The sequence below is a fragment of the Melospiza georgiana genome, chromosome 1 (assembly GCF_028018845.1).
Source record: "Melospiza georgiana isolate bMelGeo1 chromosome 1, bMelGeo1.pri, whole genome shotgun sequence".
Taxonomy (NCBI): Eukaryota; Metazoa; Chordata; class Aves; order Passeriformes; family Passerellidae; genus Melospiza; species Melospiza georgiana.
The window spans coordinates 60,943,340-61,002,271 of record NC_080430.1 but is presented as its reverse complement, the minus strand read 5'-3'; the positions used below and the strand labels follow the sequence as shown (position 1 = coordinate 61,002,271).

At 42.3% G+C, this 58,932-nt stretch overlaps 3 protein-coding genes across 8 annotated transcripts; all 3 read left to right on the top strand.

Annotated features, from left to right (window-relative positions):
* Positions 1–3,024: 3,024 nt before the first annotated feature.
* Positions 3,025–7,688, top strand: LOC131087434 (probable 2-ketogluconate reductase). 2 transcript variants are annotated; one of them, XM_058031102.1, is made up of 7 exons: positions 3,025–3,049; positions 3,465–3,525; positions 4,020–4,404; positions 5,127–5,298; positions 6,292–6,470; positions 6,965–7,061; positions 7,408–7,688. In XM_058031102.1, the coding sequence occupies exons 3-7, from the start codon at positions 4,023–4,025 to the stop codon at positions 7,559–7,561; spliced, it is 984 nt and encodes a 327-aa protein (XP_057887085.1). In that variant the 5' UTR covers positions 3,025–3,049; positions 3,465–3,525; positions 4,020–4,022; the 3' UTR covers positions 7,562–7,688. The 2 variants fall into 2 exon arrangements, with proteins under 2 accessions (XP_057887085.1, XP_057887074.1); XM_058031091.1 differs by lacking the exon at positions 3,025–3,049 and having other exon boundaries at positions 3,448–3,525.
* A 439-nt stretch (positions 7,689–8,127) lies between these two features.
* On the top strand, positions 8,128–16,533 carry RBFA (ribosome binding factor A). Its single transcript, XM_058040935.1, has 7 exons — positions 8,128–8,308; positions 9,303–9,345; positions 9,941–10,117; positions 11,377–11,489; positions 12,958–13,042; positions 14,716–14,786; positions 15,807–16,533. The coding sequence occupies exons 1-7, from the start codon at positions 8,199–8,201 to the stop codon at positions 16,198–16,200; spliced, it is 993 nt and encodes a 330-aa protein (XP_057896918.1). The 5' UTR covers positions 8,128–8,198; the 3' UTR covers positions 16,201–16,533.
* Positions 16,534–29,243: 12,710 nt separating this feature from the next.
* On the top strand, positions 29,244–49,156 carry ADNP2 (ADNP homeobox 2). 5 transcript variants are annotated; one of them, XM_058033288.1, is made up of 6 exons: positions 29,244–29,332; positions 31,921–32,192; positions 34,707–34,864; positions 36,597–36,716; positions 40,399–40,488; positions 43,762–49,156. In XM_058033288.1, the coding sequence occupies exons 4-6, from the start codon at positions 36,609–36,611 to the stop codon at positions 46,729–46,731; spliced, it is 3,168 nt and encodes a 1,055-aa protein (XP_057889271.1). In that variant the 5' UTR covers positions 29,244–29,332; positions 31,921–32,192; positions 34,707–34,864; positions 36,597–36,608; the 3' UTR covers positions 46,732–49,156. The 5 variants fall into 5 exon arrangements, with proteins under 5 accessions (XP_057889271.1, XP_057889263.1, XP_057889290.1 ...); XM_058033280.1 differs by having other exon boundaries at positions 31,921–32,196; XM_058033307.1 differs by having other exon boundaries at positions 31,921–34,860.
* Positions 49,157–58,932: the final 9,776 nt, after the last annotated feature.

The window sequence follows — 58,932 nt, the reverse complement described above, 5'->3', positions numbered from 1 at the left end:
TAAATTTATTCATAAATAAAAGGCTAAGCAATAAATTACAGAGCTGAAAAACAAGGTTACTGTACAATAGAAAAGAGGAAAAAAATGCCTTTTCTTAGATCAATATCCCAAAACTGCAGAAAACACACATGCAAACTTTTCTCAAGTGAAGAAGCAAACAAAATCAGATACAGTGCTTCACATCTACTTAAACAATTGTACATGCTTGGCATTTGCTTGGAGTTTTACTCTACATCTGCAGATATTTCTTGCAGATATTAAATGCATCACTTGGTTTGGCGTTGCCTGAAGATTTCCTGCCTCAGCTTTTTTTGCCTGTAATAAAATACTGCCTTATAAAACTTAATGTAGATGTAGGAAATGTATGTCTTTTTCCAGCTTCATGCTTAAGCTATTCTGTACAACCCACCTGAGAGATGTATGCATTGCATTGTACAAAAGTCTTTTATGGTAACGCCACACTTCAAAGCCTAATGCTAAGAAACGACTATTATGCAAGCACCTTGTTAACACTGCAGGCTTCAGCTCACCCTGCAGGATTACATGGATACCAACAGCAATATTTAATGATGGGGATGAAGTCCACAGACTCTGCAATACTTCTCTCTACATACCCACAGACCTCACTCATTTCAGTTCTCTGTGCAGTGCTGGTATATCAGATGCCTTTTTGTAAGAGAAAACTGGCACACAGCAATGATGTACGCACAGTGAAATTCAGCTTAACACACTGCATGGAGGTCTGTAAGGTAGTCTACAAACTAAATATGCTTAGAACATGATAGTGCACTGGTGCAATTGACAACTTTTTTCACATATGATGCTAAACAGATATAATTTCTGTAGAGCTGTATCAGCTCCTGACCTATAGCTTGAAAATTGGATGTTCAAGTTGCACAAAACAGCTTTGAGAACATCCAATTCTGTCCATATCTAACCACATAAAACACTCATTTTCTTGACATTTGATACATATTACCTGGATTTTTGCTTGGAGTAACATTCCTTTGTGTGTTATTTTTTTGGCTCCTCTGCCTAATTCCTCCTTCATTTTGTTCATTCAAATTTGTGGATTTGATGTACAAAGTAAACACTACTGTGTTGCCCTCCCAAAGGTTTTTCTTTACCTTCAAGACTAAAATGTGGTAGGCCTTCTTCCTCAGACTTGTGTCTTTGAGAGGGACTTTACCAGGGTCCTTTGATCTCAGGTGAGCAGTAAGTTGAAAGCTTACTCATTACAATCTTACCACTAAAGCAGTTTGGAAACTTTTGATGTGAAAGAAGTAATGTGTCATCATTTTATGTGTTTTTTTAAAGGAAGAAAATGCCAGCAAATTTAACTAAGAATGCAGTTAATGTTCTATAACTCCTTATTACTAGTTAAGTAATCTTTGCTTCAAAGTTTAACTGTTTGAACTTGAAATTAATGTAAGCAACTGATACTCAAAAATCGTCACCAGGATAACAAGAACAATATATGGTTTTGTGTAATCAATATTGTTATCATATTTTATTTTTTTATTAGCAATTTTATAGAGGATTGGTGTTAAACTTGACTGTCTTCATGTTCAGCATATCAAAGTGTATTTGACAGAATTCAAGACACCGGCAATTTGTAATCCATTCTTTTGAAAAGCACTACAGTAGTCACAAGAGACACAGCAGCCCCTATGGCTGGTTATTCCGTAGTGTGAAAGGAGAAAGATCCCTGGATGCCCATAGCAGTGGTGTGTCCTGGCTCCTGAGTTGCTGTGACCCCAGAAACCAGGCATCCTCCCCAGTGATGCACAGACCTGCACAGCCAGGGGAATCACTTCAGCACAGCCTCTGTGAACTGAGAACTGAAGCTGTACTTCCCAGTGCCCATTACTGGATATGGAGATCGAGGGAGCAGGTTCTTCCCCTCTATTCTGCTCTTGTGGGATCCCATCTGGAATGTTGCATCCAGCCCTGGGGTCCTCAGCACAAAAAAGATGTGAACCTATTGAAGTGGGTCCAGGGAAGGCCACTAAGTTATCACAGGGTTGGAGAACCTCTACTGTGAAGACAAAATGGGAGGGTTGGCATTGTTCAGCCTGGAGAAGAGAAGGCTCAGAGGAGAGCCTATAGCAACCTTACAGTAGCTAAAGGGGGACTGCAAGAGAGCTGGAGAGGCACTCTTCACAAGTAGTGATAGAACAAGGGGAATGGCCTTCAATTGAAGGAGAGTAGGTTTAGGTTAGGTAGTAGAATGGGGAAGATTAGGAAGAAATTGTCCTCTTTGAGGATAATGAGGCAACAGAACAGGTTGAGCAGAGAAGTTGTAGATGCCCCATCCCTACCAATGTTCAAGACCAGGTTGGATGGGGCTCTGAGCAACATGGTCTAGCAGAAAGGTGTCCCTGCCTGTGGCAGGGGGTTTGGAAATAGATGGGCTTTAAGGTCCATTCCAGCCCAAAACCATTCTGTGATTCTATGATACAGACCAAATAACCTTGTCAGAAAAATTCTCACATATTCTCAGCTGAAGTTGGCACAGCACTGTCTGTAGCTGACCTAACATCTCAGGTGTCCAAGCACCTGAGCCTGCCCCAGCTGCTTAGCTCTCAAAGAGAGATTTTTAGGGTATTCCTAGAATCATATAGGTTGGAAAAGACCTTCATTTGTACAGTGAGAGCTGTCACTGGTGTCGGTTGGTCAGAGACAACTCTTCATCTTATGTAGACTCATATGCACAGCATGTAATGATCAGCAGAAAAGCCAGACCACGTCCAGTTTTTAAAGACAGTATGGAAAACACAGCGCGCAGGACGTTAACGCAAAATCCCGACTGTACTGAAATCACGAACAGCACAGAAACATTCCTACAAAAACACACAATCACTCGTGAGTTCCCCTTGCTCACTCTCCGACGGATCGGAGTGCCCGTGCCGTGCCCTGGCGCCGCCTCTCCTCCCCGCCGGCCGCGCAGGCTGCCCGGGCGGGGTGCGGGCGGCCGGGCCGTGCCCGCCTCGGCGGCCGCTCCCGCTCCGCCCCGCGGTGCGCAGGGAGCGGCGGGCACGGCCGGCGGGTGAGTGCGAGCGGCACGGCGGGAGCGCGCCGGGACCCCCTGTGCCGGGCGGGGACAGGGCCCGGGCCCCGCGGGCGGCCCCGGGGGCAGCGCCGGGCCTGGCGGCGCGGGGGCTCTGCCCGGGCTGGCAGCGGGAGGATCTCGCCCGTTCCCAGCCGTCCTTCAGGGCTGGACAGAGCCCGCGGCCGCCCTCCAGCTCCCTCCTATCTTTAGTCCTGCCGGGACAGGGGAAAGCGCTCCGCCCGCCCTGGGCAGGGAGAACTTGCCGGGACACCGCGCTCCGGGGCGGGTGGCCGGGGCACAGAAGGGGGAGCTGGCCCGGCGGTGCCGGGGAGGGAGCACTGCCTCTCGCTATGAGGTGCGGCGTGAGGGGGTCTCGGCTTTAACCTGAGATCACAGCCTTGGCTCTTTGCAGAGTCAGCAGAGTGAGCAGTGAAGAGTTGGCAAAGCACTGAAGGAGACTGAAGAAAGAAAGGGTAAATTTACATTCATGGGTAACTCCAAAGTTCATAATTGACAATTTATAGCTCTGTTACATTAAATGAGATTTTTACTGAGATAATCTCATCAATGATAATTGCTTAGTATAATTGCAGAAGTGGCAGAATTTGCAGACAAAAGATACCTTTCCACTCACACAACCGCATTCTTAAATTATGAAGACTTTGGCTTTAAATATTGAACATTGAACAGGAGTAAGAACTGGTTACTCATTTGTGTAAGTGTTAGCATACTTGGTATGTCAGAAATGTTTTCTTGTTAACAAGATTATATAGAAATTGAACATCCTTCTGAATAACACAGGGAGAAACCAAAAGACTTCTGCATGTGTGAGTGGTTATCTTTAGCCAAATCCTTCATCAAGTGAGAAAACAGCACATAATTGAGCCAATCAATTTCTGGTTTTTAGAAAAAAAGGTAAAATGGATCTCTTCAGATCATGCCCTTTTGGTTGTCTTTGCTTTTGTAGGGCATGGAGAGTCAGGAACTGCCTTATGTGCTAGTTGACTGTATAGGAGGGAGACTTGGAGTATATGAAGACCATCTTGGATTTCTGAAGAAACGTTTTCATCTCATCACCATGAAAGAATATCTTGAAAACAAGACACTTCTCAGCAAAAAGATCAGAGCTATCTATGTGTGGTATCACAAACCAGCTATTAATGAAGAGCTGCTCCAGAGCTTGCCTAACTTGAAGGTAGTTGCAAGTGCTGGAGTGGGAATAGATCACTTGGATCTGAAACTCCTCTCCAGCTATGGTGTGAAAGTGTCCAATACTCCATTTGTTGTTTCCACTGACACTGCAGACATGGGGATGGCTTTGATGCTGGCATCTTCCAGGAGACTTGTGGAAGGTAATAACTTAAATGATCTTAGTTTTTTCATAGAAAAGATGACTTCAAAACATGCAGAAAATGTGTGCTGATGCAAAAGTAAGCTTAACACTAGAAATATGGGAAATAGGGGCAAAGGAAGAAGTTAAGACAAATCTGTCTTGTTGACAATAACTGGCATCCTATTTCCAAACTGGCATATTAGCAAGGTAGAGTTGTTCCTTCTCTGGACAGTTCTAAATTCAGGCCTCTTCTCCCTCAGCCCACAGCCACTTATTCATTGTACTTGTTCATTGCAGTCTTGCTTTTCAGGTTGCAATAAAAGGGGATTAAAATAATGTATTCTCAAGGAGGTTTGAAGCCTGTCTTTGCCAAGCTGCCATGTATCTGAGTAATTATAAACAAGAAATCTGCCCACCATGCTCTGTGTTTCTTTTCCCTGCCAACCCTGGTATATCTGCAAGGAGGCTGGCTGCTTTGGCGTTACCTTCCTTGCTTCCTTTCTTGCCAAAGAGAGGCTGGGTATGTCTCTCTCCTGAGCAAGAAATCAGTGTCAGCAGTCCTGTGTACAGTGCAGCATTACTCACTTATTGTCCAGAAACAATACATTACATGACGATACATTACTGCTTCTGTGCTTCTGCCTAGTCCTATGATAAAAAGTGCGTGTGTGTGTGTGGGGGGAAGTAGCCAGATGCTGGAACATCCTTTAGATTACATAATTCTTCTTTTGCTCTTCCAAGGCCATGAGATGGCAGTCTCCCCTGACACAGAGTATTTCCCCGTTGACTGGCTGGGGGTTGAGGTTTCTGGAGCAACCCTGGGAATCCTGGGAATGGGCAAAATTGGTTACAAAGTGGCTGAAAGAGCCAAAGCCTTTGAAATGAAGATTTTGTACCACAACAGAAATCAGAGGTAAAGCTTGTTGCAGTTCTAAGGCAACTCTATTTTGTCGCTCCTTTTATGTGTTATTTGTACTTTTTGCTGTGCTTTCACTTTTTACAGTGCTCTTTATTTTAAGTGGAAAAGTACATACACATATTCCAAGATGGTCGTTAATTTCCCAAATTTTACAGAACGAAAGTCAGGAAGGAATGGGAGAGATATAATTCACGGTTCTCCCTGTTAGTTGGGGCTCCTGACTTCTTGCTGCCATGGTGGTGACATTGCAATGGACTGGAAAGGAGAAAACTGGCAGGACTTAACTCCTGTGATTTCGGTGAGGCAGGGATTCAGGCAGAGACATCTCACCCTTCCAAAGCCACGTGACAATATAGAGCCAGACTTGCCAGTCTGTTTGCTGTCTTCTAGATGAGGTGTATGTGCCCTGTGCCCTTGTGTTCCCATCAGGCCCATTCCATTCTTTTCTTTTGTGGGAATTTGAAGAGAGCCAGCCAACCTCATCCTGATTCAGATCGAGTGTGCCAGCAGGTTCTCAGCGTGTGGTTTCAGCGAACCAGCACTGATGCACAGCACAATCAAGCTGTTGCTGACATAGATTTGGGAAGATTTAATCCCTGCCCTGTCTTATCTGTTTCCTCATTTTCACATTACTTACTTAAATTAATTGATTTTCACAAGACATCAATCTTGCTTTTGGGTAGGAAAAGAATCCCTAGCACAGAAATTGTGACAAAGATGCATTTGGTTTATCATTTATTCAGTGTATTTATGTGATACCCATTTCTTACTTTCCATCCCCACCATACTGCACATTTGTGTACTTGGTATTGTGGGAAAAAGCTTGATCTTTTTTTTACTGAGTTTCAGACAAGCAGCTAACTGCTTTGAACTACACAGCAAAGATAAAGATACATTTAAAGATAAATAAATATTTTCTCTACTGGTGATTTGACATTTCCCTTGTTTCTTGCTACTGCAGTTTAATTTTGGGATTTTTTCCTTCAGAAAAAAGGAAGAAGAAAGTGCTGTTGGAGCTATTTACTGTAAGAAGATAGATGATTTGCTCCAGCAGTCAGATTTTGTATTATTGGCTGCAACCCTAACTCCACAGACACACAAAATGATTGGGAAGAGGGAGCTGGAGCTGATGAAACCCACTGCTACTCTTATTAATATCAGCAGAGGTAAGGTGCAGAATAAACAAAACTGCATTAAAGTTTGGTGGCATGACAAGTCCTGGGAAAACCTTCAATATAGAGGCTGTCCCTCTGAAATTTTCTGTAAATTTTCTGATTATTAGTTTATTTAGACACCCATGGTCATATCTCAGTAAAATATTTAAGTGTTCCCATAATAATGAGAAAGTAGACCTCTGAAATGTTAGTGACCTTGGAGTGTTAGAAGCCCATGTGTATCTATATATCTCCTACTTAAGCTTTTTATTTATTTAATGCAATGTTGCTGCTCACACACATTAGGGTGGCACAGCCCACCCTGACACCTGGCACTCGGTTTCATTCTGCTAATTCCCTGATGCACATACCCAGGCTTCCCATTCCCACTCCACTGCTGCTTCTGCACTGTGACCCTGGCCTGCCCTGCTGTTTGCCTCACCACTTCACCCAAAAGAATACTGAGAGGACATGAAAATAAACATATCCTTCTTACTGTACCCCAGGTCTGATAGTGGATCAGGATGCTTTGGTGGAAGCCCTTCAAAACAAAGTTATTAAGGCAGCTGCTCTGGATGTGACATATCCTGAACCTTTGCCAAGGTAGGACATGTATTTATGTTAAAAATAAAAGGGTGTATGTGTGATGTCCAAACTGAGTAAAATTTTGTTAATAGGAGTATATGAGGTATGTGCACTGGTCCTGCTGAAACTTTGTCCCTAATCCTGTTTCAGCCAAATAAAATTCACACTTACTTATTTGGAGGATTTGTTGCATAAAACCCCACCACGCTGGGCAGCACTTTGAACTCCTCTGAATATACGTGGGTCATGCAATTAGGTTTTGTTTTATTTTTAATTATTATTTTCCCTGGCGGCCTGCAATACTGATGAAATACTGATGAGTGTGCTGTGAGTGACTAGTTCAGCATTTCTTTTCCTCTCCCAGGGATCACCCCTTGTTAAAGCTGAAGAATGTTATAATAACTCCTCACATCGGAAGTGCCACCAAGAAGACGCGCTGGGTTATGATGGAGGAAATGGCAGAGAGCATAGAGGCAGGCCTGGCGGGTCTTCCTATCCCTCGTGAGGTGCTGCCCTGAGCAGCTTGCATTTAGGATTAATGCCATCAGTGCAGAAGCAGCAATTTGATCACTTTTCATGTAGTTACTTCGTGTAATTTCGTGTTATGCAGATAAAATATATAAATCACAGGTTCAATTTATTTAATATCCAGCAGCAGTTCTGTGTGGAAAACTGCAGTGTTTTGTCTTGATCTTCAATGGAAAAGTCCGGAGCACCGAGTCTTGCCTCAATGTTATCTACTTTCCTCGCATCCCCTTACAGCTGTCCGCCGATGCAGCAGCGAATTGAAGGACATGTAAATGGTGTCTTAGAGGGACCGCCCGGCAGAGCCACAAGCGCAGCCGGCGTGTCGGGGCGGCTGCTGCCGCCGCTCCGGCAGCAATCCCGGCCCTTGGGTGCGTGCTCCCGCCGCGGGCCGGGGAGGGAGCCAGGGTCTGAGTGTGTGCAAGCCCTGCCCAGCCTGAGGGCGGCTCGGCCTCTCTCCCTCCTTCCCTCTCTCCTTCCTTCCTTCCCTCTCCGGGACCGGCCGGGACATCCGCAGCCGCGGGCCCGGGCCTCCGTGCCGGCAGGGGGAGCCGCAGCCGGAGCCTGAGGCACAGCCGGAGCGGAGGTGGGAGCTCCCCGTGCCGGGCCGGGGCGCGGGCCAGGGCAGCAATGTGGGGCGCCCGGGTAGCCGTGGTGCCGCTGTGCTGCCGGGCCCTCCGCAGCTCCGTCGCCCTGGGCGGCTCCAGGAACTTGCTGCGGAAAATGCTCCGCAAGAATAAGTAGGTGCGGGGCCCTGCCGGCGTGGGCTGTGGGCGCTGGGGCAAGGGGGAGTCAGAGGGGTGTGAGGCTCGGGCGCTCCCGGCACCGCGGAGGGGAGAGAGACACCGACCCCGAGCCGCCGATCTGAACTGGTCGGCAGCGGCTGAACTTGTGCCCAGGGGACCAAGAAGGCCAATGGCCCTGGCCTCTACCAGCAGTAGTGTGTCCTGCAGGACCGAGCCACTGATCGTCCCTCGGTGCTCTGTGCTCTGGGTGAGGCCACACCTCGGGTGCTGTGTCCAATTCCGGGCCCCTCTGTACGGGAAAGACATCGAGATGCTGGAGCATGTCCAGTGAAGGGCAGCGGTGAAGAGTCTGGAGCACAAGTCCTGTGAGGAGCAGCTGAGAGAGCTGGGGGTGTTCAGCCTGGGGAAAAAGAGAAAAAGGACTCGGGGGGACCTTATCACTCTCTACAACTGCCTGAAAGGAGGGTGTAGCCAGGTGGGAGTAAGGCTTTTCTCCCAAGAAACAAGCGACAGGACAGAGGAAATGGCCTCAAGTTGCACTAAGGGACATTTAGACTGTATATTGCAAGAAATTTCTTCACTGAAAGGGAGGAATGGTCAAGCAATAGAACAGGATCCCCAAGAAAAGTGGTGTAATCACTGCCTCAGGAAGCGTTCAGAAAACGTGTAGAAGTGGTGCTTAGAGACATGGTTTAGTCATGTCAGTGCTGGGTTAACCATGGGACTGATGATCTTAGCCCTGTTTTTGAACCTTAATGATTCTCTGAATCTAAAGAAACCTGAGAGCTGTTGTTTTCCACCCCCTTCCCATCTATGTGCAGCTTCAGCTGTGGGTGGGAAGAATTGCTCCCTGCACCCCAGCTGTGAGGATAGCGACTTGTATGGGTGTTGTGTCCTTTCAGGCAGGTGGAATATTAATTACACAGAGAATCCTTATTTCTCTGAGCTACTGAAAGATAAGGCTGATTTCCTTTCCTTTTCCCAAAAGAAAGAAGTACTGGTATGACAGCCCTACCCTGGGATCACAAACGGTAAGTGCAAGCTCTGAAGGCGATTTGTTTATTTGTGCCAGGAGGAACAGACTTGTGTTTCTGCCATTGATTCTAACTTTGAAGCATTTTCTGATGGAGAGATAGCAGGATTTTGTGAGCAAAGAGTAGGGCTCCAGTCTGACTGTGACAGGATTGTCATTCAGCTTCATCCTTGCCAGCATCAATGCTCTCTTGCACACTCCTGAGTACTGATTCAAATTAAAACTTCTATTCATAGAAGTTAGTTAAATGAAGTTTTTTAATGTTTGCTTTTCAAACAAGCAAAACTTTTCAGTTTTGCTTGCTGTATTTCAGTCATGCATGCTGTATTTGAGAAAACAGATCTATGGAGCTTCATAACTTGCTACAAAATACACAAAGAACTTTAGAAACTTTGACTGTAGTACACAAATGTCAGAGATTTTGTGAACAGAAGTATTCTATATTGAAACACTTGATATGCAGGACTTATATAAAGCCTTCACAGCTTCAATAATGAAATAAGAGCATACTTCGTAAAGTGCATGAAACTGTATATTGTTGCCTAATAAAGTGTGTAACTACTGTTTAATGTGTTGTTTGTTTCTTTTTATAGTTGTATAAACCAACCAAGTTGGACTTTTTAAAGAAAAATGACCTTACAAAAACAAGGAAAGAAGACAATGTGCGCTGCAGAGCCTTGAATGGGCTTATTCATAAAGCTGTGTTAGAGATGGCCACTACCTGTGAAGTCAGTCAAGAATTTTATGATCTCAAGCTGGAAATCTGCAAGGCAAGTGCCAAGGCTACAGCTTGTGCTGAGCCACTCTGATTACGTTGTGAGGTTGGCATGGACGTGCCAAAGGAGCTCCCCTGGGTGTTGTGATGTGTGCCAAGAGGAGTTTTACAATATTTCTTCTGATGTGGCAGAGTGCAGCAATCTGGCACAGGAGTACACATGAGCAGAGCTTTGCCTCTGTAGTCCCTGACTTAGGAGACCTTTGCCACTCTAATGCAAATGCAACTCAGGCCAATTCAATGATGATTCTCATGATATGACTTTTTTCCCTATTACTCAGACATAAACTCTTTGTATTGCCCTTTCAGAAGGAGGAACATGGTTTTACGAACATAAGTGTATCTTTCCAAGAATCTGTTCTTCTTGTAGCTGTGTGAGAGTTGTCACCTGCTTGTGTCACTCCCCAGCAATGTTATTGGCAGAAGACCTAAGTGATGCATGAGATTAGTTCAAAAAAAAGGCCAAGCCTAAGAAAATGTCATTGTCAAGCCAGATCTGAGAAAGAATTGAGATTTGTATGTAATTTTATCTAGTGATGTCATAATTCGTGGATTTGAAAGGGAAGTTAGAGTTCTGATACAGGAACTAAGTCAGTCTCTGCATTCTTTTTTGTTGTCTGCAGTTTTTATCATCTACATTTGCTGTTCTATAAAGATTAAATTATGCCAGTGTCTGGCTTAAAAGCTTGGTGGACTTAACTTTGATATTAGAAGCATGGAAAATGATACCTCATAGCTGCATCTATGACAGACGGGTTGTCATTCATTACTAAAATAGATGTTTTTTCCAGCTGAATTCATTCTATTGTCAGACAAGCATTCAAAACTACATGGACAAGATGAGTCTTTCGGCTGTATATGTGCAGCATCCTTCACAGAGTATTTCTGTATCACTAGAGCTTGTCTCAGATCAAATGTCTGCATGTGAAAATGCTGGCTGGTTGTGGGCAAGACAGTTCTTTCAGGAGGCATTGCTGTAAATTTAACAACTTACAACGTGAGAGATGGAAAGAAACAGCCTTCTTCGCAATACAATACAGATTTTATAGCTGCACAGTGTTTGTGCTGCACTGGGACATGACTGGGCATAGATCAGTCCTCATTTACTCATAACCTGATTCTGGTCTGATATCATCACTCCTGTTATCAAAAGACATTTTCTATTAGGCCCTCTGCAATCCATCACAGACTTCATTGTATATGAGGTTTGTGTGTACATATATCATCTTAAAGAGAGATTTGCCTCTTCTCTAGGTGTCCCTGTCATCCAACTTTTCAGCGTGCCGTGTGTACTGGAACCCTGCTTCCACTGTGGAGAAGGACAGTTACGTTGAAAGTGTGCTGCGAAAGAGTGCTCCACGTATTCGGTACTGCTGGGAGATAGACAGGCCCCTTCCTCATCCAGAGCCATTTCTTCAGGACTTCTGACAGTCTACACCTGACCTATTGGGATGCCTTAGGTTTTTAGATACTTGGAGTAGAGCATCTCATCATCTCTGTGATGAGCCTCACAGGGAAGGGTGGCTGTGTCAGACCAGCTGTGTGATCTTTTGCTGGAGCACAGCTGGCTTTTTTGGCTTCTGTGCTTTCCCAGGGCAGGAGTATGTCAAGCAGAAAGCAAGAGGAGTGTGGCACAGGTCTCACTCCAGTGTCCTGGTGGTGGTGGCTTATTACAGTGAATCCACAATGTAACACATGACAGAACTCCCTTCTGGTCATCAGACAACAGCCTTGTTTATTGTGTCTGGCCCCCTTTTATCCCATTCCAAACTCCTGGGTGGAGACAGCTCAATGGTCTGTCTGTGCCCCCAGACTCTGAACCAGTGAGATGCCTGCATCCTAGGAGAGTTCCCTTTAGCTGTGAGCTTTTGTCAGTCACCCCAGAGGCTGCTCCCTGGAGCTGAGCTGCGCTGCTTATTGTGACTTGATCAATACTACTGCAACAGTGGCTGGCCAGGCTGTGCAGGACAGGAGCCCAGGATGGGATGCTGTACAGGGGACTGACAGCTGCAAGGATCTCCTTGCAGATTCACTGGGCAGTTTTGATTGCTGGGGATGATTTAGGCCTCCAGAAAAGGATGTTATTACAGTAGTTCTTCACAATACTGATACCAAAAAACCCCACAAATTGAGAATGTATTGTGATGCTTTCCCTCATTTTTCCAACACAGAGTCCAGTGATTTTTCATGGTATCATTGAGATTTTTGTCTCTTCCTCCCTTTCCTTGGCTTTCCCTCTGCTATCCAGGCAGTCTGTGGGAAGTTCAGGACTTCACCCATGTGGCAGGTGGCATAGAAGCATACTTGTAAAACGATTTCCTTTCTCCCTGTTTCCATAAGCTGTGTAATTCCTGCTCCAGCACAATGCTCTCTTCTACTCCACAGCTTCCACTCTTTAAGAAGGAAAGTTGCTCCTGGGAAGAAGAGAAGGGGACCCCTGTCAATCCTTCCTACAGCTAGCATGTAGGATAAGTTGTTTTGCCCTGCTCTGAGGGCTGTATCCCTCACTGCTCTTATCCCTACAGAGGGGATAAGGATACCAAATGAAGTGGGGAAAGACCTGTGCCAGACTATGTACACAGATATGGACAAACCTAATATCATGAATACTCAGCTGGACCTTCAGCCAGTAGTTTTCGTATGCCATGCATTCAAAGTTGGGGTTCTACAGTGATGTGTTGCTTAGCATCAACCTGGATAGCTCCTCATCAGACTGAAAGTTTTGCAAGCCATATCTTTAAATGTGCAGTACTGCTGGATTTAATTTAACACCTTTTACTTGTCCTGCAGATGATATACTGATACTCATGCTGGTGAATGCTGTGTTTTTGCCAGGTATCTTCTGAAGAGTCAGCAGATTGTAGGAAATGTACCCCCAGTAGTATTTATAAAAGACAAAGAAGCTGCAGCTGTAAAAGAGGTAAATCTAATCTTTGACTCAGTGTACAAATGTAGGCTTAGCAGAGAGCTGATAACTTAGTTGCTCTACCAATTTTCATTAAAAATCAGTCTTTCTCTATAGTTGCGAAAACCATTTTAATAAATAATCTTGAGTAAGATTGATGCCTATATAATATGTAGAAGAATTGTAGGCAGAATCATTAGGCCAGTGAAGAATTTTTAAAGAATTAAATTACCATTTTAAGGAATAATACAGTGCTGCCTGGTGTATATGATTATGGAAATGAGGTTGGAGGAGCTGGTTTCCACATTTTAAATGTTATGTGCTTTTAAAATTCAATTGAAAAACCAGTGATTTTTTAATTTTTATTTTTCCCCCATATCTTTTTCCATCTGTGAATTGTTAAAATGTTTGTAGGGAAGTGCAAATCTTTGCACAGGGGATGTAGGCTTATTCATACTACATTTTTTTCCTTAACTTTTAAAATTGTCTTTACTATTTTATGATTTCTGTCAAGGTGTTGATAGCTTTAAGTAGTTGACATAATACTAGAATACTGATGTTTCCTGGGAATTTGCTATCATTGGACTGTGAAGCGAGATCTCTAACATAGTGAGATTTCCAGGAGAGAAGGATGACACCAATGAGTAGAATTTGATGAAAAATGTCTCCTCAAACTGTTGATGTGAACAGAAGTTGAAAAGAACAGGTTCATGTTTCTGTGCCCTGAAGTGCCTTATTATTTATAATAGTGTTACTGTTACAGCCAGCTACTGTTAGACCCTTATGGGCTCCTGCAGTGTGCATGAGCAGAGCTGGAAGGGATAAAAAGAATTTCAGATTCTCTAGAAATGCAATTAACTGCTTGAACTTTCTGTGATCAGAAAAGTTCTGAGTTTCACAGAAGATAAGTAAAAACCCTCTTTATATCACATCTGTCAGGGAATGACACTGGGGAGCAGATAGATGGATCATTTTCTCCCACTTCACAGTTCATCAGATTTGTCAATCCCAGATTCAAATAACACGCTGAACTTGTTTTTTAAGTATTGTAAGTAAAGGGAAAAAATATCCAATTAAACTCTTAGAATAATTCAATTAATTAGAAGGGAATGTAAAGAAAATGTAAAGAAAAGCTGAAATGAAATTTCAAACAAGAGAAATTTTTCACGATTACATATAGTCTGTGAGCACAGCATATAATATTGCATTAATAATACATTAATAATTTGTAGCATTTACTGGTTAGATGCCATGTTAAAAGGGATTTGGGACCTCCATAGTTGCCTGTAAGAGAAATGCAAACTTGCAGAAAGGGAGAAGAGGTGAAAAAAATCTCAGTGTAAGGATGTTATGGAAAAGGATTTGCAAGACTGAGGTAAGAAGAAATAAACCAAAAAAGGTATATGTCAAACAATCCCTAGCCAAGGGATTAATGCATATAAGGCAAAAACCTTTGTAGGAGTCTCTGGATCCACTATTTGACAAAAACATCCCAGGAAAGAAGTATAAGCAATTCCATGTAAAAGAAGGAAAAAGCTGTTTTAAAGTGATTTTGCTAAGTAGTCCAAACATAGAATTGTTTGTTGGATACTTGCCTGTTTCTTATGTAGATGGGAACAAAGTAGATTTAAACAGTGTAGATTTAAATGAAGTAGATTTAAATATGTGTGGCCTTCATGTGTTTACAGGTGGAGGACTTACTGGCAATTGCTGATTTTGGACCTCCAGAAGAAGAAGAATCATCTCAAAATGATTTAAGGTGGGTCTTTTTGGTTCAGAATTGTACGAGTGTCTTCATCTCTGCTGGTCAACTTAAATTGGGTATTATTTGACATATTTTAATTAGATCTGTACATTGTTACTCGCAGACCTGATACTTGTTCTGGTATTAATATCTTGCTTTTATGAGCAAAATATATGTAGAACTTCTGAGATTTCAAGCCTTGATGTGTTGATGATAATCAACATTTTAAAAATGCTCTACAGCAGTAATGTTTGTTTTTGCTGGCAATTGTCTCATGAGGATGAAAATGGCATTTACCAGTACTGCTCTACTTGTCCACTTTGTTCTGATACAAGTTTGGTTTATTATATATGGATTGCAAGTTTACTGATAAATCTCCCTAAATTGATTTAACATTCTTCTGTGAGGGATTTTTAACCATTGAGAGATAGGGCTGAACAACCTATTGGAATAGTGGTTCTGTGCACTGGATGCTCTCAAAGCCAACAGCCTTTGCACCTGTGTGCTGTAGTCTGTTGGTAGAAATGCCTTCTGTGCCTCAGCATCTCACAGGATGGTCCATCAGGTGTGATTCAGAAATCGCTTCCTGTGGGAAGTCATTCCTGTGACAGATTTCCCAAAGGGAAATCTTCCTCTGTGTCTTGGGGAAATAGTCAAGTCCAGCCTAAGGTGTCACATCGCTCTGATGTGTTTTAGACAGAGGCTGCTGCTTCTCACTTCTTGGAAGAGCTGGGAGAAGTCTTGAGCTCCTTGGGTCTCCCAGGTACAATGCTCACCTAGGTACATTTTTTCTCAGAGACTGGCAGTTTCATCTGCCATCTTGTTGCTTTATTGGCTTTCTCCCATTAAATCTGTTGACACAACCTATCCTTGGATACATGATATGGTGGTATCTCTTCCTTCATAACACAGGGGACACAGGGTGTTAATAAAGTTAAACTGAAAAGTCCAGTTTATTTCTGTGTTACTCAAGTTGTCAAAAATAGAAATATATGTGGGGGAAACCCAAGCCAATACTTGTTTTCTTTCCCACAGTAAACTCTTCCCTTCAACAACTCAATCTTCAGATTCATCCATGCGGCCTAATCTGTTTGGTGTTGATCATGAACTGCTGAATAAACAGATAATGGACTATAAAAAAATGAACGTGTCAGGACATACACAAAGCTTTGTCTGGACAGAGAAGCAGCAGCAGCAGCTTTCTAAGATTCAAAAGAAAATGAAAAAGAAAAAAGCAAGGAATCCTCCTGACGATGATGACATTATGCCCCAGAAACACTTACTGGACAGATATGAAGCTGATTACTGGGATGATAACACTGAATCAGCCTCAGACTATGAGCTGCAGGATGAATTACGGGAAGAGGTGAATGAACTGGATGTAGATGATGACAAAACTTTAAGTCAGCCTACTGGTAAAAGGAAATGAAGTGAAAAAGCCACTCTCTTCTAAATGAAGGCTGCCAAGCACAAAAAAAAAAGACTGCCATAGCTACTGAAAGATTCATTTTGTACATGTTTACCACTTCCTCATTCAAACGAATAGATTTGCCACATGTGAGCAGGTTTGCTAGCACAAAGTATGTAAGAAAAACTGCCATTACTGACATGCTGTTAGGCAGCTTTTAAGCTGCTGCAGTTGAGGGACTTTGAACCAGAAAGCAGTTTTGTAACAATGATAAAATATACCTATTAGAGCACTGAGTTAAAACTTCTTGCAGTAATGTTGATTTATTTCCAATAAAATTATGGTTTCTATATTGCAATATTTCTTTTATTATTTTTTTTTAGTGACCTGTATAAAAGTTACCACTAAGTGATGGTCCTTGTTATTCTGATAGAAGGAAGGAAGAGGGAAGCAAAATAATGACAGTAGTGTTCAGCTTCATCACACAGAGACGAGGACAGGGTCTTCTCTAGAGGACCAATCTAATGGGGGAACACTTTCTATGAAAAACCTATTGGCCATCCTAGTGATGGCCAATAAAGTTACAACCCTGAAAGAAAATAAATTTATAGTTGTGCAAGGGGAACTGCATCAGAAAAAAAATTGAGAACTGCTCATCCATTGGGTAAAATCAGGCAAAACATTGTGACTTAGAAAATGTATTAACAACTTGAAAAGCAGAGAAAGAGCAGCGGGGAAGAATGTTCCAGAAATTGAGATCTGAAAATGAATAGGGAATCATATAAAAAGAGAATAAAACTTTCTGACTCAAAGCACTTAAAAAATAATAGCAAGAGTGCATAAAGTCAGAAGGCTGCAAGCTTCAAAGAAATTACAATGAACAAGGTAGTAAAAGAGAATTCTGCCAGAAATACAGAAAATTTAATTCCAGTAGTTAATGGGGAGGTAAAGAAAATCGACACGGGGAGGGAGGTTGCCCTACAATACAGCAGAACCACAGAATGGTTTGGGTTGGAATAGACCTTAAAGATCATGTAGACCCAAGCCCCTTGCCTGGGCAGGGACATCTTTCGCTGGACCAGGTTGCTCAGAGCCCCGTCCTACCTGACCTTGAACACTTCCAGGAATGGGGCATCTTGGACAAGCTTCTCTGGACAACCTGTGCCAGTGCCTCACCACCCTGAGAGAACGATTTCTTCCTCGTATCTAATCTAAATCTACTCTCTTTTCATTTAAAACTTAAGACTTGTCCTATCACTACACTTAAAGAACACTGCAATCATCAGTCATAGTCAATGCAGTTGCATTAAAAAAAAAGTCCAGTTTAAATAATTTACTGTCCTGTAATAAGGTCACTTGCCCAGCAGATGAAGGGAATGCAGTGGATGTGTTTTTCTGGGTTTTTGTAAGGCTCTTGGTACTGTACCTCACAGCATCCTTTGGGACATATTTTCCAGCTGTGGGATGAGTGAGTTCATGGTGCACTGGGTGAAGATCTGGCCGAAGGATGTCTGGCTGGTGACTGGTCACCAGTGGTGTTCCTCAGGGCTGGTTCTGTTCAATATATTTCTTGGGGATCTGGATGCAGAAATTGAATGCACCATGAGCAAGTTTGCTGATGATTCCAAACTGGGAGGTACTGTTGGCATTCCCAAGGGACAAAAGGCCTTGCAGAGGGATCCGGGTAGCCTTCAGTATTTGAGCAAACATCAGTGACATGAAATGGAACAAGGATAACTGCCAGGTTTTACACATAGGAAGGAGTAATGGCAGGCAAAAGTCTAAATGGGATGAGGAGTGGCTGGAGAGCAGCCCTGCAGGAAGGGTCTGGGGGTGCTGGCTGGCAGGAGGCTCAGCAGAGTCATCCGTGTGTGCCCAGGCAGCCCAGGGGGCAAACCATGTCCTGGCATGGATCAAGGACAGCTTCACCAGCCACTTCAGAGAAGGGATTATCCTGCTGCACTTGGCGTTGGGGTGGCCTCACCCTGAGTGTTGTGTGTGCTTTTGGGCCCTACAATTTCAAAAGGATGTGAAGGTCCCGGAATGAATCCAGAGGAAGGCAGCAAAGCTGTGGAAGGGCCTGGCAGGGTGTCCTGTGAGGAGCAGCTCAGGGCACTGGGGTTTTCTTGTTTGGAAAGAAGGAGGCAGAGGGGCAACCTCGCTGGTCTGTACAGCTTTCTGAGTCAAGGAAGGAGAAAAGGTCCCTCTTTTCCCTGGCACCCAGTGCCAGGTCATGTGGGAATGGCTCAAAGCTGTGCCCCTCAGAAGAGGTTCAGACTTGACATGAGGAAGCATTTCTTGATCCAGAGGATGAGCAAACCCTGGAATAGGCTCCTGAGAGACGTGGTCAATCTCTCAAGCCCGTGACTGTTTAAAGACATTTGGACAAGGCCCTTAATACCATGCTTTTTATTTTGGTCAACCCTGAAGTAGTCAGGCAGATGGACTCAATGATCATCCCTTACAACTCAGCTATTTGATTCAATTCAGTTTTGTCCAATTTGATTTGATTTGATTCGGCTCTTGTTGCTTCCTCCTCCTTTCCTTACCACTAGATGCTCAGGGTATCTTTAATGACATTTCTTCCCAGCCCTACACTAGAAGAGGGGATGGAATAGGCAGTTGTGTCCCAGCCTGGGCATTGGGTCTGTCACTTTGTAGGAAGGAGGCATGCACCTTTTCATGGGAGTGAAAGCTGTGGATCACTTCAACAGCATTTGATCACCCGAACACATTTGCAAAAAGCACATGAAAACTGTATTTTTTTTTAAAGTCTTTTGTGTTTATCCAGTTTAGCTGGGCTTCCACAGGATGGCAAACGACCACATCTCTGACACTTAGATCAATGATCTAGGCTTTGAGATCAATCCCTCAGTCAGGATCAGGAGGTGCTTCAGACTAAATGGTTACAAATTGTTTGATATGAGCAATACATGTTTATTTCCCTGTGGATTTTCTTTTTCTCCTTGTACTCAGCTGTAGAAATATCTGAGTCATTTCTCTTGGAAAAACCTGTTCAAACACAAGACACAGAGAACAACAGTGTTCCATCTGAGAAACTCTCCAAAGTCTCCGAAGTGGCCAACCATCAATGTCTACAGGAGAGCACATGGTCAGTGCAGATCTTCTGCCAGGGCTCTGGCTGTGCTTATAGGCTGCTCTCCCCTTTCCACCCCCCACTCCTGCCCAGGGCTCCAGCAGCATGTTCCAGCTCAGCCTGAGTGATGCTGTAGGTGTCTGACACTGCAGAGAGCTGCTTTCCTGGATAGAACACTCAGGTGTGGGTCATAGCTTGGCACACAAAACTCTGGGCATAACAGAGCAGAAGAGCAGAACTATTCTGTCCTGCTCTATTCTATTCTATTCTATTCTATTCTATTCTATTCTATTCTATTCTATTCTATTCTATTCTATTCTATTCTATTCTATTCCCTATGCTCACCATGAGTCAAACAACGATGAGACTGTTGTTTTCCTGAAATACCAAGGCTTTTTCATCTTCAAAAACATGTTCAAGGACACGAATCTGAAAGATTACAAAGGGAATGGTATTTTATTTTTATATCTGAATTTTTGTTATGTAATTTTATTTTATTTTTTGGAATCTGTTTCATAGCTGATGCTTGCAAGCATTAACACAATGCACACATAGCCAGGCTGGTGCATTCTTCACTTTAAATTGAAAAAATAGCCCTGCAGTCTAGCAAAGAAAAGCTACAGAGGCACAAAGAGCAACAGCGGGAATACAGGTCAAGTCCCTGTTTCCTGAAGACTGAGGAATGAAAAGAATGAGGATTGGTACTGACCACATGCAGAAGAATAAAGCAAAGAGGTGTGTGGTACTATGGGATATTATCCAAGGTTGGATGCAAATCGAAGACAAACACACTTTTTGCCTTCCAAAATATGCTCCACTGTGCTTCTTGGCCAAGGATGAGTGGAATGTGCTTTTGTGCCTGCCCCACACTTGTATTGTCCTCTGGAAGAGCTGAAAATGGCAGTAAGCCATTTGGCATCCAAGCCTCTGGATTGGGCAGCAAGCCAGAAACCCTTCCAAGCAAGGAAGGAAGGCTTCCAAGGCCATTTTCACCAGAAGCAAGAACCCCTTGGAAAATGGAGCTATGTGAAGAGCAGAGCTCACTCTTGCTCCAAGCCTGCAGTGGGCAGAAGAGTCAGAGAGAGACAGGACACCAGTAGTGTCTGGGAAGTGCAAGGGCAGCAGGCAGAACGGCCTGGAGGAGCCCTGGAAAGGGACCGTGTTCAGTGCTGCTTACAAAGGAAAAAAAATCTGCTAGAGACACTTGCTAGCCCACCATGGGGGGAAAAAGCCTTCCCCCTTCAGCTGCAGGGCACAAGAGGCCATCTTTGAGCTGCATGAGCAGCCTGGAAGAAAGGGACTGGAGAGCCCTGAACAGTGGTCATGCTTGATGCTGCAGGGGAAGGCAAAAAATCCTATAGACTGATGCCAGTCTGCTCTGGATCCTTCCTGATCTCAATGCTAGCAACTGGCAATTCCCTGAGTGGGCAAGCAAGACCTGTCTCTTCAATGTACACACTGGTCACATCTCCCAGCAGATTCCCAAGCCTTGTTCTCCCTCAGCCTGGAGCCATCACTACACTTTTGGCTCAAAAGCCAAAATGTAGCCAAATGTATTCCATTGGCTGGAATGAACAGTGCCAAGAGACCACATAACACAGGCTTTGAAAAACAAGGGGGAGGAGGTGTGGTGGAAAGGCTGGTTATTTTCAGACCGAGAACATTTGGATCCATGCCCAAAGTACAGTCAGGCAAATTTCCAAACTGTAAAACAGCCCATTGTTCCCATTGTTACTACCACCCTCACATCCCCTTTTCCCACTGAAACTAAGCTTCCTAGTTGGCTGTGTTTTATTACCGGGCCTGAGTGGGCATGGCTGGTGATAGAGAGACGGTGAATCTTGTATCTTGATCAGAAGGCATATTTATTAAGATATTATATATAATACATTATGACTATACTAAATAGAATATAGAGAGAGGTTTGCAGAGCTACTAGCTAAGCTAAGAATAGATAGAAAGAATCCCAAACAAAGTTGTGTCCAGGGACTCAGTCCCCTAGCTTGCACTGGTGATTGGCCCTTAATTATAAACATAGGAAATGAGCCAATCAAGGTGAATCCTATTGCATTCCACAGCAGCTGATAACAATTGTTTACCTTCCCTTCTGGGGCCTCTGCCTTCCAGAAGACACAGAAATCTGAAAGAAAGGATTTCTGTGGAAAAATGTCTGCGACAGTGTTTGTATGGGATCCATCCATAGGGTAAAACTTTCAAATCTCCTTGGTGACTTAAAGCTTTCTGGAAGTTATTTGTGCACCTCCATTCATGGGGAAATATTCAGAACTTATACAAATGCCTGGTAAGTCTCCTCTTCCTTTCAGATTTAGTATTTTGAGCCTTGAAAGAGGAAGGAATGTACTAGGCTTGTAATTTTCTCTGTTGGTGCCAAAATGGATGTGTACATTCAGACTATGTAAATAAGAGCATATCTCGTTGTGGTGACACGAGAGGTCAAAGATAGGGTTTTAGTTTCCTCTGTGTGAACTTTGCAGAGGCATAGAAAGCATGCATAGTTTCCACACCATTCTTCCCAATACACCAAGGGACATTTGCTACTATACTGTTGATGGCAAGGTTTTCCTTTTGGAAAGAAGTATTGAATTGGTTTGTGTTGTTAAACATAATTTTCCTTGCACTTCAGTAACTTTTTTCCTTCTTTGGACTTCATCCTTGCTAACTTTCTTGAAAGTGATGACAGCCCTCTCAGCTGTTGTCTTGCCTTGCTAGATTTCTTCTTATTCCATAGGCACTCCATGCCCCTACTTAACTGCTTCAGTTTTTGCTTGCCTTTACTTCAGATGGAATTTCTCCTACTTGAACCTGAGGAATGAGAAATATCCACTACGGTACAGAAGAGTTTTCACCAGGGCTTTGGTGTCTGCCTTTCCTACAAAAATATCTTGCCTGACACACAAGAAGGCATTATTTTTGTGTATTTAGGTGGAGCTTGACTGGCAGTTTTGGTACCTGCTTGAAAACAGGACTTTGATAGTTGTATTAATCTTAGGAATGGGTACAGAATCTTCTCATAGATGTGAAGCATAGCTTCTTTAAAGGAGAAGTCCCTAGGCAGTTATGTAGGATGAGCATTCCAGAGAACTGTGAGGAGGCTGAACAAATGATATGTCTGGAGGACTTTCATGTTAGTAGCTTCAAATGCTTCCTGGTTTTAAAAACAGGAACAGAGCTGGGCTCTTCACAATCACCCCTAGGTGCTGTGTTTTGAAGTAATGCTTCCTAATCATTACCATGCTATTCCTCCCTTGCTGGCAGTGAACCCAATTGAATCTGTTCAGCTGTGTTAAGGCAAATTTCACAAAACCCACACATTTTCCTCACTTTTCTTGAACACTTTTTTGTCAGCTGTGAATCTGCTGCTGTCTGCAACCTTTACAATTTTCCTGAGATTCCAGCAGCCTTCATCTGGATGTCTCTAGTCAAACCAGTGTAAGGCAAACTATCATGGTGAAATAAAATGAAAATCCTTATCTCGATAAGGCAGTCTTGGAATATCATCTAAATTGGCCTCTTCATCGATCTTCTTTTCAAGCAAAACCGTAAATTTTAAGAAAAAAAGTTTTTATGTGGTTAAATTATTCAGAATTTGCTTTGAGATACTGATGAAATCGATCAATTCCTTTTCCAACCCACATATTTTTAGCCAAACCCAGACATCAAGAAGTAATCTCCTTGCTGTCCTACCAGCTGACATGTGTACCTCTCGTACTCAAAATAAACTTCATCTTTCACAACATATAAGGTAAACCGTTCTGTCCACATTAGGAATGTGTCAAGACAAGGCATCTGAAAGGTTGTAAAATGGAATAATCTCTTCAGCTTTTTAGATATTGTGACTTGGATTTACATGTCAGCTTTGGGAGAGGCTGCACAATCATTTTTTCACCTACCCAGCTGAAGAATCTAATTTCCAAGAGCAAGTCTGCCAGTCATCCATGGTGGGCACCAGCCAGGCTGTCTAGAGGGATTGCAATGACTTAACAGTATTTTTAAGATAACCTTTATCTCTGGGGGTTTGGTTGGGTTTGGTTTGGTTTGGTTTGTTCCCAGCAATATTTCAGTAAACCTCTGAATCCATACAAGGTAAGGGATTGTTCAGGGTGTTATACAGCTACAGCACTCTAATTTTAAATGTGTCTGTTCTCTTATACAATGGCCAAAGGATTTTCAGTCCCAGATACATTAAATGGGATTATTGTGTCTTTTAAAAGGAACTTAGAATTTTTTGAGAGTGACCATGGACAGCATATTTAATGAAAGTGTTCATTATTTTGGACTTAAAGCTGTTACCTTTCAAATGAATAGGAAAATTCCTTTATGTGTGAATAGCACAAGTCAAACTTTTAAATATTCACCTAATTCTTTCAAGTATGTGTGCATCATACTGGCTGGAAAAAAGAGGCTTTAATTTATTTTTAAGAACTCCAAAACCCTTGCACAGGAAGTGTGCAAAGTCAGCCCTTCTCAGAATTAGCTGAAATACATTGATTTTACACCTGGCCAAGAACAAGGTGTGTTATTTGCTAGGTTAGGTAATTAAAACCCTCCACTTAATGTTAAATCTAGTGATGAAAAGCCGCTAATTATTCTTTTATAGGGTTAGTCTGCAGCTCTGTTAAACATCAATTGGTTTATCTTGTAACTCATCTCCCATCAAATGCCCAGCACGGAAGCTGAGCCAAGATGGGCTAACCCATTGTTGCCTGTCCTTAAAGACTACAATCTGAATACTGTGGTTATATGAATGAATACATACATGAGTTACCTTTGTTCTCAGTATTTGATAAACAGTATTTCTGAATAAAGAAAAAGACTTGATATGTAATGTGTACATAATTCAGAAAGAAGCGATATGATCCGGTTTATAGCTTTCTCAGAATGCCTGCCTGATGGGGAACACAAGGAAAAGGCTGAGTAATGAATAACTACCTGCATGTAAAAGTACTTATTTATCACACGAATCACATGGGACATCTAATGCTATAGGAAAGTTATTTCCTGGTAAAACTTGAACAAGGAGAAAATAGAGGTGACAAAAAATACACCTTACTCTTTTGGTATCTTCTCTGGCTTGATAAAGTCCAAAATAATGTAGAAACATTGACATTCCAGTGGATTTAATCATCCTTATTAGCCCTACTGTCTGAACCAAATGTGCACTCCTACAGAGTTAGTAATCTGCCTTTGGTGTTGGTAGACATACAGCTCTGTACTTCCAGAACAACCTAGGGAAAATTGGATTAAACTTGAAGGGATGTTTAGCATTAAAAAGACAAAGATTGGCAGTACCTAATATTTTGTTAAGATAAAACAAAAGCCTTTGTTCTGTTTTTAAATTCCTCTTCTAAAAATAGAGAACATCTGAAAAGAAAATATCAGAATTGTATGTGCAAAGTGTTGGCAAAAGCATTGTGAGTCTTTTTTTCTAAGATTTTCTTGTGAAATTATGGAAAGTAGACTGAATTGTATTTTCCAATGGAATTCTTACAGTAGAATATTTGCATCTACTGAGGAATAGATTTTCTGCATTACTGTGCAGATGTTATGATTTTGGTTTTAATATTTTTGTTTTTAATGTTTCTAGACATGCTCTTTTCAAATTTGGCTAAAATGCTTCAATGTAATTGAAACTGAAAAATTCCCAATGATCTTTGAAATTCAGAAATACTAAAAATTAATTAGAATAATTTTGAGTGTCAATTAATGTCAAAGATCCTAATTAGTGGAAGGACTTGGGCAGATTCTTCATTCTTTTCTAGTTATCTTTCCTTCTCAGCTTGTCTGAATAATTAGATCCTTTCTATAACATAATCTGGATTTTTAAGATCCATCTTTCTTTTAGTCAAATAATCACATAGTTTAACAGTAATTTTAAGTCAAATTTTTTGTAGGTAAAGCCATCTTGATAAACATTGTTTTGTTTAGTAAAAAAAGTGGTATTGCTTCAGCCAGAATCACAAGTATTTGAGATAAATTTTTCTCTGTGAGTTTTTATATTTTTCTCATATAGTATGAATATTGAACTAATACAACTTATTGAATATGGTTACTTTTTGCATGACTTCTGCTTCCTTGGCATTGTTCTTTGTCTTTTCTTTGTGCTTTGCTTCTTGGTCTCCTTTTCTTCTCCTAGAGGAGAAGCTCCTCCTTTCATAATGAAAACTAGTTTGAAAAGCTATGACATTCAGTAAAAGTCCTTCTATACCTCAGTGGAATTTGAGAAGGTCTCCTGCAGGGAGCAGAAGAGTGGGGTTGAAATGGTAGGCTTGGCACATGATTCCTTTGGAATCTCTTCCAAGGTCTTGTGTTTCTCTAGAATCATGGCCACACTACAACAAGCAAGGAAACACCTTTTTCTGGCAAATTAAACATACAGAGTCTGCAAAAAGAGACCGTGCAACTTCTGTTTGTTGGGAATAAAGAGTGTAAAGTATAAATTACACTAACCCTTAAACATCTAGAATAAAGCAATGAACATGTTCATCAGTCAGTGTTACATATGATCACTGAGACTGGTATGTGCTGCTGCTTCATCTTCAAAAGCAAGAGGACTTTACATTAATATAAGCTGATGCAGAATATGTACTGGAGAGTTGAAGGGAAAAAATATTGGCTGCAAATCCCTGTAAAAAGACAGAACTCCTCTCCATCCTCTTGCACTTCCTCAAAAGAGTCATCTAGGTCAGTACTGGTTTGGGATCTTACACTGGGACCTGGAAGGCAGCTATGGAAGTTAATTCTCCTGACTCTCCTATAGGCTCTGAGGAGTCCTTTATACCAACCCAGCTGTTGGCTGTACACCTGCAGGTGGGTGCTCTTTGCTGCCCCTGTACTGCTTGGAGACAGCTAATGGGAAGAGCTGAAACTCTGAATTAAGTGCACAGGAAGGAGAGGACAGGGCTAAGGCACTCAAGTCACTGTGACCTGCCAAAGCACTCTCTTGCTCTTGTCACTTCCTCCAGACCTGAACTGCCCAACAGTATAAGCAAAAATTTTACTTAATGTGTTACTGTTACATGTAACCTGTTAAGGCATCTAGACAAATATTTAACTCTCATACCACAGCTAACTTACATTCGCCAAGTTTCTTGATGTCCTCTAGTTGGAGAAGTACTAATCTTCAAATACATTCCTAAAGAAAATGAATAAGCCATCAGATTTGATTGATTGAAGCTATTACTTTTATCTAAGAAAACCTGATTAAAAAAACTTTTTTACTCTTCTTCACATTGTGTGCTTCTGACTTCACTCTGTTGTCCCCAAGCCCATTTATTTTAATATTGTGAAATTGTTGTTGACTTTCAGGAAAAGTGAATACAAACATTGTTCGTCCCTCTTAACCTGATCCATTTTTATTCTTCCAAATCTTCTTCTTCAATTGATTTTGCATGTTTCTGTCATTCTTGGTTTGTTGTGGATTTTTTTGGGGTTTTTGTTTTTGTTTGCTTGTCTTTTTACTAGGGTAGGAATTTGAAGCCTGGTCACAGGTTTCACTTTGGAAAGTCTTAGGCACGTGCTGGTGGCTGATGAGCCTACTTCCAATGTCCACAGTTGAATGCCAGCCCTGCAATGTGAAAATATAACTTCCTTTCCCAAGTGAATGAGTGCCATGATTTAAACATCACCCAGTTTTGCTGAGCACACTGGAGGATTTTGGCAGCGGGGGATAAATAGGTAACAGATTTACAAATAAAGTTATTACGTGAGTACATTTAATTTGCCCCCTTTATAAAGTAGCTCCTGTTTTTACCACCCGATAGAAATCACTTTTGGTGGTTTCTATCTCAAAAGTCATCTGGACATGATCCTGGGCAACTGTCTCCAGGTGGCTTAGGAATGTGGGGTTGGATCAGATCGCTTCCTGAGGTCCCTTCCCATCTCAGCTGTCCTGGGGTTCTGTGAAAATGTGGACATATCCCACAGTTTGGCTGGAATGTTCAGCCGTGAGAGACTCTTTCACAAATGTTTTCTCTTAACCTTGCGCTTAATCTCTAACACATTCAAACAAAGTGTTTGAAACAGTTTGCAATTATTGGGTCTGTAACAATGGAAGTCTAATGTTGTTGATTATGTGGGAGCCATTGGGCCATTCCATACTGGTGGAGCCATGTTCAATTATTTTACTTTATGAATTATTAGACAGAAATTAATACCTTTATTTTAAATGCTACATTTAAACTCAGTGGGATATATCCCTCCTTGCACTGTGTAGTGACAATTTTTTATATTGTGGTCCTGTATCTATTATGGATAATTTATCTTTCATGGATGGCTGCCCCTTTTTTTCTGTAAATGCTTTTACCCCCAACCTCACTGTGTATACACCGAAAGTGCTGAAAGTACATAGCTAAGGAATTTACTAACAGAAAAAGAAAAAGAACGAATTGCATTTCAATGTACTTATTGGACTGTTGACTGCAAAGGTAAATAACTTTTGTAGCCACTGATGAAAAAAAAAAAGAATACTTTTCTGCCAAAGTGAATGTTTGATTTGTATTACTTTTTGAGAAGACACTAGTCAGTTTGCTGCTGTGGCGTTCAGAGGCGTTGGGAGCACTGGCCAATGCATTGACCTGTGTGTGAGCTGTGGGTAGAGCAACAGTGAAATTGAATGGCTGCCCAGGTCCGTGGCAAAATCCCCCTTGGCTTCCATGGATGCGTGTCTCTCACATGGTGAGTACCTAGGCAATCTCTAGTTGAAGTCAATAGTTTGTGAAGCCTTTGGGAATGGCCTGAGCAAAGTCAGGTCAACCTTGTGGTTGTGACTGAGCTGTGCCAGGAAGATGGTAGGGATGCAGGGAGAAAGTCCCCATGTGCCAAGGATGGGATCCAGCATAGTTATATAGGGTCTCTTGCCATGACTGGCCTCCTGCCGGCTCTGGTGGCAGGGCCACATCAGGGGTCTTGGCGGTGGAGAGCCACCCACCCTACTGCTGTGGCGGCTTGTCTTGGTCCTTGTGGCATGGCTGTTGCCTGCCCGCACAGGGGATTGGCTCTGTTTGCATCTTGTGTCCATCAGAAACCATCTGTCATCAAGGAAGAGCAAGAACTGCGTTAGCAGACACGGAGACGGCTGGTAGACAGAGCTTGCAGCGAGGTGTCTTCCATCACACCTCAGAGCCTTCCAGCGCCATGGGTGTGGCAATGCCACGCTCCCGGATGGCATCACCAGAGGGGTCCTGTGCCCCGGCCCTGCCCTGTGTCCCTTCTGGCCCAGGCCCAGGGGTTGCACCCGGCCCAGCCCCACCATGGCGCCAAGGTGTGTGAGCCCCGCCCCCAGGAGCGCAGCCAATGGGGAGCCTTCCCGCCAGGCCTCGCCTCACCCCAGTGGCCAGCGGGGTGGGCGGGGCTTCCAGGATGCAGCAGATGCAAATGACGCTCCACCCACCACCTCATGCTGCCCAGTGCTGGGTGGTCACGTGGCAACCTCGTGTGATGGGCGGGTGTCATCAGGCTCCTCCCCGGAGTGACGTCACGGCTCTCGCGAGAGCGCTCAGTTCTGCCCCCTAGAGGTGTGAAGGGGCGCAGGTGAGCTCTAGGCTGGGCCCCGCCCCACCTGAGGTCCCGCCTCTAGCCCCGCCCACCCTATCTGGAGAACCAATGGGATCGCTGATTAAGTCTCTCCCCATTGGCTGGCTGCCTGCCATGCAAATGAGCCTGGACGTCACTTCCTCGGCTAGATCGAGCGCCATTTTCTCTTTCTGGCGGTCGATGCGGCGCCGGCGGCGCGCGGGCGGCGGCCGCTGAGGGAGGCGGGCGCGGGGCGAGGCGCGCGCGGAGCCCCGGCCATGGCGCCGCGCCCCCGAGGGGCGCACTGAGCGCGGCGGCGGCGCAGGGCCGGGAGGCGGGGCCGCGGGAGCGGTGGCACCGGGCAGCGCCGGCGGCAGCGCCAGGGGCAGAGCCGCAGCCGTGAGCGGCGGGTGGCGGCGGTGCGGGTCCGCGGCGGGCGGCGGCGGCCGCAGGAGGAGGAGGAGCGGGAGCGAGAGCCAGGAGGAGGAGCAGCAGCGGCGGGGGCTCCCCCTGCAGCCCGGCCGGGTACGTGCGGCGGGGCGGGGCGGAGGGCGGCGGACGCCCCGATGGCTGCGCGGTTTCGGCTCGGCGGGCGCTGCGGGCTCGGAGCGGCTTCCCCGATGGCGCAGGGAGGGACGGGGCGGGCGAGGCGCTGTACGCGGGGATGTTCCCCCGCTGCCGCGGGCTGGGAGCAGCTCGGTATCGCCGCGCGTCCTGCGTGTTGGGTGTTTAATTCCAGGTCGCACTTAAGCGATGGAGTGTCTAAGGACCCAGCTTAATAGCTTGCTTTGAAGTCTGGATGAATAACTTTAATTGCTTTTAATGAATTGTTTTGGTTTGAAGCAGTTTGTGGCAAACTGTAGGGGAAACAGGAGTGCCATGCGTACGGAACCAGCACTTCATCACCGGCTAATGGAACCAGTTAATGGGACCCAAAATTACGTCGAATATCCCTGTGGTGCCTCACGCCACAGCAATACATACATTTAGAAAGAAAGTTTATGAATCGTGTAAACAAACACAACCCACACAATGCAAGCCGTGAAAACCATTTGAATGGGCTTTCTTTGTGGTCGAGAGCAGGTAATGGGGAGTTCCAGTTGTCCTGGTTTGTGAACGGAATAAAAGATATGTGTGTAACTCCTGCAGTGGTTCAGAGACCTGGACTGTTAAGGTTATGAACAACTCACTTTCAGCAGATAAAGTTTTGATGGGTTAGTTACTCGAGAGGAATTGTTTGTTGTCCTTAACAGTTTTCTGTCAACCAAAAATGTGTGTTTGTTAAAAGCAGTTTTAAAGAGCTACAATGAAACACTTAAAAAGACTCCTGGGATATTGAATCTATATTCTAGAAATCCTAGTGCTCCTTTTAATAAACTTTCTCTTTAATTTTGATTAAAAAAATGGAGTTTCTTTAGCACAATATTTAGGAACTGGGTAAGAAATAGAGAATATGATAACCTGTAATAAGGTTTATTATAAGGTATAGTGTATATGATAAGCTGTAATAATTTCTGTGGTTTGTTTCATGTAGGTTTTGTGAAAAACAACATTCCCCACAAATTGCAGCAGATCTTTAGAAACAAAGTTTTGTTACGCCTTATGTTTTTCCATTGGGAATTCCTGGATTTGGGCTAAGTCTTACTGAGTGCTGGTGGAGCTGGTTTGTGTTTAAACACTTTAGTCCTTCTTCTGAAGCCTGTTGCACAGCCCTGGGGGTGATTTCAGTTCTGTCCCCTTTCTGACTTGTTAAGGTTTTGGATTGTCTGTGCTGTGGACTGTTGTGTGCATTTGTAAAGTGCAAAGTCTCGGGGTCACACCAAGTGCAGCACAAATGCAGTGGTACTTCCTCCTGGAATAGCTGCACTCAGGCTGTGACTCTTCTGCTCACATACAGGTGGGGCTGACAAATCCTGCAGGATTTGAGTAGGCTCCATGCAGATGCTTCTGTTACCTAGGATGAGCTTGGATCCTGCTGGGTTCAGGTTCTGGTCAATGTGAATTAGTGCTTTAGGTAGGCTCCGTGAGTCTGAATGGTAGTGTCCCTTAGCCTCTTCTCACCAGTCTTGAATACCAGGGATTTGGTTGTGTGTTAGTGAACCACCACAATAGTTATTTAAACCACGGTAGCTGTAGCTAGTGATCTAAATTTGCTTTGATGTGTTAGGTAGGATGCAGGTTGTTGTGCTGCATCTCAATCTATGCCGTCACATATCTTACTCCTCTTCATTGTGTGTTAGCAGCTGTTGAATGATGGTTGTCTTCGTGTTGGGCAAGGTGACCTTTTCAACAGGCATGTGATTTATAGCCTGAAAAGACCAGAATTTTTGTGCCTCTTAAGAGACCTATGATTTGAAATGCCCAGAGGTTTCTGATACAGCTGGACAAAGAAGAGTTAATTTTTTTTCTTATCTCAGATTTCTATTAGGTTGCCCTAGGATAGATATCTGAATATAAGAAGATAAAGAGAAATTACTTTGGTGATCAGAACTGCTCTTTGTGCATTTTATTAGAAGATATTTTAAATTACGAATTATTTAAACAATGAACAAGAATAGCATCCATTCTGTTTAGTCAACTTTTTCCTTAGGAAGCTTTCTCCCCTCTCCCTCCATAGGTTGGATAAGCTTTGGTGGTGCTGATGTACTTGTAAATCCTGTTAGGTCTCTTTCAGAAGGCAGAGATAAGAGTCCAGGAAATGAAACTGACCATGTAATGTGTGGTTGAGAAGATACCCAGGCGTGACCTCTCAGAGGATATGTAAGCTTACCAGAAACAAAAGAAAATTGATGAGGGTAAAATCTGGTACGGCCGAGCCAAACTCTCATTCTTGTAGGCAGTGTCTTAGTGCGCCTCTTCTCCCAGCTTCTCTCTGCCATCCAGCGTTCTTGTTCCCTGGGTTCTTGAAAACAGATCACATGCTTTCATTCTGCTTTCAGGAATGAAGCAGTTTTTATTGTTTTCTGAACTAATATGAATTGTCAACTTCTAACGAGTTTACTGTAATGGAAATAATTTGTGGGGAGCTGGGAGGCATTCCCTGGGTTGGGGAGACACAAGAGGCTTCCCTCAGGGGCTGTTGGGACACCTTTGGCTCCTTCTGTGTCCCTCAGGCACTCCGTCCCTGTTCCCGGCCGTCATCTTTGTGCTGCCTGAGAGCATGCTTCAGCCCCAGCTCTGGGGAGAGGAGAAACCAGCGCTCCCCTCATGAGTGTGCCGTGCACGCTGAAGATCCCACCATGCAGCTGAATGAAACATCTCTGGACACCGTGCCACCGTGCAAAGGCCCTTTTTACTTCCTTACCCTGGACTTTACTAGCAGTATTCTGGCTGCAATGTAATTTTTTACTGGTGCTTGTCAGTTCTGATGACTGCTGAAATACAAGTTGGTAAACAAACCTTCCAAAATACTCCAACCCAAATGTTCCAAACCTGGATATTTTTATAGAGGTCCTATAAAAGATACAAACCTTTTAAAAAAAGACCAGAGAGATTTCAAAAATCTCTTTCTCAGTTACTAATGACAGTTATAGATAAAAGTTACAAAAACTTAAGAGTTATTCAATTTCCAAGGCAGATACTATGAGAGGACAAAGTTCCATTAGTCTTTCATAATTTCCTGCTCAAAGCAGTTCTTTGAGCAACAGGCAGGTGAAGGCCAACCACTTAGGAACACATCTGGAGATCTTACTTCTGTACAGATTTTCTGGTGTTTAAAAGGGTTACATTACGGCTGTTTTCTATGTGGATCTTCTGACATTCCTCTTTTCCTGAAAACTCTAGAAATGCCTCATTATTTAGTTGACTGGATTTTGCTGGAAGCATTTGCATGCCCATTGAAAGCACATATGTGTATCTTCCTTTTTGCCAGCTCCATAGCAACTCCATTTTCATTGGCTTGCAAATGCCTGCTTCCTGTAGGAGCACAAGCAGAAGTGGTGCAGATTTCATGTAAGGAGTAAAGCTCTCTAAGTGAGCACAGTCTATCACTGGAGGAGGTTGCCCAGAGAGGCTGCCAAAGCAGAGTGCCCTGGCTGCAGTTAATGGTTGAGCCTGCTTATAGGAAGCTGGACCGGATGTCCTCTCAACGTTCCTTCCAAGGGGAATGAGAATGGTTCTAAGAAGTAAAATGAGTAGGAACTTGGCATTTTGTGATGACTTCTCATTTTGAAGAGGTGTAGTGTTAGTGTTTTTCCCTTCTTTTTGTAATGCAGAGAAATGATAGTAGAAGGTAGTTACTCTGAAAACTGGTGTCTGTGTCTACCAAATACTGTGCAGACTGTTACTTTTTCTTTTAGGCTAGACTTAAAATACTGCAATAGTGCTGGAAGGGGGAAGAGTTGCATTTGTGATCTTTGAAAAGTCAAATGTAGTTATTTGGGTGTTACAATCTATGGTAACAAATGCAGAAATGAAACAAACCCATAGTGTTGAATAAAGCTACACTGTGTATCATTATGGAGATGTTATCTAAAAAAGCAACAAATAGGAATAGCTTGATGGCTAAAAGGCCTGAGCAAGAGTTGGATAGAGCAGGAGTTGGATAGCCTTTGAACAGAATTTGAGACATCAGCTGCTACAATTATTCCTTTATTTTGCTAAAAACTTGCCTTGGTTCTGTTTAAGAAGTGACAGTAGTCTGAAAACTCAGTGGATTATCAGGTTTTTTGGAAACAATTAAAAGCTGTGAAGAATAAATTTTTGTCTTTTAGACAGGCAGTGCAGTGAAATGATAAAGACTCTTAGTAACCCTCGTTCAGTTTAACTGTAGTCCTTTTGTGTTGAATTTGCTGATTAAGAATGGAATGTGGACCAACAAATTCATGGAACCAAAGTGCAAACTAAAGCCTGAGGAATGTCCAAAACATAAGAAAAAAAATTGTTAGTATGAAAATGTGGATAATAAACTGCATAGTAATAAAGGAATTAAACTGACGACTTGAGGGAATAAGCTTAGAAGGTTGATCTTCTGTGTCCTTTATGGTGGGGCAGTGCTGATCTAATGGATAGAGAGGCTCCAAGAGGACGGTAGATTTAGGTTGAATATTAGGAAGAAATTCCTAACTGTGAGCATGGTGAGGCACTGGCAGAAGTTTTCCAGAGCAGCTGTGGATGCCCCATCCCTGGAAATGTTCTAGGCCAGGTTGGATGGGACTTTGAGCAGCTTTGTCTAGGGGAAGGTGTCCCTGCCCATGGGAGTGGGTCTGGAGCTAGATGATCTTTAGGATCCGTTCCAACCCATGCCATTCTGTGATTCTGGTGTAAGATCCTTACTTCCAAGAATGTTGTTCAAGTACCTACTGAATAACATTGCACATGGTGGCCTTTGGATTGAAGACCAGCTGTTTGAAAACGGGTACATAATTTATATTCAAGTTTTTTCTGTTATGGTGGAGGTTTTGGTGTATTTTTCTTTCTCATGGATTAATAATTTAAAGCTAACTAATAATTTTATTTCATTTTCTTCTGCATTAATAATTTCAGAATGATTGCTGGTTAAGAACTCTTGAGGTACGTGGATGTTGTGTACTACACCCCTATTGACTGTTTCTTATTTGTGAGCTAGACATGCCTCAACAAATGCCTGCATCACCTTCTTCAGTAGCATCAGTGTATGAGTTGGAAGACTGAGATGGGGAAACTGTTTCCACTGGAGCCCGATGTATTGAACCACATTTCCTCTGGCTGATCAGCCCTGGGCAGGGTGGTGTCCAGTAGCTCTGTTGTTATCCCCACTGGATTGTGGGCTGTCATAGAGGGACTGGTTTTCAAGCTTTAACTAGGGACTGCAAATTCCTGGGGACTTCACTTTAAAAAGAGTATTTTATGTCAAATTTTTGCTCATTGCGTTTTGAGAGAATGCCTGACCAGTTACTCTGATTTATTCCTTTCTCTATAGGTTCCTGTGATACAGCTACCCCAATGGTATCAGCATGTCTTCTGGACTTGGTGATAAAAAACATTAGAAAACAAGACTAGCATCTGTCAAATGGGGTTCCCTCTCCATTTCTCTCTACACACCTTTCCTTTCAGGGGAGAAGAAGCGAAGAATAGTATGTGAGTTTGTTGAATTTTAATCATTCAATTATATGTTTTGTACATAAATTGAGGTTTGGGGTGGTTACATACAGACTGGAACATTTTATATATGGTTTTGGGGATTTTTTGAGGCTTAGCTTGTAGCTGGTGTCTTATGTGCAGGGGATTTTGCAACTATTTGCATGAAAGTCTTCTTCAAAGTAGCGCTTTCATGTTGGCAGAGAGCTTGCTTTTTTTGGTAAAAGTACAGCTTTTCAAGACATTTGAGACTGTATGTGATGAAGGACTGTTTGGAGATTTCCTCTATTTCTATTTTTTTTTCTTTTTCCTGTTCAGCCATGTCCTAGATGGATGAATTGTTTAGCAGTAAGAACTAGGATGCAAATGCTCCTGGATCCTCTTGTCAGCTATTTAAGCACCAACTACTGAAGAAGCTTCCAGTGACCTTTTTCAGTGCAAGCTTAGGGTTAGGTTTTGCATTCTGTGTCCATTGTAGTTTCTTAAAGTTCAGTCTAAGTTGCATCTTGCTGTAATGTAAGAAGGAGTTGACAAAGGCTGAGCTTTTTTTACTACTTCTACAGTTGAGCCTGTGGAGATACCTTACAAGTTTACAAAAGTAGAAGCTTTTGCAGGAAATCTAGATTTACTAGCATTCATATTTTAAGCATGTACGTGGTTGACAACAAACAAAAATATGAAAAAGATTTCTCATCTTGATGCTAACATTCAAGGTGAAAGGTGTGGAATTTCTCCTTAAGTGATATGGTCGTAATTTTCTGAATAGTACTTAATAAAATTCTGGTGTTCATGTTCTTTTACGAAAACCCTACAAAACTATGTTCCTGCCACGTAGATACAAGGAGATCTGAAAGAAAAATTTGGAATTTTCTGTAGATAGAAGAAATATAAAAATTCCCTCCTCCCCCTTACATTCGGTTTCCTTTAAAATCAGTCAGCTTTTCCACTTGGGAAATGCTAGTGACCCCACTTCCTTGGCTTAAGGATTTTGGGTTTTCATATTTAAGAAATGGCATCCTGGCCCATATCAGCAGGAGTGTGTCCAGCAGGACTGGGGCAGTGACCAACCCTGTACTTGGCACTGGTGAGGCCTGACCTCAGGTGCTGTGTCTAGTTTTCTGCTCCTCAGTACAGGAAAGACATTGAGGAGCAGGAGTGAGTTCAGAGAAGGGCAGTGAGTGTGGGGAAGGGTCTGGAGCACAAGTCCAGTGAGGAGTGGCTAAGGCAGCTGGGGGTGTTTAGCCTGGAGCAAAGGAGGCTCAGAGGTGACCTTGTCACTCTCCAGCTGAAAGGAAGCTGTAGCCAGGTGGGAGTCAGTCTCTTCCCACAAGTAACAAGAGATAGGAAAAGAGCCAAGTTGCACCAGGGAAGGTTTAAATTGGATATTAGGAAAAACTTCTTCAGAAAAAGGGTTGCCAAGCACTAGAATGGGCTGGCAAGGGAAGTAGTTCAGTTCCATTCCTGGAGGTATTTGAAAGACACATAGGTGTAGTGATGAGAGGCATGGGTAATGACTGTGGTGGGTTAATGTTTGAACTCGATGATCGTAGACATATTTTCCTAAATATTTCTATTCTCTGACTTTTCAGATTTTAGTTCGTATTTTAACACACTTGAATGCAAGTACCTGTGTTGAAGTATTTAGTCTGTTTTTCCATGCCTTATTATTTTTCCTTTTTTTTTTTTTTTTCTTTTATTCTTTATTTTTTTGTTATTGTGGTTTTTTTTCCAGGAAAAGTGCAAAATGTTTCAACTTCCTGTTCAAAACCTTGATAATGTAAGGAAGGCTCGAAAAAAGGTGAAGGACATTCTTGTGGATCTTGGGCTTGACAGCTGCAGGGAATTGTTGAAGGTAAAGTATTTGAAAGAATGTAAATAAATCTGAAATGTAAACTCCTGACAAATATTTCACCTTCTGGTATATAAATGATAGATTTTTTGGGGGAGTCCTTACATTTGGGGTTACTTATTACTGACTGTTCATACCCAGGGCAGGAATTCCGTGTGTTTAGCACTGCAGGAGTGTGTATTTCTTAGCAAGATGTGTCATAGATGCTGCCTCATATTCTGTTATTAATGTTTCAACAAAAAGAAACAGTACAGCTTTAGGAAAAAATACCATAGACTAATGAATTTTTATTTGTGTGCAATGCAATTCCAATTCTTTTAAGATTTCAAGCAGATGAGGACTTGAGTCCCCTCAAAGACATCCCATCACATATCAAGGGCAAGCTTCTGAAGAGACATACAAATCATCTGCATTTCTGAAAATGAATAAGCTTTTAAACTTTGTGTCTGGTTAAAAATACCAAAATGATATCATTGAGTTGTAGTTTGGTTCTGTATCTTAAAAAGTATATGCAGGTGTACTGGGGTGATTAAGATAAACCTTGTACCACTGTTGCCACTTGAAGAAGAAATTTTTGTGCATCAGTCAGGCAGAGTGCACGCCATCAGATTGGCAGCCCAGTGCCAGAAAAGGTGCAAACACAGCAATGTAATTCTATTTCTTAATCATAATGTATTTCAGTGAGCTGGTGCACAGGCTTTTTTGACTGTTGAGTGGATTCATGCCTTAGTGTTGATAAGACGTTGATTGCTTCTGTATGGCAGTACTAAAGTAGGTATAACACTCTGTAAGGGTGCTGTTGTGTCTTTTGTGGTGGTTTCTTTCTGAAACTCTTGGGGCAGCCATGGACGAGGGACAGCAATTGTTTTAAACTGAACAAGTGTAGGTTTAGATTAGAGGTTAGGAAGAAATTCTTTATTCAGAGGGTGCTGAGGCACTGGCATAGTTTGCCCAGAGGAGCTGTGGATGCCCCATCCCTGGCAGTGTTTAAGGCCAGGTTGGATGTGGCCCTGGGCAACCTGGTTTAGTGAGTGGCATCCTTACCCATGATGGGGGGGCTGGAACTAGATGATCTATAGGGCCCTTTCCTGTGGGATTCAAATTCTCTGATCCTGAGAGAGCAGTGAGAGAAGCAGAGAAAAGAATGATCAAACAAATCTGATCTATTCACTGCACCTGTGTTATGCCGAAGGAGAATGCAATGTGGAGATTGTTTACCCAAAGTGATGGTGCTTTGCTTCCTTGGCCTGTCAGGGCCAAGTGCATGTGCAGACTGTTGGTCAGCAGACAGTCACAAGATTCTGTGCAGTTGAGTGCTTGTTTCAGTTTTTTAGATGTCATGTAATATAGTATAGAATAATATAGTATGATAATTAATTAGCCTTGTTTGCTCTTTCTACAATAATGCCTCTCACCTGTTCTTGTGTCATTCTCAGTGCAAGAGTGGCACTTTCCAACCCAAACCCATTCCATGATTCTGTTCTGTGATTGTGTCTTCATTTAAACTGTCAGCTTTTTATTGTTTTGTTAAAGAAAACCATGATAGTTTTAATGCAGAAGGGAGAACAGTTCTTATTTTTGAAATGTTTTTCTCTTCAACTTAAGAATACCTATTATGCATAAGGATTAGTCAGGCTTCTCAGAGGGCTTTGTTCCTTTCTTGTTACCTTTCCCTTCTCCTTTTTTCGTCCCCTCCTGGAAGTGAGAAATGTGGAATGGCCATAACTAATTAGTGGATTTTTGTTTAAAGCAAGTGTTCAGAGCAGCCATTTGCCCCACTGACGAGTTCTATTGATAAGAGTGGTTATTTTTATTAGCAGATATTCCTCTGTAGGAAATAGCCATTTCAGCAAAATTCTCTAGTCGTATTTCCTGTGTTTGGCTTGTTGGAATCTGGGGTTTAAGTGTAGGAGCCTCTCACTCAAACCAAAAACAGAACATGTTTCAGATAAGCCATAAAGTTTAAGAAAATTTTTTTAGCAGTGTGTGATTCACTGCAGTGTGTTCACTGAAGAAGTTTTAGTAAGTCTCAAGTCTTCATTTTCTCTATCAAAAATAGTTCACTAAAATTCTGAGTTTTCTCTTGTTGCATGCAAGGGTTCTTTCTAAGGTTCCTGGGTTTTTTGTGGCTTGTATTTTTTTTGTTTGTTCAGTTGGTTTTTCTGAGTTTTTTTTTTTTGTTGTTGTTGTGTTTTTGGCTGGTTGTTTTTTTGGGTTTTTTGTTGGTTGGTTGGTTGAGGGCCAAATACATGACTCATTCAGTATCTAGGATTGATTAGATTGCAGGGAATTTGTTTATTGTTGCCCTGAGCTTTTCTGGTTTCTCTTTGAGCATACTTGACACTTTAAAAGGTAGCATATTGCAAACTCAGCTGCTGCATTTTTCTAAATTCTTGAATAATGAAGTTAAAATCAAATTACCATTGGCATGGTGTTCTGGCTTACTCTAATCTGCTGAACATGTAGGAATGCTCATATTTGCATGCTGCAAATGGACAAGAGCCTAGTGCAGACAGAGCCTGCCTTAAGTAGGATTCCGTGGGGTTTTTTTGATTGGTGGAGCTTTGTTGCTCCTTGTTGCTGACTGTATTCTGTGTTGCTGCTAAATTTCACGTAACACAAACTATTAGGTTTATGACTTCCACTCCTTTTGTAAGGTCATCTCATCTTAAATGTTGTTATCTGCCTCTGCTGTTGAGTGGGGGCTGGTGAAGAAGTGGAAATCATGCCTTCTCTAAGTATCTGTGGAGTTTTGAGTGAAGAGGGATTTGTGAAAAGAAAGAATGTGAGGGGAGAAGAGATGCAAATTTTCTATGGGTAAAGACTGGATTTGTAGCCTGTGTTCCATCCAGGGCATTCTGGGTGTGCTGTTGAATCTAGGTTAGGGTCTTCAGAAATGCCTAGTAAATTGGAATCTAGCTTGAGTTTTTTGGAGGTTTCTTTTTGGTTTTGGTGTTGTTTTTTTTTTTCTCCCATTAAGTTTGTGTTTAAATATGTGTGCGTCTCAGAAATCTGGAGATGAACTTATTATTTTTAGGATAGTAGCTGGCATTGGCTTGAGGGATGTGAACTGCTCTGATGGGATTAATTAAAGAAGGCTCTAAGGACAGTTGCTTTCCCTGCCACAGTTGTTGTAGACACAGTAATATTGTGCTTTTGTAGCTTCGGGGAAAGCAGCTCTTGGAATTCAGCTTTTGTGAATGTCTTTTGTTTTTCCGAGTTTGAAGTGTAACAATGTTATGCAGATTTAATACTAAAACCTGTTGCGGAGTAAACTGTAGTGGTAAGTTAATAAAGCAATGAAGTAAGCTGTGAAATATTACCAATGAAGGAGGAGGAAGGTAGAGAGGAAAAATACTTTGAGTGTTCACTGTGAACTTGGCTGGAAGCAGTGGAATTCAAGTGTAAATATTTTCACTCCCAATATTATTTTCAGTAACTATGAAATGTTCAGAATTCCTACCTACTTTGTTATTAGGCAGTCACATGAACAAATATTTGAGGTAAAAGAAATCAAAGCTGGTCAAAGAAGTAATTTTTTTGAATGGCGTTTAAAGACTTCCAAGTCATCCTCTATTTGTGTGGGTTTTTCTTTTTTATTTTTCCTTATTTCTTATTGAGAATTTCTTTATATTCAGAACTGCAAATGCCTCATTTTCATTTCTTGTTTTTATTTTACTTTTAGAATCTTAAAAGTTTTGATGCAGGTGAAAACTACTTTTGTAACACTTCATGGAGTGATGTCTCTCCTTGGGAACCTGTGGGCAAAAGGAAGGTATGTATGTTCGTGACACAAATTCTGGATAAATGTGTTGTGTGGAGTTGCTGATTTGACAATTTTCAGAAATTGGAATGCAGCTTTTTAATGGAAAAAATAGCTTTAATATTTGTTTTCTAAGTGCTATTAGTCAGGGAATAATCTTACATTTCCTCTTTGTTTTTTCCCTGTAATAGAGATGGTTATGAGGACTTCAGTTACCATTTTCAGTCTTTAAGGATACAACCCTGAACATCAGTGTTTAAGATGTCACAGAAATATTTTGCCTTTTTAGCCTAACAATGTGTAGTCTTAGCATGTACAACATGACTCCTGTTTCATTGGAAGGGTGAAAATGTGATTGCATAGATGCAAGTGGATTAATATGAAATTATTATTAATGGCTTGGTCTGGGGTGGCAGTGGAAAACTCCAGTTAGATTCGTGTATGTGAAACAGCTTTTAGCTCTGTATAGCTAGACTCCACAAGAAAGGCAGGGTTGAGGTGAACAATTCTATAATTGTATGTAGTAGCAAGTTTCTGAGATGCTGTGTCTAGAGCAGTTGAGTGTGTCCAGAAAAAAACATAGACTTGTCAGTCTTGCTGAAGAGTCTTGAGGCCCCTCATGGCCTTCTTATGGAAGACCTATCATTGAAATTCAGTGTGGAATTGATAACACATTGCTGCAGAGCAGGTTGTGTTCCAAACCGTGTCTTTTGGATACTAACCTTGCTCTTATCCATTTTCTTTAAACAATTTTGGTTTATTAATGTTTATCATTCATATATCATGCTGCCTAGATTTGGGAGAAAAGAAGCTGGTCATTCAGGATGTTCTTTTCCAAAGTTGTTGCCATAAGGGGAAAATAAATTGTTGCCTCCTGTAATTGTTGCCTCAATAGGCTGGAGAAGATGTGTGTGTAAGTGCAGTTGGTGGTTTCCACCATTTGTACTATTTTTAGAGAGACGTTAACAGTTCTGGCAGAACTTTGGTTTTTGAAGGATGTTCCGTCTTTCTGCGTGATTCTAGGTTGTGGGGAATGTGAGACTACACAACAGAAAGTACTACTGTGTTCTTGGGTAGGCTCTTTAAAGGAGGGTTAATTGAGTTTACTGCAGTGTCTCTAATAAGCCTTCTTTTGGATTCCATTTATACAGTTGAAGGTTGGTCAATCTCCAAGATGCTTTGTTCTTCTTAAGTGGCTTGTAATTCTTATTTTGTCAAGCTTTGTATAAAACTGGTATGCCATTGGTAGGTTGTGGTGAACCTGAAAAAGCAGATGGGTGAACAGAAAAAGCAGAGAAAGCATGCAAGGAGAACATGCTGGCAGAATGGTTTGTGAAGTGTTTGTGTGGAAGAGCTCTGTTTCATACAGAGAATATCAAAGCAGCATACTTCCATCTGCTTCTGTTCAGCTGAAAGAGAATTGTTTGGAATTTTTTCTTTGTCATTTTACTCCTTCAGAAGTAATGAGGTGTATCTTCTAGTAATGTTCTGTGTGCTTCATTAGTTCATTAGTGTCAGTGGCCTTTCTCTAGACAGGATACTTCAAGATCGATGCATCTGCTAATTTGTTTTGTTGCTGTTTACTAGCAGCTAAGAGTAGGCACCTAAAGAGTATATATAGAAGATAATTCAGTGATAGCTTAGCAGTGTGCTTCTTCAGCAGCCTTAGCCAGCCAGTGGCATTGTCTGACTCAGTCTTTTGAATTGGTTATCATCAGGAGACTCTCCTAGTGTGGTATTCACATTCTCTGAACAGAGAGAGACATAATTCTCTCTCCCAGGATTTTTCCTGGGCAAGGCATTGGAAAAGCTCAGAGAAAGAAGGAGGAAAACAGTTCTTATCTCTAGTTGCTGCTCCTGTTGTTTGGCCCATGTGGATTGTGTTGTGGAGATTGTTTACTGAAATGGATTTGTTAATTGGACTCTAGTGATGATTGTTTGGACTGATTGACCACTTGGGTCAAAGCTGTGTCGTGACTGTCTGAAAAGGGTCATGGGTTTTTCTTTAGTATAGTATTAGTGTGGTAGTAGAATGTGATATAATATAACTTAATAAAGAATTTGTTCAGCCTTCTGAATCATGGAGTCAGAGCACATTATTCCCTGGCTGGGGGACACCCAGCATGGATACTCCTGGTACTGCTAGGAGATGGCTGTCTATTGTCTGTAGATGGCTGACTGTAACCTGCATGGTTTATGACATGGCAAAAAAAAATACCTGCACATGTTGTGATCTAACTGGGCTGGATGCTGTAGTGGCAGAACAGCTTGTTCTCTTTGGGTTCTGTTTCGTGAAGGCAGAAATTAGTGAGGTGAAAAACATGTCTGAGGGAACAGACAGATTCCACTAGATTTTTGAGTGTGCAGATTTGTCACATGTGTGTTGCTGTGACTGATTCTGTAGTTTTTGGCAGGAGCCAGGGTTAGGAAGTTGATCAGAAAAAATGATTGGTGGGGCTACCAGTTTTTCAGAAAGAACAAATGATGCTCATGTGAATATGAAAAGCAGTGCTGTCATGTGACATATAACTGAGGGAGCAAATCACTGGTTAGTGCAAGATAGATGTGTTCTTAAGCAGTTAAAATACTTTTCTGAGAGGAGTGTGTGTGCTCTATACTGAGTGTTTTCGAGGAAATGTCACAAAAAAATTCTATGATGCCCAGTATGTATGAGTTAATATAAATTGTATGTATGAGTTAATACATCGCTGTTGTATCATAACAGGAGGTTTTACTACTTCCTATTATTATTTTGGCTCCTAAAGAATGTTCTTTAAAAAATCTTTGTTTATGGCCTTGTTGGGAAGGTCTGGAGAGTTTTCTGCAAAGAACAGGCTGTTGAAATACAGAAAAAAATCCTTTCCTGTTCTGCTTTTTGTCTTTTTGTCCAGTAGACAGGAGCTGGCCCTGAACTAAACAAAGCTTTAAAGGTGTCAAAAGGGGTGGTATTCCTAATTCCTAAGGCTTAACTTCTGTAAAGAGTATATATTTCTGTCTTGTTCTGTGATTCCTGTATTTAAAAACTGACAGGCTTCAGAATTACTTCTTATGAACTAGGGTAGAAGTAAACTTCTTAGTAAATTACAATGCAACAAAAAAGGTGCACAAATGTTTCTCCCCTTAAGTATGTAATCTTTAAATCTGCTTTTAAAAACCAGAAGAAACTGAGAAGATACATGCTGTACATGCAGTGGAGGCATTTCTGACTGATAGTGCAGATTTAAACAGGTAACAGTGGCATAGGAACTGACAGTTTCTAAGTGGATGTTTTTCTTTGTTTTGCAGAGATACAGAACAAAGCCGTACTGCTGTGGCTTATGCAAGTTCTCATCCAAATTGCTTACTTCTTTCAAGAATCACTTGCATCGTTACCATGAGGATGAAATGGACCAAGAGATGGTGGTTTCTTGCCCAAAATGTGCATTTTCTTCTCGGCCCAGAGTAGTGGGAGAACACTACTGGATGTTTCATTCGTTTAATAAACGAATACAGAACTATACAGTCAGCATTTTGGATGGCATGAAACAGTTTAGGAGTGACATCATAAACTTCACGTGTCTAAAATGTCAATTCACAGACACCTTGTATTACAATATGAAGAAACATGTGCTGATGAACCATTTTGAAAACCTACTAAGTGCATATTTTGGCGAGAAATGTGATGAAAGTACACCGAATTCAGTTGAGTTCTACTGTAAAAAATGCAATGCTCCTGCGAACAGCCCAGATTCTTTAATGTACCATGTCTTGACAGCTGGAACACACAGAGACCTGGAGAACAAACTTCGATCTCTGATTTCGGAACACATTAGGAAACCTGGACTTGTGAAACAAATGCATATTGCTCCAAAGCCTGTCCCAGGTGTAGCAGCAGCTGCCCCATCTGCAGGGCCTCTTGTTGTCCCAGCAGGTTCTGTGACAGCACCAGCGTGCATCCAGGTTGCGTTTCCACAGAATAATCAAAACCAGAGCATGGTGCACACACAAGCAGTTCAGAACACAGTTGGACCAGTGACTGTCCCAAGTGCCTCTGGCATCCTCCCAAATACTGCCTGTGCTCCTGCTGCTCCATCCTCACAGGTCGCTCTTGTGCCCAGCAATCCTCCCGTGGCTCAGAACAACCTGGGTATTCAGCCATCACCTTCGCAGGCTGTCCTTGTTTCTCATGGGCTCCGTCTTAATCATTCTGTTGGGAACATAAATAGAGCTGTGGCCCCTGCGGTTCTTCCTCTTAATCAGCCCGTCAGGCCTGGGCTCTTTACTGTTAATCAAACAATTGGGACTGTAAACAGTCTGGTTCCCGCTGGAACGCTCCCTGCTACTCAACCTGTCGGCCCTGTGAATCAACCAGTTGCACCAGGAGTCCTCCCTGTGAATCAGCCAGTTGCTCCAGGAGTTCTGTCTGTTACCCAGTCACTTGGGAACATGAACAGACCCGTGGATCCCAGGGTCCTTCCTGTGACGCAGACAGTTGGGTCGGGTCTTCTTCAGCTTAACCAGCCTCTTGCCCCTGGGGTGGTTCCTGTCAGACAGCCTGTTGGACCTGGGTTCCTTCAGCTTAATCAACCTGTCGCGCCAGCGCTTATCCCAGTAAATCAGCCTGTTCAGCCTCCAGTTTCTCAAAGCACGGCTTTTTTGACTGCGGGCTCTATTTTGAGGCAGTTGATCCCCACTGGCAAGCAGGTTAATGGGATACCTACTTTCACGCTGGCCCCCGTCTCTGTTACTTTGCCTGTACCTCCTGGTGGTGGAGTAGCGACCGTGACACCTCCGCAGGTGCCTATCCAGCTCGTGCAGACGGGGTCAGTGGCTCAGCTGTCCCAGTCGCCAGCCAATGCTCCCTCTCCTCCTGTGGTTCTGACCTCTGACAATGTATCCTTGCAGGCCTCCCCGCCTGCTCCTGAAACAAGCCAGGCTGTCAGACAGGCCAAACAGTGGAAGACCTGCCCTGTTTGCAATGAGCTTTTCCCCTCAAATGTCTACGAGGTGCACATGGAGGTGGCCCACAAACCACTTGAAGTAAAAGTGGAAGCCCCAGAACCTCACAAACTTGCAGCTTGTGCATCATTTCTGAGGATGACAGAAAAGGCGATCCGGTGTTACGCTTGTAAGTGTTTTCTCTGTGAGGAGGAGCTCATGAAGCATATCTTCATGCATGGCTTATCCTGCTTGTTTTGCACAGGTACTTTCTATGACTTAAAAAGCCTCGTGGAGCACAACAAAACTGCACACAATGGGAGAAAGGAGTTGCATGCGAGTTACAGCAACAGAGGAATTCAGCTAGGTAACGATGCTCAGGGTGGCCTTGTGTTCCCACACTTTGATTTCAACACAGTGCTACCAGATGAAGACATGGGTGAAAGAGAAGTACATTTGGCAGTGCTTGTTGGAATATATTCAACAGTTCTTGTCCCTGTTTACATCAAAGTGAAACCTCAGACAGCACAAGTGAACAGGAGATGCACCAGAAAAATGTTCACCTGTCCCTTTTGCTTAGGTACGTTTGCTGGTAGAGAAACCTATGAAAAGCATTTGAAAGAGAGGCATCATATAATGCCGACTGTGCATACGATTTTAAAGTCTCCTGCTTTCAAGTGCATCCACTGTTGTGGTGTGTACACTGGAAATATGACTCTGACAGCTATTGCTGTACATTTGCTCCGTTGTAGAAGTGCTCCCAAAGACAGCAACTCGAGCCTGAAGATGCAGCTTGAGCGTACTGAGAGGAAAGAGCTGCTGTTTGTGAATGGTGAGAAGCATCTTTCTGTGGTACTGAAAAGAAAGCAGTCAGATTCCTGCTTTGTTGCAGAAGACCAAAGGAATAAGGAACAGCAGCCTCTGAGCTTAAGTACTGGCATAGCTCTGTCTGCAGAGAATGAAGTAAATTCGGGGGTAGTGCCTTTTAAACGACAAAAGATTAGGACTGAGTTGAGAAAACTTCCTTCTAGTGAGGATCTCCGCTTTCTAGCAGTAGATCCCAATCAGTATGATCACAATTCATATGAGGCACAGAAACAGTTTTTGTCAGACTACTTTCACAAGAGGCCATATCCTTCTAAAAAAGAGGTGGAATTACTTTCCTTGCTGCTATACGCGTGGAAAATTGATGTTGCATCATTCTTTGGAAAAATGAGAAATACATGCTTAAAGGCAATAAAACATCACAAACCATCTGTGCTGCTGGGTTTCAGTATGTCTGAACTGAAAAACATGAAGCACAGTTTGAATTTAAAAGATGGACCATTGGATATGTAACCCAGCTTTTTATAATAGCTAAAAGCAATCCATAATTGCATACTTATAATTTAGCAGTTTATTATATTGTTTGTTTTAACTTGCAGACTGGCCTGTTGAAGGGTGCAGTAATACAAAAAGTATCGTTCACTTGTGACTGTTATTGTGAAAGGCACACGTAGTTGTGTATTTTAAAAGCTAAAACCTTCAGACTTAAACATCTGGAATTTGTTTTAGCTTTTTCCCTTTCCTGGGGGTAGTGTTGTGGGGATTTTTTTTCGTTGTTGGTTTTTTTTTTTTTTCTTGTTTGGTTTTGGGTTTTTTTTTTTTGTTGTTTTTTGTTTCTTTTTTGTTTTGGTTTGGTTTTTGTTCTGTTTCTTTGTTTTGTAGGGTTTTTTTGGGGGGAGTTTGGTTTTTTTTTGTTCCGCTTCCGTTTCTTTTTCTTCCCCTTCAGGCTCCTATTACATTTTTTTATACTGTCATGTAAAAACCCTCGTCCTTGTTAAAACCAAATTTTATTTTATTTTATTTTTATGCAGTGTCGTCTTTTCTAAGTAATGAAATGTGTAATGTGGGTTAAAATAACAAGGTAAACTATGTGAAAAAGATTAATTTGATTATTCGTATTTTTAAGTCCTGATATTTTTAACCTGTTTCTGGTTTATCTACTGAAGCAGTGATTGCAGCCATTACATCCATTGCCCTTTCAAATTCCCAGCGTGCTGGTAGGTGTGAAATACATGGCATTGTGATTTTTTTCCTCGGTCACAATACCTTTGCCAGTTAAATCTGGTGATCTGTGGTTCCTGCTGAGTATTAACATAAGGGGCTTTTGGGTGCCCATTGGAGTGTTACAGTGAACTGAGTTGAAATGATTGTGTTATCTGTTAAATAGATCTTGCTAACCAGAGGTGTTTATCCTTTTCATTTGGTGTTGAAGCCTGGTTGTTTACCTGTTGTTCAAAGCAGCATTTATTTTATTTTCTTTTTCAAAAAACAGAGCTGCTTTGGAGAGTGTCAAATTACTTTGATACACAGACTATATGGCCTCTGTGCATGTCACTTAAGTGTAGAAGCCCTATCCAAATATCACCCAAATATGGTGAAAAATCTGACTTTTTAAACTGCTGTTTTATGCAGTAGTAACTGAGCAGAGCCTACTCCCCTGCAAATTAGATCCCTGACTTGAAGTCCCTTGGGTCAGAAATGGTACAAACTGAAGCTGGATGAATTGGTAGCATCAAGACTTTAAATTCTTGAGTACTCGAGCCCATGATATTCGTGTAGTAACTGGTTGTTGTTGGCCTGTAGAGAGCATCACAGCAGTATAAACCCAAAGAGACTTACCTTCAGTATGGACTGACATCTCTGTTGCAGATTACAGAAGAGCTGTTGGGAAGGTTCACTTGAGTTGAAGCACAAACTGGTGGCCACATCGAGGCCTTGAGTGCTGTCCTTTCTGGTTATGCTTGTTTTCATCTGGCTTGTCTAAGAGCGCCTCCAGTACCAACAGCCAGTTTCATAATAAATAACCTGTAAGACGCATTGGTTTTATTTCCTCCTCTTCACCCCCCTCTCCCCACCCTCCTTTCTCAGAAGAAAAAAACAAAGTTCACTTGTGCCAGTGTTAGAAGGAAAGGGTGATATGCCCAAGCTGATTTCTATTTTTAAGGTAGTCAGTAGACTTTTTCCCTGTGCTGTAGGAACTTGTTAAAGCAGATGCAAAATGTATTATCGCTGTCTCTGAAAGGGCATGACACGTTTAGCAGAATTTCGTGACTTCCTGCCTGAGGCTTTATAAGCTGTTTGGAGTTCTATTTTGGATAAAATCATAATATTTTCATATTTATTGCATCAAAGAGTTTTAATGTGTATGTAACACAGTTACTGCTATTTGGAAAAACCTAGTGATTTAATAGCAGTGTTAAACAAAAATAAATAATATTTATAGGATCAGTTGCACGCCACCCCAAAAAATGATTAAGAAACTGTGTTCTTATAGCCTCATACTAGCTCATTAAAAATTAAAAAATAAAATATACTTGGCCATAGCACACAGTTCGTGAAACCTGTTCAGAGGGCTGTGAGTGAGGAAGAGGAATGCTGTCTGGAAGTCCTGAAATGTAGACACTTACTCTCGCTCCTACAGTCTCTGCCCTGTGAGCCCTGTCATCTTTATGGTGGTTCTGCTGGTTCTGGTGAGACTCCGGGATGGGAATTTGGCAGTGTGCATCTGGGGAAGGCTTGCCATGAATGGGGAAAGATTGTAGAGAGAGCAGCGTGGCTGTGGGGAGCTGGGAAGTCATTTCATGGTTCATCCATGCTTGGGGCAAAAGGGACCAATCCAGTCTTACCAGTTTTCCTACATAGTGTCCAGTGTTGATATTAAACGGTTTATTTATTGGATTTTGGTTTCACTGTTTCAAATAAACCATATTTTTAACTTTCTCTTAGGTGTGTGTGCAAATGATTGCCTATCCATCCTCTCCCCTCTTTTAATACATTCAGAGAACTTTATGTGAACATTTTTTGGTGCAAAATGGCTGTTGAAAGAGACAAGAGGAAAGTAAGATGTAGAACTTGGATCTAGATGCTTCAGGTAGATCTTAGTGCATTATAGTAATTGTGTATTATCTCAAATATTGGTAGCTGCATTTTTTTCTAGAGACTGACTCCTAAATCTTGGTACTAATTTGCTATCACTAAATCCTTGTGCTCTTTTAAGTGGGTACTGTAGAAATAAAAACCAGATGAATTTTGAAATGTGAAAGTGGTGACTGAGAACACAGTATGGTTGTGGTTTTCAGGAAAACCAAGGAGCTTGAAAACAGCCAAATTAAAAATCAGGCTTTAACTAAATCAGGCTTTTTGCTGTGGGCTTCTCACAGGTGAAGTCGTTGGGATAGAGAGTCAGGAAACACGCTGCTGCCCCGGCCTTGGCCTCCACATGGCTGATGTGGTAGTTGCCTCTCTGGCACTTAGCTCTAAGGACAGAGCCTCATATTGCTGGGATATGGGAATGGGAAAACAGTGGAGCTGCCCTCTGCAGCAGGCTGTATGAATACAAGTCCTTGAAAAATGTGAAGGGAGCTCTGGTCCACTGTGAAGAAGCCTTCTGGGAAGAATGCTGGTTGACTTGCAGGATGATTGTTGCAAGTACTTGTTTCCTATGGGACTGAAAAAGCCCCAAATCTACATGTATCCTGCTTCTGAAATACATTGGTCTGGAGAGGTGTTCGTGTTTGAGCAATAATACTTTGTTGTGGTGCCTTGAGTTTTGTGCTTGTGAAGTAGTGTGATAACTTATTACTTGAATATGTGCAGTAGGAAGGACTATTATTATTATTATTAGTCATGTTTCTTCTGCATATGCTCATGTGCTGGGAGTTAAGTGAATACTGTTTGGTAAGCTGACATTTTGGAAGGGACCAATAACCAAAACACCTTTGTGGTGGGTTTTCAGTACTGTATTCCTCTGTGGAATGCTACCTACCTTCACATCACACTTTTTCCCTTCAGTGTTTAAAATTCAGAAAACCTCAGATGCTTATCCAGGTAGCTGATGAATATAATTTTTGGGTTTGCAATTCTCAACAAAATTATCTATAAATCTATAATTCTACTGCAGCTGGCTGTGCCATTTTCAAACATATTTCTCAAACTTGAAAACTTGATTGTGGACACCTTTTTGTGAGAAAGATACTTGATATTAAGAAGGAAAGTACAGATACATGAAATAAGAAAGTTGCAATCTAATAGCAAGGAGGATGCTCCCCCTGCAAAAGACCAAAAAAACCACCCCAAAACCAAATAAAAACCAAACTATGAACCCGCCCAACCCAAAAGAAACACCCCCAACCCCAAAACCTTAAGAAAATGAAAATGTTCATTGCTTTTTTTAAAAGTCAGGAGACCTTTAACTCCTCTGCAATGTGAAAAAGACAAATTGAATTTTCATGAATGAAGGAAGACTTTGTGGTGCTGCATTTAAAGACTTAACACCTCACTTTAGGGCCTGCTGTCTCATTCAGTATCTCATTCTGGCTCTTCAGATCTGACAAGCAGCCTGCAGCTGTGACCATTTCTTTTCTTACTTGGGTACCAGATCTCAAAACACGTGTGACATTGTTCTTTTTGCTCTGCACTTGCCTGTTTTAAGGCACTGAGTGCAAGGGGGTGTCTGTGGTGTGCTTGAGGAGCGTGTTGTTCCGCAGATAACCGGGAGCACGTGGGCCGTGTGCCCACCCTTTAAAGTCCACATCAACTGCTGTTCATTAGGGTTTTACCTGGCAGCCTGTTTCAGAGCAGCTTGTAATAGAATGAGGGGGAGTAGAAGTCTCAAGAATCTTTGCAGGTATCATTTTATTTTATTTGCTTGTCCATGAAGAGGGAGTGAGAGCAGTTCCTGTCATCCTTGAATGCTGAGACTAGCAGGTGGGGCGTGGATTGAGCTGCACCAAGTAAGCCAAGGATGGGACAGCTGATAGTGTGTGTGTCATTGAAAACCATCAGGCTTGGGCATTTCTGGAGAAGGATCTGATTAATTGTATTATCAGAGTCGGTGTCAATTTGACTTATAATCTGAACAATTCTCTCACCCTTGCCTTGTAGAAGAGGTCCTGCATCCCTCAGATCATTTTGTTGATCCTCTGCATTTTGGAGTATGAGTTCATTTTAAGGTAGCTGTCTAGACTGATCTTTTTATTTTATTAATGCTGTGAAAAGTGCAAGTGTTAACCCAACTTGTTAATGGAGGAAAAGCTGCTAGACAGCGTTGGTGCAGAGAAGAACCAGTATTGTACGTGAAGAACTTGGATGCTGGGACTTCCTGCAACAGCATCATGATTTATAGAGCACATGGATGAAGGTCAGCCAGCATAGATCCACCCAGCCCACTGCTGCTCAAGGCCAGAGGTAGCCTTGGCACAGGGGGAGGGTGATGTGTGACCACGTTCAGTGTGGAATTCTGCAGAGCCAGCTGGCTGCAGGGCTGTGGCATTGAGAAGGATCAAGGGTGATAGGGGCAGGAAGACATTTTTGGGTTGAACTTCAGCTGAGGGAGGTGTGTGAGATGGCTGCTTCAGGTACAAAGGGGCTGCCTCCCACCGGCATAGTCCAGGGCTGGGCAGTCTCTGTAGGAACCTGCCAAGTTCTGCAAAAATGTGTGTCCTGGGAGCACACCGCAAGCCCAGCCGTCAAGGGTGGCACTCCTGCTGGGTCAGGGTGTGGAATGGCATTTGGAAGCTGAGAGGCAGCAGCTCCATGTTAAACACTGCACCAAGGAAGGCTGCTGTAGGGGAATTCCCAAAACACCTCTCTGTGAGCGCAGTGGCCGTCCCTCCCAATCTGCAGTTTCTTTGTAAAGCCTGGGTTTTGCTGAACACGGCTTTCACCACATCCCTGCACGAGTGAGGAGTTTGAAGCGGACCTGGGATCCCTGGATGCTGGGGTACTGTGGGAGTGGGGATGGGGGAACCTCTCCAGGGCCCTTATGAGCCTGAGACCAAGCTGGTGCCGCTGCACCAAAGGCGCTGGGGCTGGCAGGCCCTGGGAGGCTTGGACAGAGGAAAGTCCATCCCACAAATGACACTTCTGCCACTGGATTCTTCAGACGCTGTTTTTGTTCTTTAACAGATGAATTGGAAAGCTTGGACTGGAGGCTTTCTAATAAAAATTGTTCAACTAAGAAGAAAAATGTCAACTATTTATAAAATATAATATTTTAAAAATAATACAGATATTCAAAAAAATGCACATAGTATTCTGAATGCTTTCATTTTGGACAGGAGGAGGGAACCAGAACAACAACAGCAGCATTAAAGACCTCTTAATCATGCAAGGCACTTGGGGAAACAGAGCTTAGCAAAATGATACATTAATAGGGAAAAAAAAGGTATTTTCTCTGAGCGGCTGCTTCCTACTGTTTCTGTTGGCCTGAGGCACATGTTCCTCTGGGGCAGTGAGGTCAACTGCTGTAGAAATACCCAAAAATCTTGGCAAAAACCTTGAAATACCCTTAAAAAATCTTGAAAAACCTTGAAAAATCTGCAACTTTTGTATCTTCTCCGTCTACTTTTGGATTAGGTGGAGGAGAAATTAACTGGCAGTTTTGTTACTTGCATAAAACTTTTGCTTTGTACTACTCTGGTTGAGCATTGTTAGATCCACTTGTGTTTTTGCTGGAGTATTTGTATCTTGCTGAGAAACATGGATTACTCTTTGGCAAATCTGAAGCCTTAACACCTTTAAATACAGTGACATTACTATTAGAAGATGTTTAGCTGTTGGGGCCAGTTCCCTGTTCCCTCTCTGTGGGTGAATTTTTAAGGATATAGGAGGGCAAAAAATCTGAACAGGTCGCTTTAGACAAAGGAATTCACAAACCCTATAAGCAGACCCAGCCAAAGGCAGAGGGATAAGTTGTGCTTGGAAATACTATGTTGGTGAGAAGTCCTGAGAAGGGTGATAAATCCTGCAAGAGGGAATTACTTGGTTTTTCCTTTATTTTTGTTTGTTTGTTTGTTTGGATTTTCCTCCTTTCATCCATACTGCTAAATAAAAGTATGCTGTTTTCTTATTCTGCATTGTATAGTAAGTCAGCTGCAAGGGACAAGCAGAGCATCAGTGTCAGGCATCCAGTCAAGGCTCAGCGCAGAGGCACCCCTGCCTCAATTTACCTCCTTTTCCTCTTTGACAGGAGCTAATATATGTTGTGCCCAGGTGTCACACATGGACAAACCAATGTGGGTCTCATTGGAGAGTGGGGCACTGTGCCCTGACGGTCATTGCTGGGGACAGGATGGACATGTGGTGAACTGGGGCAGGATACAGTTGTTGTCCTGGACTCCTCACTGGTTTTCCCGGTCCTCCCCTTGTGGTGGCCCCCAATGCCAGATTTAAAATGGTGCTGACATCTACTGATTGTTGTTCATATATTAATGCAATCGCTTGCTTTTCCCTCCTCTTCTGAATTACGACAATAATGCTGAATTTACTGTAACTTATTATAATTTCAGGTCTGCATGAGAGTTCTTTGAACTATCAGGGTTTAAAAAAAAAAACTTCAAAATACTCACTTCTTTGTTAACAAGCACTGAAGCCTTGAGAGTGTGTCTGGGTTTGTGCCTGTGTCTGATTAATCCCTGAAGCACCCAGTTATATGAACTCTTTGGATTGCTGGCGACAAAAATTATGGTTGTGGATTTGACTAATTTCCATGCCAACGATTTAATACATCCATGTCCTTGATGTCAGGTGTGCTTCTCAACTGAGAACTATATTCTTGGAGCAGCCCTGAGTAGGTTATGGTAGGCATCTGCAGGAGGAAATAAATTTACATAAAGCAAGAGAGACTTAAGCCTGTGCAGATTGGCTCTTCTTGAGATGGAAGTGGCACAGAAAATAGAACTGAAGTTGCAGGAAAGTGTTAGCTTTAAATAAAAACAATTGAGAAATAAAAATCCCGAGGCGGATGCATTCCATCTAAACCAAAAGCAGTTGAAATGTAATTCCCCATGTGCTGTGATGCCACCTACGGGATTTCTGTGGGGAGCACAACCCTGACCACAGCGTTTAGATTTTTAATCTTAGGAGGACATCATGCTCTTGTGGTTTTAAAATAAACCTTCAACTCTGAGTCTGTCAAAACAAATGTTTCCCACTCTGTAGTTAGCTTTTTCTGTATTGAATTTCAGGAAAGTTGAATTCCTTCTCAGAAACTTTGGTGTGTTGCTGTCAGCAATTACAGACCTGAGCCCAACACCTCATATACTTCCTGCCCACAGAGGCATTTCTAGCTTGCTTAGTGCATAGTAGATCTGCCTTGTAAAAAAATCATCAGAGTAATACAATCTATGAAAAATCTTGTGAGTTTCTGCAGCCATCACAGCAGTGATTTTGAACCTGTGAAATTCATACGTGTTTTGAAGAGCAGAGGATTTCTGTGTTAAAAGATTTGCATTTGGGAGCCATAATTAAATGCAAACTTGAAAAAAGAGATCTGAAACTGTAATACTAGTCCTAAACTCCAGACAAGTAACCTGAGTGTTAAACATTCAAAGAAGCATCTTTTGTTAACCTGTATGTTTTGGGCAAGACCTTTCATTCCACAACCTAGAAAAGGCTGTAATATATGAGAGAAGATATGTACTCTTCAAGAATAAGTAGTAATGTATGGAATGCATTTTCAACTCACTTGATTCTTTCCAGACACAGAACTGTTGTCACTTAAATGTGGGTTGAATTGGCCAAGCAAAGCACAGAGCTATCATTCAAGCCAGGACACTGCTGGATGTTACTAATGGTTACTAATAACCACATTTATCCTGGGGAAGGACTGGACAAATTCAACCCTCTTGCTCAGTGAGTGCTGTTTTTTTTCAAGGGTGTCAAGTACCTGCCTGGTGGGCAGCCCAGTGCTGTGGGATGGCTGCAGGTGGGTTGGATGCAAAGGAGAACATTTCACAGTTATTTCATATTTATTATGAGTAGATGCAAGAAGTTTTGGGTTTTTTTCCAATGAGAACAAACAGGCATTTGAATAATTTCTCCAGGGAAGGAAGTTGTGGAATCCCCAGTACTGGACACTTTTAAGGTTGAGCTGAACTGGTTACTGGGCCATCATTACAGTGTGCTTTTGCCAAGTAAGATTGCACCAGATGATGCCTGAGGTTTATTCCAGCCTGGTATTTTGTCATTCTGTTATTATGTGATGCTGCAATGGAACTGTTGATCTAGAATTAACTTGCATAGAGAAAATATGTCATGGAATTCAAATCCAAGCACTGGAAATGACGACATTTTAAAAATGCAAGGTAAGTGAGGAGACCAGCAAGACAGCATGTGTGGTGGTGCTTTTCAGCTCCTCAGAGCTTTATTACGGAATTACAGCATTGCTGATGTGGGAAGAAGCAGAGCCACCTAGAGCCCAGGGCTGTGTCCCATCATGTGTTGACTATCTTCAAGGGTGGAAAATACTTTTGTCTTCTCTGGGCAACCTGTGCCCAGTGCTGTTTTAACCAATCTCATAGTAAAAGTGATGTTCAGGTGAAGTTTGAGGTTTCTCATTTGTGTCCACTGCCTCTTATCCTGCCAGCAGGGGCTGCCTTTCCAAAACACTTCTAGATAATGAACAAGGCCTTGGGAAAGGCATCTGCCGCTAACAAAGTAGTTAAAAGTCTGCTGCAGGGGGCAGTAAAAATGTATTAAAGATCAGCAGCAGCTGCACACCCATTTACTGTGAATAAATGTTCCTTCTGTGTTCTGGTAGGAAGCTTCTCTGCTGTTAAAAATCAGAGCATCATAGGATGGCACAGTTGCTACATTCACAATGCCAATGCCTTTATCTTCACCTGGAACAGTTCATGGCTGATGGACAGCACTGCTGTACACAGGAAACTCGGGTGAACTACTCAGTTTGGGAAACTTGGGACTGAGGACAAGGACTGAAATTTTTTTCATTGCAGAGTTTGGTGCAGTGATGTTAAATAGTGATGTGCTTATAATTGTGTGTATTTGCTATTTATTTACTTGTTGAGTGTCATTGTGCTGCTTCTGAGCACGTAACAAAATGAACACCAGGTGTGATGGATCATCACACATCAGAGCAAGAAGGGCCACAGTAATGGTTAACAGTCTGTGTTTCTGTACTGCACATGCCCTTGATTGCAGCAGCAATGATGTGAAAAGTTCAAAGAGCATTTCTGAGGCTCTGGCCCTTGCTCACACCCATGTTTGCCTCTGGAGTTTTTTAATCAGTTGCCAAGAGAAACTTCTCCACATGAACATAACAGATGCTGTTACCGGATTGTAATCAAGCCTTTGCATATTTTTGAGTGTGCTTAAACTTGACTAAAAATCCTTCTCAGAATAATGAAATGCATCTCAGTTCCACGTATCACTGTTGTTACAATCTGGACTGTGTTGGCTGCTTTACCATCACAACTGACTGACCTGGGGCATGGGTAACTCAGCTCCCTTCCACAGGCCACAGCTCCGCTTGCTCTGTTCCTAAGCTGTGGACACTGACCAGCACTGCCCGGCTGGGCCAGCTCCCAGAGCAGGGGGGGAAGTCTGTGCTGAGGTTGTTTGTGATGGCACATTCTTACTGCATCACGTATGGATGGAAATAATAGTTTCCGTCTCTCTTTTCTGCAATGATAAGTATCTATGATAAGCATTCTGTTACATGGTTTCATTCTCTTGACTCTTTCTGCCTGTACAGTTTCTCCTGTTGAAGCCTAAAGCCAGAAGGGAAAATAAGATAGATTTAATTTTTTCTACTTTAGAAATGTGTATTTGCATTTCTCACATCTCCTTTGACTCATCTGGGCCTTGAGTGAGGCCTTAAAGCTGTGTTGCAGGGAGGCAGTAAATCCTGCATTATGGATATGAGCAGCACTTCAGAAAGTACTGCAGCCACAAGAGGCTGCTCCTGAGTTTCCATTGCCACTTGAAGCCTGTTAAAGAAGCAAGGTGCACAACCTGCTAATGACAACACAGCCACAGCCTTGCTGACAGCCGCTCAGTTGTTGCATGGAAGTAATGGCTGCAAATATTTAAACTTCGTTATGCCAGAGGCCCTGAACGTGATGCAGCGGTCGGGGGCTGCTCCTGACTGGTGCCAGCAATTCCACTGGTTCTTGGAAGCTGCTCTTACTACTCTGAGCAGCAGGGACCAGAGTGAAAACACCAGATGGAACTCAGAGGAAAATGAACTGCTGCAGCTGAATGCACCTGAGAATGAAACCATTCAAAGTTATCTTTTTAGCCTTTTTGTGTGCCTATAGCCAGACAACATCATGTATAAATTAGGCAATAAGTCAGTGTGAGCCTGCATCTTTGATTGCCATTTGTACTTGAAATCCAAACTTAAAAGTATTAACCTCTCATATTTTGGTTCTTTACCAAAATAAATTGCTAAATTCTCTGCAATGGCCAAATGTGCTCTTCCTGAAGAGGCTGACATGGAGCCTGATACAGAGCACTGTGATATAAATATGCATATATATGTGTATATTGGTGTGTATACAAGCATATATGTGCATCTGACTATATCTTTATTTGTATTTACTGAATGTTGCTCCTGCTGCTGCAGCTTAAAATGTGGCTGAAAAGTAAATTTATACAGCAAACAGCAGTAACAACCCATCCACTTCTACAGTCAGCAAACAGCGCAGAATTGCAGAACACCAAGCTGAAGAGCAGGCTTTAATTTGAAACCTGCCCCATTAGCACTGGTAAGAACTTCTGTTCTGCTGTATATCATAACCCACTGATTGAATCATTTAACCCCCTAGGACTCTTCAGTGCTGCAGAAGAATGCTGGCTTAGAGGAGGAGTCAGAACTGAATAAAACAGATTGAAGACCTTTGTATATATTGCAGCTCATGCTGAGAATTTAGCACAAAGAAGCAAAGTGAGAAACCTTGCCAAGCACCAGAGAAGGCATTTGCAAGAACACAGGGATGGCTCTTTACAGCAAGAAGCTATGGAATTATGAAGGAGTGTCAGAATTACAGAGCCATCAACACCCTTTGGCTCAGGTTACTCTCCTTACTGGACATGGCCAAATGAAGAAGAATCCAGTTTTAAGGAAGGCAAATCAGAAAATACTCTGGGGGGAAGAATAGACTTATTCTGGTTTAAGAAAGGACTGTGATCTAATTAACTCTGTTAACACTACTAATCTGTTAATACAAGTTTGAAAGTCACTTATAGGTTCACAGATATGTTATATATATACACATATAATCAGAATTATTTTCGTATATATGATAATGTAATGAAAAATTTAAGGTTAATAACCTTTCTTTATCTAAGTAATGGTAGGATTACTGCACTATCTCAGGAACTATTGCATCTTCAGGGAAGGCTGTCCTTTATTTTTTATTTTCCTTTATGTCCTAGGAACTGAAAGGCAAAAAAAAAATCCTTTTACAAGAACTTTTACTTAGATATTTTACTGTTGCCTTAGAAGATCATCTGGTCAAACATTTTGGTTCATTTAGCACCATGTCTAGTTGTATCTTGAAAACTTCCAGTTGAAGGGACTCCACCATGTCCCTGGGGAGTTTATTCCAGGGATTTGTTATTATCACTGTAAAAAAATGTCTTATATTGAGATGAAATGCTCACATTTTTTTCCCATTAAGCAGTGCATGTACAAAGTCCATTAAATTAAGAAATTAAATTAAATTAATTTATGTTTCCCCAGTTTTCAGA

What these genes read in the sequence shown, in the direction of transcription:
- LOC131087434 (XM_058031102.1), top strand. Translation starts at nt 4,023, where the DNA reads ATGGAGAGTCAGGAACTGCCTTATGTGCTAGTTGACTGTATAGGAGGG. An exon ending in TCTTATTAATATCAGCAGAG is followed by an intron (nt 6,471 to 6,964) that starts GTAAGGTGCAGA and finishes ACTGTACCCCAG; the next exon opens with GTCTGATAGTGGATCAGGAT. An exon ending in TATCCTGAACCTTTGCCAAG is followed by an intron (nt 7,062 to 7,407) that starts GTAGGACATGTA and finishes TTCCTCTCCCAG; the next exon opens with GGATCACCCCTTGTTAAAGC.
- RBFA (XM_058040935.1), top strand. Translation starts at nt 8,199, where the DNA reads ATGTGGGGCGCCCGGGTAGCCGTGGTGCCGCTGTGCTGCCGGGCCCTC. An exon ending in AAAATGCTCCGCAAGAATAA is followed by an intron (nt 8,309 to 9,302) that starts GTAGGTGCGGGG and finishes TTTTCCCAAAAG; the next exon opens with AAAGAAGTACTGGTATGACA. An exon ending in TCATCTCAAAATGATTTAAG is followed by an intron (nt 14,787 to 15,806) that starts GTGGGTCTTTTT and finishes TCTTTCCCACAG; the next exon opens with TAAACTCTTCCCTTCAACAA.
- ADNP2 (XM_058033288.1), top strand. Translation starts at nt 36,609, where the DNA reads ATGTTTCAACTTCCTGTTCAAAACCTTGATAATGTAAGGAAGGCTCGA. An exon ending in GCTGCAGGGAATTGTTGAAG is followed by an intron (nt 36,717 to 40,398) that starts GTAAAGTATTTG and finishes TTTTACTTTTAG; the next exon opens with AATCTTAAAAGTTTTGATGC. An exon ending in AACCTGTGGGCAAAAGGAAG is followed by an intron (nt 40,489 to 43,761) that starts GTATGTATGTTC and finishes TTTGTTTTGCAG; the next exon opens with AGATACAGAACAAAGCCGTA.